The sequence below is a fragment of the Drosophila yakuba genome, unplaced genomic scaffold (genome assembly GCF_016746365.2).
Source record: "Drosophila yakuba strain Tai18E2 unplaced genomic scaffold, Prin_Dyak_Tai18E2_2.1 Segkk4_quiver_pilon_scaf, whole genome shotgun sequence".
NCBI classification, from domain to species: Eukaryota; Metazoa; Arthropoda; class Insecta; order Diptera; family Drosophilidae; genus Drosophila; species Drosophila yakuba.
Window position 1 is genome coordinate 101,992 of NW_025048816.1, and position 72,089 is coordinate 174,080.

The 72,089-nt window shown below is 45.0% G+C and overlaps 1 protein-coding gene across 4 annotated transcripts; it reads right to left on the reverse strand.

The window, feature by feature from the left end:
* Window positions 1–21,454: 21,454 nt before the first annotated feature.
* Window positions 21,455–29,400, reverse strand: LOC120322268. 4 transcript variants are annotated; one of them, XM_039377317.1, is made up of 2 exons: window positions 22,901–29,400; window positions 21,455–22,633 (listed from the first exon to the last, which is right to left on the reverse strand). In XM_039377317.1, the coding sequence occupies exons 1-2, from the start codon at window positions 27,956–27,958 to the stop codon at window positions 22,469–22,471; spliced, it is 5,223 nt and encodes a 1,740-aa protein (XP_039233251.1). In that variant the 5' UTR covers window positions 27,959–29,400; the 3' UTR covers window positions 21,455–22,468. The 4 variants fall into 4 exon arrangements, with proteins under 4 accessions (XP_039233251.1, XP_039233252.1, XP_039233253.1 ...); XM_039377318.1 differs by having other exon boundaries at window positions 22,491–23,485; window positions 23,561–29,400; XM_039377319.1 differs by having other exon boundaries at window positions 22,491–23,145; window positions 23,227–29,400.
* Between the last annotated feature and the right edge of the window lie 42,689 nt (window positions 29,401–72,089).

The window sequence follows — 72,089 nt, forward strand, 5'->3', positions numbered from 1 at the left end:
CCAACGACGTTTATTCTTTCCGTCCATCCGTATCAAGTGAAAAATGAAAAATTAAGTGAAAATATATAACATGCGCCCAGCCCCCGTGATTACTTCTTTTTTTTTAAGTGCATAAACAAGCACTTTGCCAATACCGGCCCCCTAATTCGTCTCACGGTGATCCGCTGGTATCCAAGCGCATATACATATATGTATATATATACATTTTTTAAAACACTGTCCAAAATTCACTATTATCGTCCGCTGCTAAGCTGCTGTTTTTTGCCTAAATAAGAAATACAAACCACAAATTCAACTAAATTAAATCAAATATACATATACATATAATCAGCAAAATTTTACATACACATAAAATTATACATACCCATAAATATACATATCCATACATTAACTAAAATTTACATCTACATACATATATAAGAATCACTCCATAGATTTAACCAATTTAATACACAAATAAAATATATTACCAAAAATAATAAATAATATCGAATCCGAACTGAGAACAAATTTTATCTCTTGGCTCAAAATAAAACACAAATCTCGACATACAGAATAAAATAAAACCTGACTTTTTTCTTCCGATATTACATTACATATATAATATATGATTCTCCATACATAAATACATATTGCAAGTCCCCTATTAAACTCCAAATAATACATACATACATACACACAGTCGCGACTTACATAGGCTTGCCAAATGCAAGTTCTTTCGTCTCCTCTTTGTTCTTTATTGCCCTGACAAAAAACCGGCGCATAGCGACGAGAGAATACCCTAGAATCGAAACATAAAATAAAATAAATAAGTCCGACGACAAAATTTAAGAAAAAACTGACCCGATTATTTAATAATTATTTAAGCCAAATAATAATTTTTTGCAAGCTATTTCTGGCTCCTATTTCTGGTTCCTAAATTAAAATAATTATTTATCAGTTCCACCCAAATTTATCAGCCTCCCAACTGGGCTTTTTGGCGTGTTTGTTGGTTTTTTTTTGGTGTTTATGTTTCGCATCCGTTTGTCGCGATTATTCGTTGTGTTCCAATCGGTAGCTAATTTTTATAAATCATTGGCTATTACCCAGACTCCATCTGGTAGCTATTTTTTAGCTATTTTTCCAAAAATTCAAATTTATAGCTATTTTCTATATATTAGCTATTTTTTTTCGGGATTTCCAGTCGGTAGCGATTTTTTATAAATTATTGGCTATTACCCAGACTCCATCTGGTAGCTATTTTTTCCATAAATTCAAATTCATAGCTATTTTTTTTATATATTAGCTATTTTTTTCGGGATTTCCAGTCGGTAGCGATTTTTTATAAATTATTGGCTATTACCCAGACTCCATCTGGTAACTATTATTTTGCTATTTTTCCATAAATTCAAATTTATAGCTATTTTCTATATATTAGCTATTTTTTTTCGGGATTTCCAGTCGGTAGCGATTTTTTATAAATCCTTGGCTATTATCCAGACTCCAGCTGGTAGCTATTTTTTAGCTATTTTTCTAGAAATTGCAATTCATAGTTTTTTATAAATTTGAGCTATTGTTTTTCTAGACTCCAATATAGCTATATCTTCTTGTGGACTTCACTCTAGCTGTTTTTATTTGTGAATCCTCCTAGCTATTTTTTCACACTGAATTTTAGCTATATTGTGCTTCATTTAAGCTTTTTTCCAGTTGATTGAAGATCTATTGGGGCCTTATTTCACAAAAATTGGGATTTTTTTTCCTTTTGTGCTCCAATCTCCAGATCCCAATTGCAACATTCTCCCGAATTCCGACGGGATCCTTTGTCCATCCAGATTTGGTTGCCCTCTGTGTCTGGTTCTTTTTCAATTCCACATTTTTTGCGGCAGGCCTTCTTGACTTCCTTCTCCTAGGGCATAGCTGAGCATGCCCCTAGAGGGAGACAAGAGAAAGACACCCGCACCTGGAAAAGAACAAAAGTTCAACCCGCAATCTCCGCTATCCACTCGCGGTAAGCCAGCACCCAAGTCCGTTAGTCCCAGGGTCAAAACCGCGAATCCCACTCCGAAAGCAAAGGTTTTGCCATCGACCAGTTCGAAGACAACTCCTAGGTTGGTCATTTCCCGACCAGTGACGCGAGCGTCTAGTGAGTCTTCTCTATCGAGAAAATCCGAGAGTCCCTCCGCTGTCGGGACTGATTTCCTCCGCCGTCAGCGATCGCGTAAGCCTTTTCGAAGCGAAGATCAACACTCCTGATCAAGCCTCTCCGTCCCTACACACGTTACAAGTCCGTCTGCAACAGGTGCGAGTCTTATGGGACAAAGTGGAAAGAGAGTACGAAACATGCTCTGACCTAATGGCCCAAGAAGGATCCCTCGACACAGTGCCTATTCTCCAGGCCAAATATGACTACTGCTACTCAGTATACTAGTCATGTGCAGTACAAATTGGCGAAACAATCGACAGGGCAACGCCTCAAGTCGCGCAAGCACCCTCTCAGCCGCTAATTTTGTCCGGCTGCCGCTTACCTCCATGCGACACGGAAGTCTTCGATGGCGACTACCTCCGATGGCTCACTTTCCGGGACCTATTCACGGCCATTTACGTAAACAACCCCAGGCTGACTCCGGTCGAGAAGCTATTCCATCTCCTTACGAAAACAAGTGGCGAAGCAAAAGCCATCGTGGCGAAATCTCCTCTCATAAATGATGGTTTTGCTTCGGCGTGGGAGGCGCTTCGAGATTGGTTCCAAAACAAGCGACTTTTAGTCAACAGCCAGCTCAAGCTCCTTTTTAACTTGAGTTCAATTTCGCAAGAATCTGAAAGAGCTACAAACCACGATTCAGGGGTGTTTAACAGCACTAGCGCATTCCCAGGTATCCACAGAAAACTGGGATTGTCTCTTGGTTTTCCTTTGCGCGAGCAAACTGCCCAAGCAGACCCTGTCCTTATGGGAACAGTCGCTAACTGCCAAATCCGAGATCCCAGCTTGGGAAGAAATGAATGCCTTCCTGAGCGAAAGGTATTGGACATTGGAAGCCATCGAAGATATGAAACCGACTCAGGCAGTTCCAAAAAGGCTTCAATCTTTCGAGACAAAGGTCAGCACCAAACAGAAAGGGTGTGACTTATGTTCTAAGGAGAACCATCCGGTAAGATTGTGCCCGCGTTTTCTTCAAATGTCTGTTGACTCGCGCTCCGGCTATATAAAAAAGAAGCCGTCCTACTGAGCACAGCGATCATTGACGTGTGCCATTTGGGGACGAACTACCGAGCCCGAGCCTTAATCGACTCGGGATCCGAGGCGACGTTCATTTCAGAGCGCCTGTTCAACCTCATCAAGTTGCCATTCCGCAACACCCAGACCCAAGTCTCCGGGTTAAATCATTCGGTCTCCGCGAAATCCTCGAAGCTGTGTCACTTCGGGATTCGCTCTCCTACTAAGCCAGGTCTACAGTTAGACACTGAAGCGTACGTCCTTCCCGCACTCCGCTGGGCAGATCCTACCTTTTTTGAGAGCTCTCAAATTGATGTACTGATCGGGGCTGACATTCTACCATCCATAATGATGGATGGCACCCGACAAAATATTTGCGGCTCGCTCCTGGGCCAAGAAACTATTTTCGGGTGGGGCCGATTTCCAAGGGTAAGCCGAAACGGGTCGCATCCTTCACGACCCAGGTGCACCAAATAGGCGACCCTGATTCGCTCGACACGCTTCTCAGCAAGTTCTGGGAGGTGGAGGATCTACCAGTAAAGATGGTAAAAGAGTCGGACTCCTATTGTGAAAGGAACTTCCTCCAAACAACAACAAAAGACGCAAGCGGGAGGTACGTGGTGACGCTCCCGTTCCGGGACCCCGAGAATACCGGATCCGATTTAGGATATTCAAGGTCCATTGCGTTAGCTATGTTTCTTAGAAACGAAAATCGGTTAAAAAGAGACTTTCCCTTAAAAGAGCAATATGACAGCGTGATCCAGGAGTTCCTAGATCTGAGTCATATGAAAGAAGTTCCGCCGACTCACAATTCTCCCTCGTATCATCTTCCTCATCACGCGGTAGTTAAGCCCGAAAGCACCACTACAAAGCTTCGCGTTGTATTCAACGCTTCAAGTCCGTCGGCAAATGGGACCAGCTTAAATGATATCCTTCATGCTGGTCCAGTCCTACAATCCGATCTAACGATCCAGGTCCTGAAATGGCGTTATTTTCAATACGTCTTCAGTGCAGACATTACGAAAATGTATCGTCAGATCTGGGTCGATCCAAAACATACCCCGTTTCAAAGAATTCTGTTCCGAAACAAGGAAGGAGATATCCGAGACTTTGAACTAAAAACAGTTACCTTCGGGATCAACTGCGCCCCCTTCCTCACCATTCGAGTCTTGCAACATCCGGCAGAGGATATCCAAGTGCCATTTCCAAATGCCAGCCGCATCATCCAGCAGCACATGTACGTCGACGACGTTCTGGCAGGGGCGAGTTCCGTAAACGAAGCCAAAAGTTCGATTCGAGAGTTGCAAGCAGCCCTAAGTGCCTCCGGGTTTCCGCTAAGAAAGTGGACCTCGAACAACAAAAGCGTCCTTAAAGACGTCCCGGCCGAAAACCTTCTTCATAGCGAGTTCCTCGACATCGATGCCGAAAGTACGGCCAAGACGCTCGGTATTCGGTGGAGGGCAAAGTCCGACGAATTCTATTTCGTTCCCCCCGAAATAGTTGTGGAACCCTCCTATACAAAGCAAGAAGTTTGTCCCAAATCGCTAGGTTGTTCGATCCTGCCGGGTGGCTCGCGCCGTTCATAATCCGTTCAAAAATGTTCATGCAGGAGATTTGGTTGCAGAACTTAGGCTGGGACGATAAGCTTCCTACTGAAATGAGTCAGCGGTGGCAATCGTTTTTAGACGAGTATTCCGACCTCAACCAGATCCGCGTTCCGAGATGGATCTGGTACCAGCCTGAGGTAATCATAGAGCACCACGGTTTCAGAGAGCCTATGGAGCGGCTATATACATCCGCGTCGAGATGGGGCAAAAGATTCTGACTCGCCTGCTTACAGCCAAAACACGAGTGGCCCCGGTAAAAACCGTCTCCCTTCCTCGGCTAGAGCTCTGTGGTGCCGTGCTGTTAACCGAAATGGTGACAGCAATCCTTCCGCACATGCCCTCCGCCAGTTCAGATATCCGCTGCTGGACAGACAGATTCCACAATCGTCTTAGCCTGGCTACGAATGCCTGCGTGCAACTGGACCACATTTGTGGCCAACAGAGTTGCCAAGATCACGCAGGCGACGCCTGTCGACTGTTGGGCACACGTTCGCTCAGAACAAAACTCCGCCGATCTAGCCAGTCGAGGCGTATCCCTACATGAATTGGCAGAAAACCATCTCTGGTGGCACGGACCAGAGTGGCTGCAAGGGCCACGAGAGCTATGGCCAGCACAAAGCGACACTCTTCCAGTGACAGAGCTAGAGCAGCGCGCGGTCAAAGTGCATTTTGTCAAGGCCCCGTCCATCGACTTTCTCGAACGTTTCTCCAAATTGGACAAGGCCTTGCGAGTTCTGGTCTATGTTCAACGCTTCCTTAAACGCTGCCGCAAAGGTTCGTTCTTGCCCAATTCACGCCCTACAAGTGAAGAGATCCGAGAGGCAGAACGAACTCTGACCTCCATTGCGCATATGAGCATATGGCCAAGAGCTTCAGCATCTGACCGAGAAAAGGCCTCTTCCAGTGTCAAGTCCTTTGGTGAATTTGTTCCCGTTCATTGACCAACACGGCCTTTTAAGGGCGTGCGGCCGTCTCACTGCCTCCAAAACCCTGCAATACGATAAACGCCATCCGATTATTCTCCCCTATGACTGTAGACTGTCGCACCTCATCGTCCAATTTACTCACCAGATTACTCTTCATGGCGGTAGTCAATTGATCGTACGCCTGATCCGATCGAAGTATTGGATTCCTAAAATCAAGAATCTGGTGAAGGCTGTGGTCAATCCGTGTAAGATTTGCACGATTTACAAGAAGAGACTCCAAACACAGCTGATGGGCGATTTCCCGACAGATAGAGTCTCCTTCTCGAGGGCGTTCACCTACACGGTTATCGACTATGCTGGCCCTTTCGAAATAAAAAATTATACAGGGAGAGCGTGTCTCATAACGAAGGGATATGTTTGTGTGTTTGTGTGCTTTTCCACGAAGGCTATCCATTTGGAACCCACTTCCGATCTAACAACCGAGAAATTTCTAGCGGCCTTTGCTCGTTTCGTAGCGATGCGCGGTTGTCCTCAGCGGGTCCATTCGGATAATGGTAAGACCTTTGTGGGGGCGGCAACTTTGATTTCCAGGGACTTTCTCCAAGCGATCAAGCGACTCGTATGGCGGTTCATCCCACCAGGGGCTCCACATATGGGGGGTTTGTGGGAAGCAGGGGTGAAAAGCTTCAAAACCCTGTTCCTTAAATCAACGTCAGCCCGCAAATATACATTTGAGGAGCTGGCGACGCTTCTCGCTAAGATTGAGGCTTGCCTCAACTCTAGACCCCTCTCCCCTATGTCCGAAGATCCCTCAGATTTTCTGGCCCTCACACCAGGCCATTTCCTTATTGGAGGGCCGTTGCTTTCCACGGCAGAACCCGAAATAAAGGGCGAAGCCAAGTTGATAATAAATCGATGGCAACACCTCAAGGCACAACATCAGCAGTTTAGTGCACGGTGGAAAGAGGAGTATCTTAAAGAACTCCATAAACGAAACAAATGGCAATTTCCGACCAGGAACCTCCAAGCCGACGATATGGTAGTTGTCAAGGAGGACAATCTACCACCGAACGAATGGCGGCTCGGCAGAATCGTTTCTGCCTTTCCAGGAGCCGACAACCGCATTCGAGTCGTTGAGATCCGTACGTCTCGCGGCACCATAAAACGCCCTGTCCACAAAGTTATTCTTCTACCAATGGAGGACAAAGAGTCCTCCGTTCCTAGGGATTAGGGCACTTCCCCCATTCCGGGGCCCAAATAGTAGTCGGCTCATACTAAGCTTTTTATTTCTTTTATTGGCAGACTTACTCACTTTACAACATTACTCACCTACAATAATGGCTCCTCGTCCTTGTGCCACCCAGTCGTTGGAGAGCAGACGTACTCGAGGTATTAAATCCTACCGCTGCCGAGTCTGCTCTGGAATCCATCCTCTTCGGAAGTGCAAGAGGTTCCACAAACTGAGCACTGAAAAGCGCCTTTGGGCAGTACTTATTATTAAGTACTGCTCGAACTGCCTCGCCCAGCAGCACTCAGGAGGAGACTGCCGCAGCCAAGAGGGATGCAAGAAGTGTGGAGGAGACCACCACACTCTACTCCACATGCACGAGGTCCTCCCCGCTCCGACCCCGGCAGCGCTACCAGCTCCGACGCGCAGAGAGCGCCATCACGCTGCACCTCGTCCGGTCCGGATTTCCCGCACTCCGCCACCAGCCCCAGTCGCCAACAATCGCCCGCGTCCGAAGGTCTCCGTCGCGTCTCCGGCGGTGGCAACGGGGCAGCAGAAGGCTGTCCCCATCCTGCCTACAGCCATTGTCGTGCTGGACACGGGCTCGAAGACCTTCGAGATCGGGCCCATGATCGACCCATGCATGCCGGTGAGCAGCATCGACCGGTCGTTGGCGGCTGCGTTCCGGCTGCCCATCACCCGGCTGGGAGACGACGAGGTCTGCTCGGTGACACTCCGGTCCCGAACAAGCACCTTCCGACTCAACGTCGTCCTGAAGATCGAGCCCAAACAGTTGGGCGGCAGTGTAAGCAGCCAATGCTTGTATTCAAAGCTTCTCCACGGCTCGCAAGCACCGCTGCTCGCGCTCTCCTTCTCTGCTCTCGCTCTCCCTCCTTCCCGCAAGGTATTCACCACTCCGCGGTCCCGCGGAATATCCTATGTTAGTTTTAAGTTAGTCTTAATTTACAAGTGTTAGAATAAAGTGCAAAACTGAATTCGATCCCGGGCGTTTAATTTCTGGAGGAATTAACAGCAGCAGCCGCACCAACAAGAAATTCCGCCCACTCCATTTCGATGGGAATAGAAGAAATTGCCGTTACAACTGTTCTGGCGCATATGGTAAACATTGACAGTCGTTTGCAACGCGTTCTCTTTACATCAAATGTGCGCACCAAAAGTAAGCTACAGGCGAAGTTAAAAGCGTTTACGTTCGACAAGAAGCGACATGCTCGAGATGACAACCTTGGATCTAACCAATGTTGTGTGGCTGAGCCAAAGGGAAATTTGCATCAACGGGGTGAGGTCTATCCAATTTGCTTCGGATCCAGTGTAGAGTGCTCCCTTATTAAAGACGACATTAGTAATAAGTTATCTGGTAAACGTATAAACAATATTGTAATGATTAAAGGTATTGGTGGTGGTAGTGTATGCAGTACATTGCAAGTCTTGAGTGAGGTTACTAATAACGAAAACATTATGGAAATATTAATTCATGTAGTCCCGAATGAGCAATTGAGGAGTGATATTCTGATAGGGCGAGAGATACTCAAACAAGGCTTTTATGTAATTTTGACATCCGATAATTTTTAAGTAGTAAAAACTGTTAATAATTGTTCCGTTGCTGAGCGATCGTTTACCTTGTCCGATATCGACACCGAATCAGTCGACAATGAAAAAGCTAAATTAATCGAGCTACTTGAAAATCACTCGACTTCATTTACCAATTGGATACCTCATACCCGAGTAAATACAGGTGAAATGAAAATCCGTTTAATTGATCCAACTAAAACTGTCCAACGCCGACCTTACAGAAGAAGTAGTAGCGTATGCAAGTGAGCGAATTGATAAGGTGTAATATTGTTCGCCCAAGTTGTTCTCCCTTTGCTAGCCCCATGTTGCTCGTCAAAAAGAAGAATGGCACCGACCGTCTGTGTGTCGATTTTAGAGAGCTAAATTCAAACACGATTTCGGATAAATACCCCCTACCGCTTATTAGCGATCAAATTGCTACACTTCGGGAGCAAAATATTTCACATGCTTAGATATGGCAAGTGGCTTCCACCAAATCCCGATTTACCCTGAATCCGTGGAATATACTGCATTTGTGACCCCAGACGGTCAATTTGAATTTCTTACAATGCCTTTTGGCCTCAAAAATGCGCCATCTGTTTTCCAGCGTGCAGTCATAAATGCACTTGGTGACCTTGCTTATTCTTTTGTAATAGTTTTCATGAACGATATAATGGTAGTATCGCCAACCAAGGAATTGGCTTTGGAAAGGCTTATAACTGTTTTGGATGGTCTTACAAAGGCTGGTTTTACCTTTAATCTTGCTAAATGTAGTTTTCTCAAAACAACGGTCCAGTATGGGTTATGAAGTGCGAGCTGGGGAGATTCGCCCGAATGTGCGAAAGATAGCTTCATTAAGCTCTTTCCCTCCTCCTCAAACTGTCTCCGGCGTTAGACAATTCATTGGCCTGGCCTCGTACTTTCGCAAATTCGTTCCTGGATTCTCACAACTTTTGAAACCTTTGTATTCACTTTCGTCTGGTAACGGCAAGATTACATGGAGCGCCGAGCTAGAAGAAATCAGACTCAAAGTTGTGACGATCCTCACAAATGAGCCTGTTCTGGTCATTTTCGACCCGCAATATCCTATAGAGTTGCACACTGATGCAAGTGCCTGTGGATATGGAGCGATACTTTTACACCGTATAGAAAGTAATCCCCATGTAATCGAGTACTTCAGCAAAACAACTACCTCTGTTGAATCTAAATATCACTAAAAGCTACTCGCACAAAAGTAGATTTAACCCCCAAAGTTCACCGCTGGTGGGCCTACTTACAATCGTTTAATTTTGAAATTTAATATAGAGAGGGTACACGTATGGCTCATGTCGATTTCCTATCAAAAAATCCTTTACCATCCGATCACATTCTGCCAATGAACAAGATTCCCGAAAAACGAGTAAATCTGTCCGAAATTTCAAGTACTTGGCTTCTTGCTGAGCAACGATTAGGCCCCGAGATAACTGAAATTGTTAAAGGAGTTAGAGCTTTCAAATGGTCAGTAATTAACCAGGTACACGAGTCAATAATGCATTTAGGATGGCAAAAGACACTTGATAAAGTGTACCAGTATTATTGGTTCGCTAAAATGAACAAGTATGTCCGGAAATTTGTTTCAAACTGTATTACTTGTCGTTCCGTGAAATCATCGTCTGGAAAGGTTCAGGCGGAACTTCACTCTATTCCGAAGACAAGTATACCGTGGCACACCATTCATATAGATATAACAGGAAAATTAAGTGGCAAGAGCGATATGAAAAAATATCTTATTGTTCAGATCGATGCTTATACAAAGTTTGTTTATTTATATCACACCTTGAAAATAGATGCCAAAAGCTGTGTCAACGCTATGAAATCTTCTGTATCCTTATTCGGAGTACCAGATCGCGTTATCACCGACCAGGGCAGATGTTTCTCTAGCGCCAAGTTTTCAAAAGCACATCACAGAAAGTTCAACTTTACTTGATTGCTACGGGAATGAGCCGCGCAAATGGGCAAGTGAAACGGGTCATGAACGTACTGAAAAATTTTCTGTTAGTGGTAGAATCAAGTCAACGATCGTGGCAGGATGCACTTGGCGAAGTCCAACTTGCACTGAATTGTACAATTTCTCGTGCCACTGAGGCAAGTCCGTTGGAGATGTTAATTGGTAAACCGGCTCGACCCCTTGGGTTAGTTCCCCCATGTGAGACCGAATGTGAAATAGATTTGGCATCTGTTAGAGCGCAGGCGACAGAAAATATGAATTCCTTAGCGTCTTACGACAAATCCAGATTTGATAGCAGTAAGGCAGGCGTTGACAAATACCACGTAGGTGACTATGTGCTATTGAAAAATGAAGAAAGACACCAAACCAAGTTAGATCCGAAATTCAAAGGTCCGTTTTTGGTAACTGAAGTATTAGAGGGTGACAGAAATACGCTAAAGTCATTGACGAGTAACCGATCGTTCAAGTATTGTCATGAAGATTTACGAAAAATGCCGGATGCGGAAATGCCTAATGAGTTAAACGAGAAATAGCTGAAATATAGAAATAGGTCAATAAAGAGAAAATCCCGCCAATGAGTTATTTTGTGAACGAGAGTTATCCGTCTATGTGAGACGATGAATTGTCAGTTATCCGTCGAGGTGAGACCTGTTGCTTGTAACAAGAGAGATCCGTCCAGGAGAGACGATGAGTTTGCATTGAACAAATAATCAAGTGTGTGTGAACTGGCGGAAGATCGATACTAGCAAACGGTAAATGATAATACTAAGATAAGTTGTAAACTGATGTCGCACAGAGGTTAAGCGACACAGAGGGAAAAACAGAAGACATTCAAAATGCCTTTGCTGAATATTACGGCGAAACGGTAAACGACCCAAAGATCACAGCAATCTGGACAGAATTGGAAGCAGCATACCCAGATAGACCAATCCAAGCATAAAGCTGACGAACACCGAGGGACAAGTCTGAGCATAGAGGAAACGAAGCAGAAAGGTCAACGAAGAATAATTTGGGCGGTATCCAATCCGACTCAATTGGTAGTTCTAGGTGATTTTAATATACCTGACACTATGTGGTCCCCAGAAGAAAAATCAAATATCCTTCTTAATATAGCACAACATGACTTAATAGACGGTTTTATTTATATTCGAAACTATATTGATCAATTACTCGATTTATGTCTATGAATAATCTGTTTTGCGGCAAATAAACTCGATGAAAGTGGAACAGTTGAAGTCCTTAAACTATTTGGTTTTAAAGGTGTCGAGAAGGGATCATCAAAGGGTCTTCGGGAGCTCTGTGATTGCATGAATTCTTATTTGCGGGCAATTCGAACCCTGGCCACTATGCAACAAATTTTGGATGGACGTCTGATTCAAAAACTCGCACAAAAATATAAGCAAAATACACTAATTCCATCTGCTTTTAATTCAAACCAACCGATTCTATGGAGCAAATTTATTTGTACAGGGCGTTGCCAACTCTTCAACCAAACTTGGTTGGATAGTTTTTGGAAGGATGTACAATATGCCCAATAATAAATCGTTTTTAGCAGCTGTTAGGAGTCTTAAAACTCCCCACAACCCCGGATGCAGGAGATCGTAGGAAACGGCAAATAATGGATCTTGACCCCCGGCAAAGCGGAGAGACCTTGAACTAACGGTACTCGGTATTCCCCGACTACCTAGAGGAGGCCGCCCGGTTGTACAGCCACATTAAGCATCGGGCACGGAACGAGGATGTGGTGTCATGGAAGCTGTGTGTACCGACCATAAGGAGGAACATAAGGAGGTACGTGGGGAACTGCGAAAGCAACCGGAAAAATGCCGACCCAGGTGCCAGAAGAACAATGGGCCACCGTGTGTGCAGATTTTGTGGGCCCCTTGCCAAGGTCGAAGCACGGGAATTCGATGCTGCTGGTCCTGGTGGACAGATACTCCAAATGGACCGAGATCGTCCCGATGCGTAGGGCAACCAAGACTTTCTGCGAGAGCGAATAGTGGGCAGATACGGGGTGCCAAAGGTCATGATCAATGAAAACGGAGTCCAATTCACGAGCAGGGCGCTCAAGAGGTTTTTGGAGGAGCTGGGTGTGCGACACCAGCTCACTGCTCCATATACTCCACAAGAAAACCCGACAAGAGGGCCAACAGGAGCGTGAAAACAATGATCGCGCAGTTCACAGGGGCCGAACAGAGAGCATGGGAACTGGCCGGAGCTACAGCTAGCAGTTTAAACGAGTGTGGCAGAGACCACCGGATACATTCCGGCATTTATAACGCAGGGAAGGGTACCAAGTCTGCCGAACGCGTTATTTGACGAACAGCAGGTGTACACAGACGCCGGCAAAGAAGGCGGAAAAGCTGAAGGATATCATCAAACCGGTGCGGAGGAATATGGAGAAGGCAGCGTAGGATACGGCGCGCCACTATAATCAACAGTATGGGCGAAGGAGCACCATCTTTCGAAGGCAGCCGAAGTCGGCTGATCTCACACTCAGCTGCTAAGCCACAGTTGGCAAGCGGCTCAGGCTACCGGTCTGGCAGCACTGCACAGCCGAAGGCGGCCCCAACCACAGGTTGCGCTTCTATGGAAATGCTACCCGTCAGCAGCTAATTGCTACGTAACTAGCCAAACGATCTCGTCTCTGAACGTAGCATACTTTCCTGGGCTACTGACGAGAACTCTTGGTAGCAACGCATGGAATCCCTGCGTAAATAGCACCAAAGTGATAATAGGTGTCAAAGGTCAAGGAGCGGACCAGCAGCCAACCCCGCCGCTTACGCGGGACACCGGAAAACGGGGCTCTGGCGACCGAGCAGGAGCGGTATAACTCCCACCGGAAAACCCCTTCACACCCCCACACCAAAATCCACGGAGCGTCTGACCGATAGTGGGCGGCAACGTGGTCTGCATCTGCGCTATAGTGGCCAACAGAAATCCAACCCTGGCAGAAGGGATAAAACTACAAAATAAACCTGGCCGTAGATATAAAATGCTTTCAAGTGAGGAATGTCGCTAACTAACATCACTACTCCAGGTGGCAACGACTTAGTTGGAAATCCACCCGTGGTAAAATCCACGGCAGGGGCACGGATTCTGGAGGCTCCAAGCCACGTTCTGAACCAACCTGGCGGGGTTGTGGCAAACTTGGCCGCCTCGACAGTGATCCCAACAAGCAAATCCAATAGTGAAATGGACAACGCGGGAGATTTCCAAAGCAGCAGAAAAATCTCGCGTTCGCCTATCTTGCCTAGAACACCTGCGCCGCCACAGATCGGTGGGTCAGTCCTGGTCGTTATGGGAGATGTACAGGACTCGCCAAAGCGGGCAAGGACCCCAAGCAGCGCCTTCGGCTCGAGCCGCAGAACACCTTCAAAGAGGACGAAGGCGGATGGGCAAGTCCGCTGCGCCGATAAGCTGTCGGAAATTAGCTCATAACCCTGACCAACGTCAAGCAGTTGAGGCACATAAACGTGCAGATATAAGTGTTGTTCGCTAGGATCAAGGCCCTCCAAGAAGACGCCAGCTCCCTGCTGGCTGTTGGACATGGAGGAATATAATCCCGGCTCAGCCAGCGGGAGTCCCAAGCCGTATGAAGCCGGACAGGTGGATGAAGGCGGAGACAAGGAAGAACGCACGCCTATCGCGGAGACCCTACGCTGTCGAAGCGAAGAGAAAGACCTACAGTGAGGTCTTGGCTTTGATCACTAGGCGAGGCGACGGACAACTGCTGAAGCTGTGGATAAACGTGCACAAGATCCGCTGCACAGCTAGTGGAAACCTCCTGCTCAAGCTAAACAGGAGATAAGAGCGCATCGCTCATGAAGATCGATCTGGAGGCGGTGCTGGATGGAGTCGCATCTGCATCAGACGAAGGACTCGCGGCTGCAAATCCCCTCGATCTGCGACTTGCAGGCGTTGTCAAAGGCGTTGGTGGACCAGTTACAAGTTGAGGCAAGCTCGATAAAGCTGAAAAGCCTACGACCTTCCTTCAGGGATACCCAAACGGCAAAAGTAGACCTGCCGTACAGCGAGGCACAAGCGGTCCTTGCCAAGGGAAAGCTGAATGTGGGATGGACAGTCTGCGCAGTCAAGGAGAGTGACTTCAGACCTAGATGCTTTAAGTGCATTAGGCTCGGCCATAATGTGGCGCGTTGCAAGAGCCCCCCGACTGCTGTCTCAAGTGCGGGCAAACAGGGCACAAGATTGCTAGCTGCACTCAAAATTCCAAATGCTTCTTATGCACCAGTGTCATGAGAGCTGACGCTAAGCACATTGCCGGCAGCAGGAGATGTCCTATGAGCACCAAGCCACCGAAGAAATAAAGATCATCCAGATAAACCTCAATCTCTGAGAAGCGGTGCACCACCTGTTAAGCCAAACCATGCGCGAAGTCCAAGCTGACGTAGCGCTAATTAGCGATCCTTACAAGAAATACTGTATACATACAGATACAAGAAGCGCCGCGATCCAACGATCATTCTTTGTAAAGGGGTGGTTGGCGACCTGTGCCTGTACAGATGCTATCTACCTGTTCCTCGCAATTAAAGAAAAGTACTTATTCATTCCTACGGGCGCCGCCATATTACCCACCCTTCCCTTTTACCCTCATTCGTGAAAGTTAAAAGTCCAAATCTCCGAATATATTTAAATATTTATCCCGTCAAAATTGCAAAAAGAATAAAAAGTCCAAAAAAGTGCAAAATTCACTGTCGCGCAGCGAGTCGCAATGGTTACTTCTGTTCTTTTCTTCTTCTTGTTTGTTCTTCCTCCTCACCTCGCATTTCGTCACGCTCAACAGGGATTTTGGTTCTCCTTCCCCACAGCGCTCTTATACAGAAACTCTCATACACGCGCTCTCTCTCTCTCTCTTTTCATCTTTCTAATATATCGCTTGACTTTATTACTCATATCATTCTACTTAACTTTCCGTAGTAAATTTTCTTAATCTAATCTCCATCTAGCAACCCTACTATAACAAACGGCCCTTTGTACTTAAGATCTAATTCGTTTGGTGTCTTTTTCACCTTTGTTTCTTATATTTTACCACACGAGCATTCTTTTTATCAACTCTGCCCTTGTCATACTTTGCATTTCTTTCAATGTTTTCTTTACCCTTCTCTCTAGCTTTCTCCAAATCTACTGGCATTTCTTCGTTGATGGTCAACATTCTCATCGGCCTTGCCTCTTTTCCTATCAGCAATTCTAAGGGACTGTGCTGAGTCACCCGATTAGTGGTGCAATTTATGGCCAACTGTATTTCACCCAATGCCTCCTGCCACGAACGTTCGCTAGTCTCTACTACTGTTAACATCCCTTTAAGTACACTCATCACTCGCTCTACCTGCCCATTCGCTCTGCTAGCATCAGTTGCTATCACATGTAAATCCATTTTGTTTGTGTTACAGAACTTGCGAAATTCGCTACTTGAGAAGCATCGTCCCTAATCTGCTATAATCCTACTGGGGACGCCAAATATCGATATGGCGGACTTCACGGACTGCAACTAATCGAGTCTAAATTCCAGGTGTGTGGAACAAATAGATGTACTTAGTGATAGCATCAATTTGTACAATGACGTATTCCTTCTCGTCTTTCTTGCCACTCAATTACCCACTTATGTCAATATGAATGGTATGCCACGGTATCTCTACTTTGGGTATCGATGCACTCGCGGGGTCAATACCGCCTTGTCCTGACTCGCCTTAATAGAATTGCAGTCTGTATACACAGTAAACTGTCTACCGGTTAAATAATGGCGAAAGTGCTTGATGGCATTAAAAACTGCCAATGTTTCGAACTCATAAGAGTGGTATTTAGATTCTGCTAACATGGTGCATTTGCTATAATACTCGACTACCCTCCGTTTTCCTTCTACTTTGTGCAATAACATAGCGCCATAACCATTTGCGCTCGCATCCGTGTGCAATTCAATTGGAAATTTGGGGTAAAAAAATTATTAATACTGGATCGCTGATCAGGACTTTAATGATTCTTTGACGAATTTCCCCATGTTGTTTTTCCCATTTGAAATCATTTAATTTCGAATTTAATTGGTACAATGGTTTCATCACTTCCGAAAATCTTGGGACAAACTGCCTGAAGTAAGATGCTAAACCAATAAACTGTCGTATCTGTGTGATTGAACCTGGTTCCGAAAGTTGAGATAATGCCTGAATTTTTCGTGGGTTTGGCTTCAGTTCACCCTCCTTTACAACGAAACCCAAGTATTCTATTTCCTTTCGCAGAAATTGACATTTTTTACATTGAAAGAAAACCTTGACATTGATAACACGCTTAGCACTTTCTCTAGTCTTTCGTACGCTTCCTCTTCAGAATCTGAGATAATCAACACATCATCAATGTAGACCACCGCATAGGTATTAACTAAATTGCCCAGGGCTCGGACTATGGCATGCTGAAAAACAGATGACGCATTCTTTTATCCGAATGGCATTGCTAAAAAACTCGTATTGTACTTCAGGGGTCACAAAAGCTGTTCTCTCAACAATCGGGATGAATTGATAACTGATAAAACTGATAAAAACCACTGGCCATATCCAAACTGGAAAAATATTTTCCGCCACGTAAACGATCAATCTGGTCTGATATTAAAGGCAAGAAACTCCCGATAGTCAATTCGAAGCCTATCACTGCCGTTTTTCTTTTTCACAAGTAACATAGGGCTAGCGAAGGGACAGCTACTAGGTCTAATTACCTTTGCTTCTAACATTTTATCAATTTTATTCCTTACTATCTGCCTTTCGTCTTCGCTGAGGCGATACGATCGCCTTTAAACAGTTTTATTCATGTCTAGCAAACGGATTTCCAGTGAACCCGTGGTCACACGCCTACATGGGATACCATGAAGAAGATTTCCGAATATTTGGCCAATTAAGTTTTGATTTATCACTAGCAATTGAGTCGACCTTATTTAACATGCTATCGTCATTTATCGATAATACCGTTTGTCTTTTGTAAATATCGAACCTGTTACTTTCTAACATTACTCCAAAACCAAGCTGAAAAATATCTTGCCAAATCATCATATCGTATTTAAGGTATTTTTTATCAACTACCTGAAATAACAATTCAAGATTAAATTCAGAAATTTTTAAAGTGGCCAGAATTTGCAATTTGCTCTTGACAACATTGTCGCCTTTGCATCTCAAAACTACAAGATTATGGCATCTCTTGCCGGCAAGCTTCTCGCTTATTGTCTCTTTAATTACCGATCATTCGAAACCAGAATCAAAGTAAAATGGAAACCGCTCACCAACTGTATTGCTGTCCCGTTCTGCTGAATTACCGCACACGTGTCGACTCTCCTCCCTATGCTTATGTTCGCTGTTGCTGGTCTCTTCGTACACGCCGATGCAATATGTCCAGGGTCGATTTGCGATGTATGTGCCAGGACCAATGATACCGCGATCTCGTCGTGCTTCATTGGATTCCACTTGTTCAGTAAAGTTGTAACAAAAACGGCTGGGTACACCGAAAGGCATTCATGTTGAGTTGGGCGTCCTTTCAGCATGCTCAGCAACGCTGCAGCCGTTGTCTCGTTGCCTTCATAGCGTTCCAAGAACAATTTCTTGAACTGCAGCCAGCTCATTTCAGGAAAAGAAATTTGCGAAAGCCACTGCGATGCACTGCCGAGAAGTGATTTGCTGAGCATCATCACCAAAGATGCGCCTTCTTGAGGATGACTTATAATTAACATTAAATCTTATGAACCAAGTAAATTCCCGACAAATACAATAACAAAACAAACAACACATAGCCTCTGGCCATTCCAAATAAAATATAAATTACACATTTACGCGCCAGTTCCCTATTACATCAACATATATTCCATATTACATCAACATATATTACATATAACATCAACATATATTTCATATTACATCGGCATATTACATATTACATCAACATATATTCTATATTACATCGACATATTACATCAACATATATTCCATATTACATGGACATATATTACATATTACAGCAATTTATATTACATACATACATTGCGCATATTATCTGCATTCCTTATACACATACACCAAAGTGTATCTGTTTAAAATTTTTTGTACGTTCCAATAAACATTTTTGCGACCGTGTTCAACATTCCAAGTGTTCACACCGTAAATCAGGTGGACCTGATTACCATAAATCTCCGGTCAATTATACAATTCGCTGTTCACTCCAAGTCAGCTGTCCAATAAGTCCAAACTACGGCATTTCCACTTCGTAAATTTTTCACCACTTTCACACCCGTTACATCCTATACGGTCTTTTTCCGCTGCTTTCAACCGTTCACGGCAGCAATCTTAAACTTATTAAGTGGAGTCTAACGAATCTGTCCACATTTGCAAAGTGTGACCGTGCTCCAAAACTGCTTCCTTTCCATTTCGCATTTATTCGATTATGCCCATCGGGGACGATAAGAAGAAATTGTCCGCTGACAAACCCAGGTCTATTTTTTCACCACAAGGGCCGAAGAGTCCAAGAATTCCAAGCATTTCGGTGAAAACGCCTGCGCAGATTTCCGACGACTGTGCTACTCCATCCAAAGCCACAGTACAGCGCACAGCTAAAAATATGGCTGCTTCCGATCTAGCGCTAGTCAAATTCATTTCGGTTTCTGAACACTTAAGCGAATTTGAGGTTCAGATCAACACTCCGGAATCTGCAGCTCCAACTGTCACGATGAATAGCGTCCGTCGCGACCAAGTCTGCTACGGGACAAGGTTGAAAAGAAATTCGACATCTGCTCCGAATGCCTAGTTTCAGCAGGCGAAGCGGCAGCAGGTAACATGCCTATTCTCAGGGCTAAATACAGTTATTGCTATTCAGTCTATGAGAGGTGTCTTGCCCAGCTCGTTGATAAAATCGAACAGGCCACGTCTCAGTCCATCCCAGCCACGAACGCTGCACCGCAGGCCTATATTTCCCCTGGCTGCCGGTTGCCTCTATGCGATACAGAAGTTTTCGCAGGTGACTATCTTCGCTGGCCGACTTTCCGGGATCTTTTCACAGCCATTTATATCAATAATCCACGGCGGTGTCCGCTCTGCGTGGGAGAACCCAACAGAGCGTTTCGAAAATAAACGATTGTTGTAAACAGTCAATTAAAAATCCTTTTTAATGTGCAGTCGATACCACAAGAATCTGTGGCGGCTTTGAAGGTACTGCAAAGTACTATTCAAGGTTGCTTGACTGCCTTAGAAATGTCAGGCATCAGCATTGAGAACTGGGATGCTTGCTTGTATATTTGTGTTCAAACAAGCTTCCGAAAATAACTTTCTCCTTATGGGAGCAGTTGCCCCATAAGAAAGCCGACATTCCGACATGGGTAGAGGTGAACCCCTTCCTCACAGAACGCCATCGAACCCTAAAGGCCATCGATGATGTGAGACCGCCCGTACCAAGTCAGTCGCACTCCAAAGCGATGAATTCAAGTTCCCACGAGACGAAAGTGGCTCCAAAATCCAAAAGTTGCGACTTGTGCAACAAGGAAAACCATCCTGTCCGTGTATGTCCGCGTTTTTTTTTTAAATGTCGGTTGACGACCGGTCAGCCTACATTAAACGGAAGCAGTTATGCTTGCTCTGCTTTGAAAAGGGACATCGGCTTCGTGAGTGCAAAAGCACGCACAATTGTTTTACTTGCCGTGGCCGGCATCACACGCTGTTGAACCGAAACAACCCCTTTTCCAGCAATTCAAGTCCTTCAAATCCTGCAAGGCCAAATTCTACTAATCAAGCCAATTTCGTTCCTAATGAGCAAGCCGGTGTTCAAAATTATTTCGCCACGGGCTCAAGAGCTATCCTTCTTGGCACTGCCGTGATCAATATTTTCCATCTGGGCATTACCTTTAAGGCACGCGCCAAGCGACTGTTCAATCTAATTAGATTGGCATTCCAGGTGGTTCAAGCCCAAGTCTCGGGCTTAAACCAAACAGTAGCAGCTCAGTCCAAGAAGCTCTGCAGTTTCACCATCCGATCTCCGACTAGGCCCGCGTTGCAGTTGGAGACGACGGCCTATGTCCTCCCTCAACTAGCCGGAAATCTGCTTTCCTACCCAATTCCGCTAAATTTCCTTCGGGATCTTCCTGATTTTCCACTAGCGGATCCAAAATTCTATGAGAGCGCACTAATAGATGTCCTAATCGGAACCGAAATTCTGCCTTCGGTGCCTCTGAGTGGAGAAAAAACCAACATATGTGTCCCTCTTAGGGCAAGAGACCATTTTCGGCTGGGTATTAACTGGTCCAGTGTCAGCCTCAGCACAAAGCAGAATACGATAATTCACTGGACAAACTACTCACCAAATTTTGGGAGTTGGAAAATATACCAATAAAGTTGGTAAAAGAAAGAATTGGTTGCAAAATCCACGCAATGGCCAAGTCAGGTCGACAACGCTCCGGTGACCGATCTGAAGAAGCGTGCTCTGAAAGTCCATCTCGCAATAGCTCCTTCTAAAGAGTTTTTGGAACGTTTTTCCAAGCTTGAGAAAGCACTATTGGTCCTCGCTTATGTTCATCGCTTCATACAGCGGTGCAGGAAGCAGACATCTCCATCTGATGTGCATTTGCCGGCATCGCCGCCGCCGAGTGGTTCCTAATTTTGAACACTCAGCGCAGAGAATACCCTATGGAATATCACTGAAAAGCGCCCAGTGCCAAGTTCCAGTTCCATTCTAAACATGAGCCCTTTAGTAGATCCGCATGGACTGATCAGGGCGTGCGGCCGTGTGGCGGCTTCCGAAAGCGCGGCATCCAGTGATTCTTCCGTATAACTGCCTGCTTTCTCGCCTCCTTGCGAATTTCACACAGTTGATGGTGCGCCTCATCCGGTCGTGTAGAAATGGCTCTGCTGGGGGTTGCGGCGGTTGAGAAACCAGATCGTTTTGATTCCAATTGAAACGCAGAGGCGAGGATTTCTGGTTCTCCAAAGGGTAGTCTTTATTCACTTTGATGTATATATGTACAAATATAAAACAGGTTGCTCCAAATTTTGTGTCTTCGTGACTTGTAGAAATGAAAGTAAGTAAGTGAGTAAGCAAAAAAAGAAAGAATGTGGCCAGCGGTCCCTAATGGAAGAATACTCCCTTTTTCAAAAGAGAGTGGGTGGATTCTCTTCTCCATTTAGGGACGCGTGGAACTGGCACACGGGAGCTGGAGTAAACATCCCGCCCGCCTTGCAATGCCACAGATTGCAAAAGAATCTGTGATGCGTCAGTGGCCGTATGTTCCGGAGAGCATCCATCCTAAAACAGTGCTCTGTGCTACGATGTGCCCGTTCTGGCTGTGCATGACACCCGGTTGGATAATCGTGGGAAACACATCCGCACCTAGCACGACGGAGGTACCAGCCGGCCTGTGGAAACTGGGGTCCGACAGGATGAGGTTGGTGAACACTGTTTTGGCAGCGTCAGGCAGCTCTCGGGCAGGAGTCCGCATTCGCAGCTGCTCCTCGACGTGGAACACCACCTCAATCCGTGGCGTCTCTGTATGCATCGGTATGAGAGTGGCTCTGCACACCCTCTCATCACCGACTCCCAGGATAGGGAGGGCCATGGCCTCGGCTAGTGATCCGTCAATGCGGCTCAAAGTAGAGCACGCATCTACCATAGCCCGCACATCGAAGCGTTTGTCCCCGATGTCGAACCGCAGATTGACGGTGGGCAGGATAGCCGTTGTAGTGTGGGAGAGCACTGCCGAGAGGCGGGGTTGCTCGATGCTGGCCTTCGGCTCTGGCGTCTCGATGGGCCTGTCCGCGCTGGCAGACCGCTCTCGCTTTTCCCGCCGATGGAGATGCAGCAGGGTGTGATGAGCGTCCCCACATACTCGGCAGCGACACTCACTTCGGCACGAGTCTCCGGAATGCTGGTGCGCCAAGCAATTCGGGCAATATTTGTTGATGAGAACCGCACGGAGCCGCCGCTCGGCATCTAGCCGGAGAAACCGCGAACACGTCCGAAGCGGATGAATCCCCTGACAGACTCGGCATCGGAACGATCGAGTTCCTCGAGAACATCTGTCGATGAGCTGGCGACGTTGGTTGCGATGGGACGGCATGGCTGGCGCAAAGAGATGAGAGAGAGAGAGAAGAACGACTGGAGGATAGAACGGAAAGAAAAAAAAAAAAAAAAATAATGATTAGTGGATACGCTTTACTCTCACAGTTATGGACATCGAACGCAGAGACATTGGACATGTTTGTCTACGGGAAGGAAAACTAATTTGGAAATTGGCCGTTTGAGGATACCACGGGCCGTGCGGACATCTACGACGCGAACTTTGTCATCAGAGCCAGGATAAACCCTTTGAACACGCCCTAAACGCCACCCATACGATGGAACGTGGTCTTCCTTGATAATTACCATGTCGCCTTCGGACATATTCCTGGTTGGAATTTGCCACTTGGTCCTCTTATGGAACTCTTTCAGGTATTCAGCCTTCCATCTCGATGCGAAAAGCTGGCCAAGGGCTTTGAGTCGCTGCCATCGGTTCAGGATAGAACTGGCTTCGCCGGCGGTGGGAGGTTCGGCGGGGACAAGTAGCGGTCCGCCTATCAGAAAATGTCCCGGAGTGAGAGCGAGGATATCCGACGGATCTTCTGACATCGCTGAAATTGGTCTGGAGTTGAGGCATGCCTCGATCCGACACAGTAGAGTGGATAACTCTTCAAGGGTATACTTAAAATTACCTGTCGTCTTGTAGAAGTGAGTCTTGAAGCTCTTGACTCCTGCTTCCCACAGGCCTCCCATATGGGGGGCGCCTGGAGGGTTGAAATGCCAGGATAGGCTCTGGTGACTAAATGACGAGGTAACCTTTTCCTTAACCGCAGCGATGAAATCTTCTGTGAGGGCCTTCTCCGCGCCCACAAAAGTCTTTCCGTTGTCCGAGTAAAGATGGAGAGGGCACCCTCTTCTGGCCGCGAACCTTGAGAAGGCTCCGAGGAATTTCTCCGTGGTCAAGTCCGAAGTGGCTTCCAAATGGATGGCCTTCGTACTGAAGCACACGAAGACGCAGACATAGCCCTTCGTGATTCGACAGGCCCGACCTGAATAGCTCTTGACATCAAACGGTCCCGCGAAGTCGAGTCCTGTGTGTGTAAAAGGTCGCGAATAGGTCGCTCTGGACTGAGGTAGTTTACCCATTAGCTGGGACTGCACCTTCTTCCGGTGAATGACACACACCTTGCAGGTCGTGGTCACACGTTTGATCAGGTTCCGCAGCTTCGGAATCCAGTATCTCGTCCGGATGAGACGAACCATAAGCTGGTTTCCCCCGTGTATGGAGATACGGTGAGTAAATGTGACCAGAAGCTCTGCTAGTTTGGAATGGTACGCCAAAAGGATAGGATGACGTTCGTCGTAGGATAACGAGTCAGATGCAGTCAAACGACCGCATGACCTCATGATGCCGTCAGCATCCAGGAACGGATTAAGGTTGAGGATACAACTGGACGAGGGAAGCTGTCCTTTGGATTGCAGGATGTTGTATTCCTCTGGATAGTCGGCCCGTTGAGTCTGCCTAATAAGCATGAGTTGTATATGGGCGAGTTCTTTACTGCTTAAGTCTGTAGAAGAAGGCGTAGGAATGCATCTGCAGCGGTTGATGAACCGCTGCACAAAAGCCATGACTCGCAGCATGCGATTGAAGTTTGAAAAACGCTCTAGGAGATCCCATGCTGGACACGCTAAATGGCACCGGACGGATCGTCTTTCGAGTTCAGGGTCCGATACCTCTTCGTGCGACGTGGGCCAGGCGACTTGCGGCTGACTCAGCCACGACGGGCCATGCCACCAGAGGTCACTACTTGCCAGCTCTTCAGCCGTGACACCACGACTGGCTAGATCTGCTGGATTGTGCTCGGAACGCACATGTGACCATTGACTGGCATCTGTATTTAGAGCAATCTTAGTCACTCGATTCGCTACGAAGGTGGTCCATTGACATGGTGGCTTGTTCAACCATGCCAACACAATGGTGGAATCAGTCCAGAAAAACGTCTCTATTCGACCAAACGGGATGTGAGGAAGAACTGCCGCCCACAGGTCAGCAAGAAGAACTGCACCACACAATTCTAAGCGCGGGAGTGAAACGGTTTTGACAGGGGCGACTTTAGTCTTTGACGTGAGCAGACTTGATGAAATGCCTCCGTCGTATTGGATGCGAACATAAATCGCTGCCCCATAGGCCTTCTGAGATGCATCACAGAAGCCGTGGATCTGAACTTGTGCTCCCGGTCGGAATTGTACCCAACGCGGGACGCGAACCTTGTGGAGGGAACTATGGCTGCGAAGGAAATCATGCCAGCGTTGCCGTAGCTCTGCAGGGAGAAACTCGTCCCATCCAATGCCGGCTAACCATATATCCTGCATTAGGATCTTGGCCTGGACTACAAATGGGGACAACCATCCAGCGGGATCGAACAGTTTTGCGATTTGCGATAGGACGTTGCGCTTGGAATAATTCGCATTGACAACAAGCTCAGTCGGGACAAAATAGAACTCATCCGCCTTGGCGTTCCACCGTATTCCCAACGTTTTCGTGGTGCTCACCTCTTCGATGTCGAGGAAGTCACCTGAGAGCAGGTGGTCTGAAGGAAGTGCCTTTAGGAGAGTTCGCTCATTCGCTGTCCACTTGCGGAGAGGAAATCCTGCGGAGCTCAGAGCTGTCCTCAACTCTTGAATGGCTAAAGTAGCCTCGACCTTCGTGTGGGCTCCTGCAAGCACATCGTCCACATACATATAATCTGAAATTATTCGAGATGCCCGTGGATATAGGGCGTGGACATCCTCGGACAGCTGCCGCAACGTTCGTAAAGCTAGAAACGGGGCACAATTAACTCCAAACGTGACAGTCTGAAGCTCGTAGTCCCTGATGTCCCCACGATCATCTCGAAAGAGAATTCTCTGAAAAGCGGTGTGTGCAGGGTTTAGGGGAATCTGCCTATACATCTTGGTGATATCGGCATTAAAGACAAATTGGAATGTTCGCCACTTTAGGATCTGGAGGGTGAGATCGGCCTGAAGTACTGGCCCTGGATGCAGGATGTCATTCAGGCTGTTCCCATTTGACGAGGGACTGGATGCGTTGAATACCACACGGACCTTTGTGGTAGTACTTTCGGGCTTGAAAACCGCGTGGTGGGGAAGATAAAAATTCACCGTGTCCGTATTCGGAGGCACAGGCTTCATGTGGCCAAGATCTATGTACTCTTTGATCACTGAGTCATAGGTATCTTTGAGAATAGGATCCCTTTTCAGGCGAGTCTCATTCCTTAGGAATTGTGCGAGAGCGAATGATCTGGAATGCCCCAAGTTGATGTGCTCAGCATCCTTGAAGGGTAGGGATACTACATATTTCCCGTCCCGAGACCTGATAGTCGTTCGAGCGAAGTTTTCTTCGCACAAGTTGTCCGACTCCTTTACTACTTTACATGGAAGATCCTCCACCTCCCAAAATTTTGTGAGAAGTGTCTCCATGGTAGGTTCCGATTCTATGGATATCTTTGTTGTGAAGGACGAAACCCTACTAGTGGCTGTAGAAACTGGCCCGGTTAAAATCCACCCAAAAATGGTCTCTTGCCCTAGCAGTGACCCACATAAGTTTGGCTTCAAGCCTGAGAGGAGGACAGACGGAAGAATATCCGCCCCTATTAGAAGGTCGATCTGGGAGGGCTGGAAAAAGAGTGGATCAGCCAACGGAATATTGGGAAGTCTTCCGAGAATGCTGCGATCGATCGAACTCGTCGGCAGATTCCCGGCCAGATTGGGCAACACCAACGCAGTCGTGTCTATCTTGAGCATCGGCTTCGCCGCCGTGCCCATCTGGAAGTGACACATCCTTTGTGAGACACCTGTGCTGGTTTGGTTCAGCCCCGTGATTCTAGTTCTCACGGTCTGACTAGGAAGCTTGATTCTGGTCGCAAGCTTCTCGGAGATGAAGGTGCCCTCTGAGCCTGAGTCTATCAAAGCCCGTGCGGGAAAGTTTTCACCCTGGTGACAGACTTGGACAATGGCCGTTCCTAAAAGGATGCCCTGCCGATTGGAGGCGAAATGAACAGAAGTGTTCGCAGTGGGCTGATCTGGATTATGAGCCTGCGCTGCGCTGGTGGAAGTAGCAGGACTTTCCTTATGAAGCAGCGTGTTGTGGCGGCCCTTGCACGTAAAACAATTGTGTCTACTTGTGCACTCTCGAAGATTGTGTCCTTGGGCGAAGCAATTAAGGCATAATCGCTTCTGCTTGATGTATGATACTCTTTGTGGTTGAGTCATCTGGAGGAAACGAGGACACTGCCGAACTGGATGTGACTCTCTGGAGCAGAGATCACAGGAGCGTACACGTGGGCCGACTTGCGTTTCAAAGGAGTTTACCCTTCTCGGCTGTGGGTTCCTGGGCTCCCTAGTATGTTGTGAGTTGGAAGTATGAAGTCGAACCTCTTCAATCGCTTCTAGCGTGCGATATCTATCTTCGAGAAACGAATTCATCTCGTCCCAGGTAGGAATTTCGGACTTGTTGTTCAACGACTGTTCCCATAATGAGAGAGTGACTGTTGGCAACTTGGAAGAGCAGAAGAAAATCAGAATGCAATCCCAATTTTCTGTGGAGACATTGGAGTGTTCCATGGCAATCAAACACCCTTGAATCGTGCTCTGAAGATCCTTCAAGGCCGTTCCTGATTCGGTGCTTATCTTCGGGAGATTGAACAGAACCTTCAACTGGCTATTTACTAAGAGTCGCTTGTTTTCAAAACGCTCTTGAAGTGCAGACCATGCGGATTGGAACCCAGAATTTGTAAGGGGGGACTTGCTAACAATAGCGTGAGCTTCGCCGCTGGTCTTGGCGTTTAAGTGGAATAATTTTTCCACTGGAGTCAGCCTGGAATTATCGATGTAGATCGCTGTGAATAGGTCCCGGAAGGTGGGCCACCGCAGATAATCTCCAGTGAAGATTTCCGTGTCACATGGCGGAAGCCTGCAACCCTTCGAGAACGTCTCAACGGACGGATTTGAACTCCCCTGAGAACTGGGGGCGGACAGACGGGCAATATGTTCGTTTAATTGGGAAGCACACCTCTCATAAACCAAGTAGCAATTCTCATATTTGCTCTGAAGCTGCCGAACGCTTTCGCCACCTCCTTCGTGAAGGGCTAGACGGGAGACTGCTTCGTATTCCCGCTCAACCTTGTCCCAGAGGGACTGGATTTGGTCTAGGCGGATCTTTAGTGTAAAAGAATTAGGCTCGGCAGAGGACGAGGATGCCGCACAAATCCGGCTTTCAAATTTGCTAAGTCGGTCGCTGGTGGCTATAAAATCAAGCACCGCAGCGTCTAAGGAGGTTCTAGTTTTTGATCTCAAATTCCCAGCGGGTCCAGCCGCCGCGTCCCTTGGGCTAGGATCCCGCTTCTGGCCTGCTTCAGACATCATTATAGTGGTTTGAGAATAAGCGCAAAATTATTACCAGAAAAAGGAAGCTGAAGCAAGTTTGGATATGAAAACCAAATAAATCCCAAAATTGAATTGAGAAAAAAAAAAATCCAGAATGTAGAAGTACCGTCCACCAGAAACGTGGAATGTCGGAAATACGGGATGGTACTGATGTGCACTGACGGAAAACCGAAACAATACGGTGATTTGAGTACCGTCCGAAAAAATTTAGAATGTAGCAGTAAAATAATATTTGTTTATGCAGAAAAAAAAAAACGATCAGTTGAACAAAATAAATTAAGTACCGTCCACCAGAAATGTAGAAGTGTAACGCAGTGTGAAGACACTGTTACTGTGGCCGAGGTAAATGTAGGAATATGTAAATGTGTATGTGTTGTATGTTATGTATGTTTATGTTTATTAATGTTTATTAATTGCACAAATTAATATTTGTTTATGCAAAAACGATCAGTTGAACAAAATAAATTAAGTACCGTCCACCAGAAATGCGAATTGTAGAAATGTAACGCAGTGTGAAGACACTGTTACTGTGGCCGAAGTAAATGTAGGAATATGTAAATGTGTATGTGTTGTATGTTATGTATGTTTATGTTTATTAATGTTTATTAATTGCACAAATTAATATTTGTTTATGCAAAAACGATCAGTTGAACAAAATAAATTAAGTACCGTCCACCAGAAATGCGAATCGTAGAAATGTAACGCAGTGTGAAGACACTGTTACTGTGGCCGAAGTAAATGTAGGAATATGTAAATGTGTATGTGTTGTATGTTATGTATTTTTATGTTTATTAATGTTTATTAATTGCACAAATTAATATTTGTTTATGCAAAAACGATCACTTGCCAAGAATAAAAGAATGTAGGAAATTGATGAAACTTGGAGTTTTGGAACCAAATGTAGAAATAGAACTATCACACATATGTACATACATGCAGGGAGCGATGTAAAAACTTCTGCCGGCCAAAGGGAAAATTGACAAAGCGATATGGCGGTCGGCAAAAGGCTTACAATTGGACAAAATGGCATGCAGTACTTAGCTGTGGACTATCCCTCGAAGAATCCGGCTGTCGAAGGACCAAAAAATGTAGAAATGGCTCTGCTGGGGGTTGCGGCGGTTGAGAAACCGGATCGTTTTGATTCCAATTGAAACGCAGAGGCGAGGATTTCTGGTTCTCCAAAGGGTAGTCTTTATTCACTTTGATGTATATATGTACAAATATAAAACAGGTTGCTCCAAATTTTGTGTCTTCGTGACTTGTAGAAATGAAAGTAAGTAAGTGAGTAAGCAAAAAAAGAAAGAATGTGGCCAGCGGTCCCTAATGGAAGAATACTCCCTTTTTCAAAAGAGAGTGGGTGGATTCCCTTCTCCATTTAGGGACGCGTGGAACTGGCACACGGGAGCTGGAGTAAACAGGTCGAAATACTGTATTCCGAGAATTAAGAACCTGATGAAAGCAATAGTAAATTCGTGCAAGGTATGTGTGATCCACAAAAAGCGGTTGCAAAGCCAACTGTTGGGTGTCCTGCCCAAAGAAAGAGCATCGTTCTCCCGACCATTCACGTATACTGGCATGGATTACGCCGGTCCGTTCGATATAAAGAACTATACGGGAAGAGAATGTCTTATCACAAAGGGGTATGTGTTAGTTTTTGTTTGTTTCTCCACCAAGGCCATCCATTTAGAGCCTACACCTGACTTAACGAACAACAAGTTTCTTGCCGCTTTCGCTCGTTTTATATCCAGAAGAGGGTGTTCACGTCAAGTCCAGTCAGACAATGGCAAAATCTTTGTTGGCGCTGCCACCCTGGTTTCCCGCGATTTCCTTCAGGCCGTAAAAGAGTCGGTGACGAATGCCTATAGACAACAAGAGATGCAACGGCAATTTATTCCTCCGGGGGCACCCCATATGGGAAGCCTTTGGGAAGCAGGCGTAAAAAGTTTTAAGACACTATTTTACAAATGCACTGCCATACGAAAATACACGTTCGAAGAGCTCTCCACGCTCTTGGCAAAAATAGAGGCGTGCCTTAACTGCAAGCCGGCCTCTCCAAGTCTGAGGATCCGACAGATTTTCTGGCCCTGACGCCAGGTCATTTCCTTGTCGGGGGACCCCTTATGTCCACGGTGTAACCCGAAGTAAAGGGAGAAACGAAATCCATTCCAAAACCGTGGCAGCATTTGATGGCTCTCCATCAGCAGTTCCGTGTGCGATGGAAAGAAGAGTACCTCAAAGAACTCCGTAAGCGCACTAAATGGCAGGCCCCGACCAAAAATCTTCGCATCGATGACATGGTCGTCATCAAGGACGACAACTTACCCCCTAATGAGTGGCGGCTCGGCAGAATTGAGTCTGTCTTCCCAGGAGCCGACGGTAACGTCCGTGTAGCAAATATCCGTACTCCAGTGGCAAAAGTGGTGCCTTTGCCGACGGAGTCTTCCGAATCTCCACAATAAATAGGCGCGCCTCTAGTCCTCAATGGTAGTTCACTAGCACTAATCATCCATTCTTTTTCATTTCGTTTTCGATCTCCTTTCGACATTGAACTACCCGCAGCATGGTCCCTCGTCAGCTAAACGCACGCAGTTCTCGTGCCTTGGAGAGTAGACGTACCCGAGGTATTCAATCCTACCGTTGCCGAGTCTGACGCGGTACCCATCCTCTTCGGAAGTGCGCGAGGTTCCTAAAGTTCAGCGCTGAAAAGCGTCTGCAAGCAGTCCTTATCAACAAATACTGCGCCAATTGCCTCGCTCACGAGCATTCCACAGGAGACTGCCGAAGCGGTGATCGTTGCAGGAAGTGCGACCGATCCCACCACACGCTGCTCCACATGGAGCGCTCTCGTCGCTGATGCAACGCCACAGCGTGAACGTCCTTCCGACAGCGCTGGTCAAGGTTGGAGACCGGGACGAAGACCTTTGAGACCGCAGCACTCATCGATACGTGCGGATCCGCACACATGTCCGGGCATTGAGCGACACAGTGGTGTCCAAGTTCCAGGACATCATGTTGGCTGATGACCAGTTTCATCGGCCTGCTACCGTCTCCATGGAGCAGACATTTATCCTAAGGTCATCCAATGCGGATTCCTGACCTCCGACAAGGGAATGCCGGTCGCCCAGAAAACAGTTTTTGGGTGGATCGTGTCCGGTGCCTGCAGCATGCCATAGGATGGCTATGTTGCAACCCCAGTGAGGGGCCGTCCATAAACCTCGTGATGCTAATTTTGGGCCATTTTGACCCCCTCCCCACCCCTTTGTGACATATCGTGACTCTCAATGGTCACTCCAACCCCCCCCCCCCCCCCCCCTATAGATAAAAAAAAAAGAAAATATAATCCATAACAATGACTAGATAAAAATTTACGTTTAGTTTCTATTAGCGAACGAAAAATACATACATTCTTTCTTACGAAAACAAATAATTAGGAATCTGTCAATTAACGAAAAATACATTCATTTTTTCTCATAAAATCTGTCACTGAATTAAAAGTACATAGATTATTTCTTACGAAAACTAAATCAGGAATCTCTCACTGAATAAAGTGGCAGATTAAATCTCTTTTACTTCACCTCGTGCCATGGCGAGCTCAAATGTTCGGCAATTGTAATTAAAGGAGCCGAACTATTATCGTTACAATCCTTATTCGCAAAACTTGTCAAATCTTTATCAATAATGTCTGCGTCTAACCATTCGGCCTCTTCTTCTTCTTCTTCTTCATAACTTTTCAAAATTGTTAAAAATTCTTTTTGTCGAGCGGCAGCTATTCTGACCGGACGAACTTTCTGAATGGAAGTGGTGGCCTCGCAATTTTTCTTATGGCTTGCCAATCTCGAAAGAGACCCAATGTACAAATTGCAATTTGAACAAATCTTGCGAGGAAGAGATTTCTTTACCGATGGGCAAAAGTAGTCGTAAGGAATGTCCTTGAATGTATTTAAATCTTCATGGGTAATCGTAGATTTTAGAGTTTCTGAAACGAACAATGACTGAAACTTTCCATTGCTCTCTGAAAAAACAAGGCCATTATCACTTTGAGCAATTGGTAACGGAGGTGGCAAGAAGCGATTTGGTACAATTTTAAATAGTGAACTTCGTGGTTGTGAACAACATTGCGTATTTTGGCATTTCACAATTTGCAAGAAATACTGACTAGATCGAATGTGATTGTCTTGCCAATGCTGAGATACTTGCTCTAGGTCACATTCAGGTATTTCAGAATTTTCTGGAGGCATATATTCGCTCACTACAGGGAAATGGTCGATTACAGTATTGGACCAAATTTCTGCTAAAGATGCGCCGGCGAAAGCAAAATTGTCTTTTTCTTTTTCTACATCAACCGTTATTCCGCTCTTGTTCAAATGACTTCCGTAATGTTCGTGAGGAAGTATGACTTCAGCCAATTCTTTGCTTAAAGGTGCCATGCGCCTTTCAACTTTATTAAATGCACTTCGCCCTGGTGCATTACATGCAACATACAATGCATCCAAATTGTGCTTTAAAAAATGGTGAATTCCCGTAGCCACAACTTTCGCATATCGAGGATTCTCGTCGGGTCCTCCATCTACAGTAAAAATAACAACTGGTTTTATCGAACCAGTTTGAGTTTTGGCAATGTCATCAAACTCTGACAAGGTCAAAATTTTTTCAAAATCCAAAACGTGGGACAGGGGCCGTTGATAAAGAGTGCTTTCCCGATCTTACGGCTACATAAGTGGGTCCTGAGTAGCTGACTGCTTTCGGATTTCCAAACTTATTTTCTTCAATGTGAATACCAGCATAAACTGATGGAATGAGCTTGTGAGATGGTGCAACAACCCAGTCGGTCTGGTAGACGTATCGAATATTCCATGTGCATAAGAAGAGGACTCTGTTTGTTAGCAGCTATTGAAAAACAACAAAATTGAATAAACACGCATCTAAAATGATTTCAGCTAGTAAATAATCAGCTGGAAATATGAATGAATTATTTACCTGTTATACCAATCGGCACACGTGCTTTATCATCTTGACTGAGGAAAAAAAACTTCTTTTGGTCCGAGAAATGATGCTACTTCCTCTAAATTGTGAATAGTGGCACTCGCAAAAGTTGCATCAATATAACTTTTATGCATATCAGTTTGGGCCTTTGCTAATTTGACAGGTACAGTGTTGACATGCCTTTTTCCTTCTGACGTGTTACTTCTTTTAGGCAATAATCTCAAATAGCATCCACTTCTACTAATAGTGAAGCCACAATCTTCCCGCAAAATTTTAGTTAGATCGTCCAGAGATTTTGCACTATTAATTTTCTCGTTCCGACGTTTATCGTGCTGGCACTAGTGACAAAATGTGGCGCGAGATTCAATTCAAGAATTTCACGTAGTCAAATTTTGAGTACGTAAAAACTTACCTTATAGCTGCTTTCTTATAAAAAAAATCAGTACGTCGCGTGACTTTTATTGATACGGGGCGAGGACTGTCACCCGCTCTCCGCTTCCTCGCTCCCTCTCTCTCTCTCTCTCGCTCTTCACCACAGAATCTCCAATTCTACTCTTCCCGTGGCAGCTTAAATTGTCTCGCAGTCTCCACTGCGCTCGGAAGAGCTTAGCTAAGCAGAACAAGCTTTAGTTTCCAATTGGTATCCGCCGAATAAACTATACGCCCGGTCGCGCCCGCGCAATAATTAAAAGTCAAGTGTTTGCCTGTCCCTCGCTCCTCGAGTGTTTTACATTTCACCATATCGGAAAATTCCAGGACAGCCAGCCCCAGCCCAGCCCTAGATGTACAACATACACTTGAGTTAATCGCCGTGATGTTAGTGATGCTGGCACTATTACAACTAGTACGGATCTACAAGCGATCAGTGCAGCGGTGTCGGGATCATCATCTGTTTTATGATGCTGCCAACGCGAGTGAGTGGCAGATAGGAAGATAGAAAAGAGAGAATAGAACACACTGAAAAGGATTTTTGAAGTTGAAAAGAGACAACAAAAGTTGAAGTGAGAAGAAATAATAAAGAATTGTCAATAAAATGTATACTATTAAAACTAGCACCATCCAACTTATCATTTATACTCAAGAAAAAGCTCTTGTTTTTACACTTTGGCGACCGTGACAGGACCTGTGCTAGTTTCTTAGTTAAGTTTGGTGAAGGTTGTGGTTATGTTCGCTCCCATTTTTACTCGCACGCGCATTTGGGACCTTTGCCCTGCCTAACTCTCGTACATTCGTGCATCGCGTTCGCTGCCGGTTTACCCAGCGTCCGCATCGAATTGCCGCTCCTGCGTTTGCCCAAAACTGATAGCAGCGCAGCTTCCGGCTATTGTCAAGGGTCTCCCGCTGCATCCCGGGACGTCCTTGGAGTGGACTTACAATCCTCCAAGTGTCATCGCCATAGTTGGAGTCGACATCTCGGTCCTTCATTTATACATCTATACATACATGACCTCATTGTGCCGCAACACATCGGTTGCACTCTAGGCTTGGCGAACGAAAATTTTCCACTACATCTCGTCGTCTTGCTCGCTCTCACATAACTTGTCAAGCAGGGCACTGCCAGATCGAAATTAAACAAAGTGAACAAACATCTGCAAACTGTCTTTGCTGGAGCAACTTAAAGCTCAGCGAACGAGTGCTCGGAAAAACGTAACACGTATAAGCAAATCAGTGGAACCTGGTTTGAATTTATTTCGTTGGAATTATCTTGCCGTTTGTTAATTTTGGAATCGTATTTTAAAGTGCTTTATCCACTCAAGAAGCAATAGGGCAGATGGAGCCAGCTGAGGCGCAGCACTATACTCGCTTCGAAATAGAGGAACTATTTATCCGCGCCAAGGTTTTCGTTCAGGATCAACTTGGACCAGACGCAAACACGCTTAATCTGCACACATCTGCAGTTCTAGGATAACATATCGTCACTATTCGTATTGTTAACTGTCGCCAAATCATATGGTCAGCAGTTGCGCAGCCTAATCGATAGTACATCCGCATTATAGAACTCGTTGCGCTCGTTAAGCACCGAGCCACAGATCTGCGAGGCCGCAGCACTCATCTCCATAGTTATGGGCAAAGTGGACCAGAAGACTAAGAGGAAGTGGAATAAGGATTACACTATCTTGCCTTCTTGGAACAAATATCTTAAAGTTGTCGAACGTCACTGTCAATATTTGGATTCGGATAAGAAGCCTACTGCTGAAGACGCTATGAGTCAACCAGGTGACCATAGGTCGCACTTGCAGAGTAATCAATCATGTCTGTCCTTCAATTGCACAACACAAACTTGTTACATCTGTTCACAGACAGACCACAAGACCTTTAGATGCCTAGATCTAATTAATGTCGCCCTAGATAATCGCCTCAAAGCAGTAAAACGCCACAAGCTATGCATCAATTGCACACAATCCGATTGTGTCATCCTGGCCACGGCAGTGAGTCTGGCCAAGGATGTATCTACAGAATTAAAATCCAGAATCGGAAATTGACATTTCCGCAATTGAACCTTCCGCAGCGCTCATCTCTTGAAGACGAAAACTTCCACTATTCTCACCACTTTGATTTGCTTTTAGGCACGGAAACCTTCTTCGACATCGCTAGAAGGAGATTCCTCTCTCTTGAACGCAGACTATGCAAAAGGCCTGAGGTAGGGGCCTTTTATGTAAAATTTATGCAGGAGTTTCAAGACCTGGGACACATGAGTCTCGTGAGTCATCCACATTATCATTTAATTATTATTCCTCACCACTGCGTACTCAAGCCTAATAGCACATCAACAAAGCTTAGATGGCTTTTTGACACTTCTTGCAGGACGACCTCCCAGAAATTGCTCAACGACATTCTGATGGTCGGACCGACCATTCAGCCAGATATTTATACATTACTCTTTCGTTTTCCGATACATTGATATGTAATCACTGCTGATGTGGTCAAGATGTTCCGCCAAGTCAACACGTCAGCCGAGGACCGCAGATTCCAATACATTCTTTGGAGAATTTTGCCATCGCAACCATTAAGCACCTTCGCATTGAATACTGTAACCTATGGCACAGCGGTTGCACCGTATCTAGCCATACGCAGTTTCTCATACTTACCAGACAAATTCTATGGGTGGAGCGGAAAAGGTAGAGGAGCTACATCAAATCAAAAGGGAAGTTACAGCGATTCTACAGGATGGCCAATAAGAACTCGCATAATGGCATTCAAATCACTGCAAGTTTGTCGATGACGCGACAGTCTTGGCCTAAAAGGAGACCGAGTACGGGACACATTCATGTTTTCGTTCTCTCCAAGAGTAGATTCGGATTACGCTACCAAGTGCTCGATTTTGTCCATAGCATCTTCGCTGTTTGATTCGTTGGGATTAGTTTCTCCCATCCTCATGGGAGCCAATACACGGCTTCTGTGACGCCTCCATTAGAGCGTATGGATGCTGCATCTACGCTTGCACACTCGTATCAGATGGGCTAACTAAGGTACAGCTAATCACATCGAAGAGAAAATAAGCATTTGCCATACACACGACCACTAATCAACTGCTTGAAGGAATCTACAAGATCAGTTCACATCATCGCTGCTTACTAGTTATCGCCTGGATGTATAGATTTATTCAGCGCTGCCGTAAACTCACACCATTCCAATTGCTGTCGCTGGCGCCAGCAGAATTGTTGCGGACGCTACATTACATCGTCTGAAATATTCAAACCATTTACTTCGCTCAAGAGGAATCCTGCCCTGCCCCCATCTAAGGATCCATTTGGATCCAACTATAACGCCGGGCCACGGACGCTCGTTGTTTTAATACGAAAACAGTTCTGGATAGTGAATGTCAGGGACTTTGCGCGACAAGTCAATTCTCGCGATTCAGTTCTCGAGACTCAATACCCGAGATTTAATTTTCAAGAGTCAATTTTTGGAATTCAGTTCTCGGGAGTCCATTCTCCGACAAAAGGCAATTAAAGAAAATGTACTTATTCATTCCTACGGGCGCCGCCATATTACCCACCCTTCCCTTTCACCCTTATTCGTGAAAGTTAAAAGTCCAAATCTCCGAATATATTTAAATATTGTACAAATCTTGCGAGGAAGAGATTTTTTTACCGATGGGCAAAAGTAGTCGTAAGGAGTGTCCTTAAATGTATTTAAATCTTCATCGTAGATTTTAGAGTTTCTGAAACGAGCAATGACAGAAACTTTCCATTGCTCTCTGAAAAAACATCATTCATCCCGTCCAAATTGCAAACAGAATAAAAAGTCCAAAAAAGTGCAAAATTCTAAATGTGAAAAAAAGAAAATAATTTGTGCCAAGTTCAGTGAAAATTTCGAAGTCCAAAACTTTGCCAAAAGTGGCAACCATTCTGTTCTCTTTTCACTGTGTCCAACGCAAGCCAAATTCTTTTCGCAACACATTTATGCTTAAGCTCCGCTTTCCACTTAATACAATTTGCTATCGAAGAATACAATTACAAAACAAACAACACATAGCCTCTGGCAATTCCAAATAAAATATAAATTACATATTTACGCGCCAGTTCCCTATTACATCAACACATATTCCATATTACATCAACATATATTACATATAACATCAACATATATTTCATATTACATCGGCATATTACATATTGCATCAACATATATTCCATATTACATCGACATATTACATCAACATATATTCCATATTACATGGACATATATTACATATTACAGCAATTTATATTACATACATACATTGCGCATATTATCTGCATTCCTTATACACATACACCAAAGTGTATCTGTTTAAAATTTTTTGTACGTTCCAATAAACATTTTTGCGACCGTGTTCAACATTCCAAGTGTTCACACCGTAAATCAGGTGGACCTGATTACCATAAATCTCCGGTCAATTATACAATTCGCTGTTCACTCCAAGTCAGCTGTCCAATAAGTCCAAACTACGGCATTTCCACTTCGTAAATTTTTCACCACTTTCACACCCGTTACATCCTATACGGTCTTTTTCGCTGCTTTCTACCGTTCACGGCAGCAATCTTAAACTTATTAAGTGGAGTCTAACGAATCTGTCCACATTTGCAAAGTGTGACCGTGCTCCAAAACTGCTTCCTTTCCATTGCGCATTTATTCGATTATGCCCATCGGGGACGATAAGAAGAAATTGTCCGCTGACAAACCCAGGTCTATTTTTTCACCACAAGGGCCGAAGAGTCCGAGAATTCCAAGCATTTCGGTGAAAACGCCTGCGCAGATTTCCGACGACTGTGCTACTCCATCCAAAGCCACAGTACAGCGCACAGCTAAAAATATGGCTGCTTCCGATCTAGCGCTAGTCAAATTCATTTCGGTTTCTGAACACTTAAGCGAATTTGAGGTTCAGATCAACACTCCGGAATCTGCAGCTCCAACTGTCACGATGAATAGCGTCCGTCGCGACCAAGTCTGCTACGGGACAAGGTTGAAAAGAAATTCGACATCTGCTCCAAATGCCTAGTTTCAGCAGGCGAAGCGGCAGCAGGTAACATGCCTATTCTCAGGGCTAAATACAGTTATTGCTATTCAGTCTATGAGAGGTGTCTTGCCCAGCTCGTTGATAAAATCGAACAGGCCACGTCTCAGTCCATCCCAGCCACGAACGCTGCACCGCAGGCCTATATTTCCCCTGGCTGCCGGTTGCCTCTATGCGATACAGAAGTTTTCGCAGGTGACTATCTTCGCTGGGCGACTTTCCGGGATCTTTTCACAGCCATTTATATCAATAATCCACGGCGGAGTCCGCTCTGCGTGGGAGAACCCAACAGAGCGTTTCGAAAATAAACGATTGTTGTAAACAGTAAACAGCCGACATTCCGACATGGGTAGAGGTGAACCCCTTCCTCACAGAACGCCATCGAACCCTAAAGGCCATCGATGATGTGAGACCGCCCGTACCAAGTCAGTCGCACTCCAAAGCGATGAATTCAAGTGGCTCCAAAATCCAAAAGTTTCGACTTGTGCAACAAGGAAAACCATCCTGTCCGTGTATGTCCGCGTTTTTTTTTTAAATGTCGGTTGACGACCGGTCAGCCTACATTAAACGGAAGCAGTTATGCTTGCTCTGCTTTGAAAAGGGACATCGGCTTCGTGAGTGCAAAAGCACGCACAATTGTTTTACTTGCCGTGGCCGGCATCACACGCTGCTGCACCGAAACAACCCCTTTTCCAGCAATTCAAGTCCTTCAAATCCTGCAAGGCCAAATTCTACTAATCAAGCCAATTTCGTTCCTAATGAGCAAGCCGGTGTTCAAAATTATTTCGCCACGGGCTCAAGAGCTATCCTTCTTGGCACTGCCGTGATCAATACTTTCCATCTGGGCATTACCTTTAAGGCACGCGCCCTGATCGACTTTATAACCAAGCGACTGTTCAATCTAATTAGATTGGCATTCCAGGTGGTTCAAGCCCAAGTCTCGGGCTTAAACCAAACAGTAGCAGCTCAGTCCAAGAAGCTCTGCAGTTTCACCATCCGATCTCCGACTAGGCCCGCGTTGCAGTTGGAGACGACGGCCTATGTCCTCCCTCAACTAGCCGGAAATCTGCCTTCCTACCCAATTCCGCTAAATTTCCTTCGGGATCTTCCTGATTTTCCACTAGCGGATCCAAAATTCTATGAGAGCGCACTAATAGATGTCCTAATCGGAACCGAAATTCTGCCTTCGGTGCCTCTGAGTGGAGAAAAAACCAACCTATGTGTCTCTCTTAGGGCAAGAGACCATTTTCGGCTGGGTATTAACTGGGCCAGTGTCAGCCTTAGCACAAAGCAGAATTTCCTCCTTTTCGACGCAGATCTCCCACGCGTACGATAATTCACTGGACAAACTACTCACAAAATTTTGGGAGTTGGAGAATATACCAATAAAGTTGGTAAAAGAAAGAATTGGTTGCAAAATCCACGCAATGGCCAAGTCAGGTCGACAACGCTCCGGTGACCGATGTGAAGAAGCGTGCTCTGAAAGTCCATCTCGCAATAGCTCCTTCTAAAGAGTTTTTGGAACGTTTTTCCAAGGTTGAGAAAGCACTATGTGTCCTCGCTTATGTTCATCGCTTCATACAGCGGTGCAGGAAGCAGACATCTCCATCTGATGTGCATTTGCCGGCATCGCCGCCGCCGAGTGGTTCCTAATTTTGAACACTCAGCGCAGAGAATACCCTATGGAATATCACTGAAAAGCGCCCAGTGCCAAGTTCCAGTTCCATCCTAAACATGAGCCCTTTAGTAGATCCGCATGGACTGATCAGGGCGTGCGGCCGTGTTGCGGCTTCCGAAAGCGCGGCATCCAGTGATTCTTCCGTATAACTGCCTGCTTTCTCGCCTCCTTGCGAATTTCACACAGTTGATGGTGCGCCTCATCCGGTCGAAATACTGTATTCCGATAATTAAGAACCTGATGAAAGCAGTAGTAAATTCGTGCAAGGTATGTGTGATCCACAAAAAGCGGTTGCAAAGCCAACTGTTGGGTGTCCTGCCCAAAGAAAGAGCATCGTTCTCCCGACCATTCACGTATACTGGCATGGATTACGCCGGTCCGTTCGATATAAAGAACTATACGGGAAGAGAATGTCTTATCACAAAGGGGTATGTGTTAGTTTTTGTTTGTTTCTCCACCAAGGCCATCCATTTAGAGCCTACATCTGACTTAACGAACAACAAGTTTCATGCCGCTTTCGCTCGTTTTATATCCAGAAGAGGGTGTTCACGTCAAGTCCAGTCAGACAATGGCAAAATCTTTGTTGGCGCTGCCACCCTGTTTTCCCGCGATTTCCTTCAGGCCGTAAAAAAATCGGTGACGGATACCTATAGTCATCAAGAGATGCAATGGCAATTTATTCCTCCGGGGGCACCCCATATAGGAAGCCTTTGGGAAGCAGGCGTAAAAAGTTTTAAGACACTATTTTAGAAATGCACTGCCACACGAAAATACACGTTCGAAGAGCTCTCCACGCTCTTGGCAAAAATAGAGGCGTGCCTTAACTGCAGGCCGCCCTCTCCAAGTCTGAGGATCCGAAAGATTTGCTGGCCCTGACGCCAGGTCATTTCCTTGTCGGGGGACCCCTTATGTCCACGGTGGAACCCGAAGTAAAGGGAGAAACGAAATCCATTCCAAAACCGTGGCAGCATTTGATGGCTCTCCATCAGCAGTTCCGTGTGCGATGGACAGAAGAGTACCTCAAAGAACTCCGTAAGCGCACTAAATGGCAGGCCCCGACCAAAAATCTTCGCATCGATGACATGGTCGTCATCAAGGACGACAACTTACCCCCTAATGAGTGGCGGCTCGGCAGAATTGAGTCTGTCTTCCCAGGAGCCGACGGTAACGTCCGTGTAGTAAATATCCGTACTCCAGTGGCAAAAGTGGTGCCTTTGCCGACGGAGTCTTCCGAATCTCCACAATAAATAGGCGCGCCTCTAGTCCTCAATGGTAGTTCACTAGCACTAATCATCCATTCTTTTTCATTTCGTTTTCGATCTCCTTTCGACATTCAGCTACCCGCAGCAGGGCCCCTCGTCAGCTAAACGCACGCAGTTCTCGTGCCTTGGAGAGTAGGCGTACCCGAGGTATTCAATCCTACCGTTGCCGAGTCTGACGCGGTACCCATCCTCTTCGGAAGTGCGCGAGGTTCATAAAGCTCAGCGCTGAAAAGCGTCTGCAAGCAGTCCTTATCAACAAATACTGCGCCAATTGCCTCGCTCACGAGCATTCCACAGGAGACTGCCGAAGCGGTGATCGTTGCAGGAAGTGCGACCGATCCCACCACACGCTGCTCCACATGGAGCGCTCTCGTCGCTGATGCAACGCCACAGCGTGAACGTCCTTCCGACAGCGCTGGTCAAGGTTGGAGACCGGGACGAAGACCTTTGAGACCGCAGCACTCATCGATACGTGCGGATCCGCACACATGTCCGGGCATTAGCGACACAGTGGTGTCCAAGTTCCAGGACATCATGCTGGCTGATGACCAGTTCCATCGGCCTGCTACCGTCTCCATGGAGCAGACATTTATCCTAAGGTCATCCAATGCGGATTCCTGACCTCCGACAAGGGAATGCCGGTCGCCCAGAAAACAGTTTTTGGGTGGATCGTGTCCGGTGCCTGCAGCATGCCATAGGATGGCTATGTTGCAACCCCAGTGAGGGGCCGTCCATAAACCTCGTGACGCTAATTTTGGGCCATTTTGACCCCCTCCCCCCCCTATGTGACATATCGTGACTCTCAATGGTCACTACCTCTTTATCAATAATGTCTGCGTCTAACCATTCGGTCTCTTCTTCTTCTTCTTCATAACTTTTCAAAATTGTTAAAAATTCTTTTTGTCGAGCGGCAGCTATTCTGACCGGACGAACTTTCTGAATGGAAGTGGTGGCCTCGCAATTTTTCTTATGGCTTGCCAATCTCGAAAGAGACCCAAGGTACAAATTGCGATGGGCAAAAGTAGTCGTAAGGAATGTCCTTGAATGTATTTAAATCTTCATGAGTAATCGTAGATTTTAGAGTTTCTGAAACGAACAATGACTGAAACTTTCCATTGCTCTCTGAAAAAACAAGGCCATTGTCACTTTGAGCAATTGGTAACGGAGGTGGCAAGAAGCGATTTGGTACAATTTTAAATAGTGAACTTCGTGGTTGTGAACAACATTGCTTATTTTGGCATTTCACAATTTGCAAGAAATACTGACTAGATCGAATGTGATTGTCTTGCCAATGCTGAGATTCTTGCTCTAGGTCACATTCAGGTATTTCAGAATTTTCTGGAGGCACATATTCGCTCACTACAGGGAAATGGTCGATTACAGTATTGGACCAAATTTTTGCTAAAGATGCCGGCGAAAGCAAAATTGTCTTTTTTTTTAAAAGCTCATTGCGGCTGTTGTTTAAGTGATAGATGTCAAATGCAGTTTGTTATATTCCTTTCGTCCTCCCAATTCACCATACCACCTCAACGGAAACCCGGATAAAACTTTGGGCTTCGTTCATGGAATTCGACCCTGCCAACACATCGTCTTGTTCGGAACGCCGAAGGTAACTGATTGCCATTCGAAGATTCGGATATCTCGTTAATTGTTTCGGAACAGAATTCTTTGAAAGGGGGTATGCTTTGGGTCGATCCCGATCTGACGATACATTTTTGTAATGTCCGCACTGAAGACGTATTGAAAATATCGCCATCGTTAGATTGGATTGTTGGACTGGACCAGCATGAAGGCTATTATTTAAGCTGGTTCCATTTGCCGACGGACTTGAACCGATAAATACAACGCGAAGCTTTTTAGTAGTGCTTTCGGGCTTAACTACCGCATGATGAAGAAGAAAATAAGTCGGAGTCGACGAAACTTTTTTCATATGACCCAGTTCCCGATACTCCTGGATCCCGCTGTCATATTGCTCTTTTAGGGGAAGTCCGTTTCTAAGAAACTGAGCTCACGCAATGGTCCTCAAATATCCTACATTGGATCCGGAATTCTCGGGGTCACAGAACGGGAGCGTCACCAATAACCACCGGCTTGCGTATTCTTCATAGTTTGGATGAAGTTCCTTTCGCAATAGGAATCAGACTCTTTTACCATATTGACTGGAGCGGAGAGCGGGAAGGTTCTTTAACGAATTCTAGGGGATCGGATAGGAGGGCAGTTTGCCTGCTAGTTCCAAAAGGACGTGCTCAGTAGAAAGGCTGAAATGCTTGAAGCGAAATAGGTTTACACCGCTGAAGTGCTTGCCGATGCATTTCATCTGGAGGGTCTCGAATGAGGAGATTTTTGTGTAGCATTCTCGGAATTTTGGGGGCAACTTAGACAGAGCTGCTTCTTTTTCATGTAGCCCAAACACCCGTCAACAGGCTTTTGGAGAAAGCGCGGGCACAGTCTTACCGGATGGTTCGGATGATGCATAAGTCACACCCTTTCTGAGTAGTAGTCTCGGAGGATTGGAGTTTTTTTTTTACTGAACGAGTTGGTTTCATATCCTCGATGGCCTCCAATGTCCGATACCTTTCGCTCAGGAAGGAGTTTATTTCTTCCCAAGCTGGGATTTCGGATTGTCACGTTAAGGACTGTTCCCATAAGGAGAGGGTAAGCTTTGCCAGAGTGCTCGCGCAGAAGAAAATCAACAAAAAATATCAGCTATCAGTGGATACGTGAGAACGAGGTTGCGCTCTTAAACACCCCTGAATTGTGCCCAGATTCTTGTTGACTAAAAGTCGTTTGATTTGGAACCGATATTGAAGCGCTTCCCACGCCGAACCCCTCATTCGTGAGAGTGGATTTTGATACAATGGCTTTTGCATCGCCGCTTGTTTTTGTAAGGAGATGAAATAGCTTCTTGACTGGCGTCAGTCAGGGGTTGTTAATATAAACTGCGGTGAATAGGTCCCGGAAAGTGGGCCATGGTAGACTTCCGCAAGGACTTCCGGCTCCAATATGGCAGGAGGCTGTAGTGTAAGCTACCAAGCTAATGCAGCATATTCCAGGCGGAAGTATTCGCCATAGGGAAAGCAGCAGAGCTTGCGCTGAGCATTGACCGCCCACATGAAGCGGCCAACTTATTCGTAGATGAAATTGAAGAAATTGAAATTAAGTTAATATGAGAAATAAAACGAGAATAAAGAAGTCAACTTGTAACGTAATGAAATAATGGTATAGACTTTCATTATTAATGGATCGTCACCGACACATCAACATGTTTAAAGTTCGCTAGAACTAAATTATCGTCAAACAAGGGGTAGCTAATAGAATATGTACACTACCTACCAAGGAAGAATGGGTATAGAATAGGGAGGCGCACAACATCCAAGTTTCCCAAACGCTTAACTGGATAAAGACTTATTTATCCGGATTTTCCCTTCATTTGTGGGTGTAGCCTATCACGATTTTTATTAGTCCACCATATTAGATTCAGTGGTGCACTTATTTTCTTAATTTGGGTATAGGGTATAGCTTAGGTAGAAAAAACCCACGCCAATTCCGACGAGGATAGCACAGAGCATCGCTAGAAGTGCACGACCTCTACATGCAGCATACCAAGTGGCATCCTAAAATCCTTGCAGGCGATGTTGAACGCTACACACTAAATAAACAAATTTTCGTTTCTCAGCTTTCCCCTGATCAACATCAAACAAAATAAAAGCAGACAACATGACAAAATTTACCTTTTCTTACGCTAGGGACATTTCATCTTTCAAGATAACTCGGTTTTATATTTGATTATTCTTACATGACCAAAACCTATAATAACTCTAGTCCGTCCGATTCTTGAGTAGGGGTCACCTTTGTGGAGTCCACAATACGAAGTTTATTCGGACCGCAATGAATCGGTTCAACAATACATCTTATATTTTGCCTTACGGCGCCTTAATTGGAATGCAAACATTATATTACCTCCTTATTCCTATACACTAATGTTAATTAACTTACCTTCCCTAGGTAACCGTGAAACGATGCTTGGAACAGTATTTATTTTTCATCTTAGTCGTGGTGAAGTTGATAGTCCCAACTTGGTTAGTCCGCTAAACTTCTCTGTTCCAAGCAGATTCACTAGAAGTTACGCACCCCTATATTCTATCCTATTATCACTAATTCAGACTCCCTGCCGCTCTTAAGGCGATCAAAACAAAAGTTTTTAAAAAAAATTCTTAGATCTTACTAGTACAAATATATTTTCTTGTCCTATACTGTGTTCTTTATTCGATTCGAGCCGTACGATACTTAGCAGCGCCCATCGAATGCTGTGGCCGTGAAACTCGCGAAAAAAAGAAATGCACTTATACCAGCAACTAAAATGCAGTTCTTCAATTAACAAGTTTAAAAAAGCCACTCCACCCGCCACGATCGCTTTCAGGGTCACTTTACTCTTCTTATTGACAATAAGAGACATAGTGTTCTATGTGGGAACACACTACTACCCAGAAGCATATTCTGTGTTCATAAAGATCTGAGTCTAAGGGAGTAGAAGTAATCCTAGACACGGAAAGGACGAGACCTGTACTTATTATCCAGGCCGGTAGTTTTCCGTACCTAGGATAATCTGCTGAGCGCTTCCCAACACGATGACCCCCATAAGGGAAGGAAGATCAAGCCCTAAAGGAAGAAAAGCATGGGAGGCAAAGAGACAGAAAGCAAAGCACAGAAAGTATTGTGGGCAAAAATATACGATCAATCGATTCAAAAGATTGTGGAGCTAAAAAAATTATTATATTATGCAGCCACTTTCTTGTTGGCGGAAAAATTTGCTCGCGTAAAGTTGAGATCATGAAAATCTAAAAACAGAATTCACTTGCTTGTATAGTGAAAACAGTAAGCACTTGTTCTAGAAGAAGATTTTCAGGCCAAAATCAATATTGATCTAAGAAACTAGTTTGATTAATGTTTAATTGCAATTTGATCTAATAAAATATTATTTAAAAACTTATGTTGCGAATTTTTTTTTTGTTTTAAAAATGTTTTTTTAATATTTGTAAGTAAAATAGTCGCTCTGTTTAGCTACCGTTTACATATATGTACATATACATACTGGTATGTAATAATTGGTACCCAGGGAGCACGACGGGAGGCCATTACAATTTAAACGGGATCGTGACCTTTGAATCGACTTAAAATTTTTAAGAATAAAACATTAAAATATTTTTATGTTAATCTAGTTCTTTAACTATATTTTTTCGATATATTTTGCTCCTTTTTCGTTTGTTTAAATATTTTTTACTTTCACTTATTTTTTCATTAAAGATAGGATTCTATCAGCTATAATGCATGAAAGGTAAAACATGTATAAGTTTTGTAAAAACAAGATAGTATAAATTTTAATGGCAGTTCTTGATAATTTTTCCTTACTTCAACTTCTCGTGGCTTTTTTTAACTTTAAAAATCTTCTTCAGTGTGTTCAATTCTCTCTTTTCTATCTTCCTATCTGTCACACACTCGCTAGTACAAGTTGGCAGCATTGAACAACAGATGTTATATTAACAAATATAAACAAAATTATTCTAATTGGGGTTTGACCCAACATACTGGCCTCCTTGAAAGTATGCGATTGACTTTCAAGAGACAGGTTTTAAGATGAGTCTCCGTATAGATCGGCGGATTATTCCCTTGGCAGTGCGTACGTTGGCTACATGCACAATGTTGTCCGCTCCTGTGATGGTGCTTACTATGCGCCCAAGAAGCCACCGTTGTGGGGGAAGATTACCCTCATGAACGATGACCATGTCATTGACAGCTAGATTTGGTGAAGTCTTCGTCCAGGTTGTGCGAACTTAAAGCTCGTTTATATACTCGTGGCTCCAGCGACTCCAGATGTGATGCTTTAGTGCGCAGACCCTTTTCCATCGATCCAACTTGTCCAGATTGTCGTCGATTGGTGGAAGTTCAGGTAAAGTTTGGAGTGCGTCACCCACTAAGAAGTGGACAGGCGTGGGAGCAGCCAGGTCGTTTGGGTCTGATGATAGGGGCGTTAATGGGCAAGAGTTTCGGATCACCTCGACGTCAGCAGCTGCAGTGGCTAACTCCTCAAAGCTTAATCTGTTGTCTCGGAGTGTGCGATTGAGTAGTCCCTTGACGCTTTTTACTGCAGCTTCCCATATGCCCCCCAAGTTCGGCTTACCGTGGATGCGCAAATAGACGTTGATTGGTCCGCAAAAGTCTATTCTGCAACTTGAAAATGGGCTAGACGGTGTGATCCGCTCCTTAGGCAGATGGCTAGCTGCTTGATCGATAGCGACAACAATGTATGAATGAGCGAACGACTTGTTGCGCTAAGTCCCTGACATTCACTATCCAGAACTGTTTTCGTATTAAAACAACGAGCGTCCGTGGCCCGGCGTTATAGTTCTGTAGATCAAGAGGCGAGCGAACTGTGATACAAATGGATCCTTAGATGGGGGCAGGGCAGGATTCCGCTTGAGCGAAGTGAATGGTTTGAATATTTCAGACGATGTAATGTAGAACCCGCAACAATTCTGCTGGCGCCAGCGACAGCAATTGGAATGGTGTGAGTTTAAGGCAGCGCTGAATAAATATATACATCCAGGCGATAACTAGTAGGCAGCGATGATGCGAACTGATCTTGAAAATACCTTCAAGCAGTTGATTAGTGGTCGTGTGTACGGCAAATGTTTCTCTTCGATGTGATTAGCCGTACCTTAGTTAGCCCATCTGATACGAGTGTGCAAGCGTAGATGCAGCATCCATACGCTCTAATGGAGGCGTCACAGAAGCCGTGTATTGGCTCCCATGAGGATGGGAGAAACTAATCCCAACGAATCAAACAGCGAAGATGCTATGGACAAAATCGAGCACTTGGTAGCGTAATCCGAATCTACTCTTGGAGAGAACGAAAACATGAATGTGTCCCGTACTCGGTCCCCTTTTAGGCCAAGACTGTCGCGTCATCGACAAAATTGCAGTGATTTCAATGCCATTATGCGAGTTCTTATTGGCCATCCTGTAGAATCGCTGTAACTTCCCTTTTGATTTAATGTAGCTCCTCTACCATTTCCGCTCCACCCATAGAATTTGTCGGGTAAGTATGACAAACTGCGTATGGCTAGATACGGTGCAACCGCTGTGCCATAGGTTGCAGTATTTAATGCGAAGGTGCTTAATGGTTGCGATGGCAAAATTCTCCATAGAATGTATTGGAATCTGCGGTCCTCGGCTGACGTGTTGACTTGGCGGAACATCTTGACCACATCAGCAGTGATAACGTATCAATGTATCGGAAAACGAAGGAGTAATGTATAAATATCTGGCTGAATGGTCGGTCCGACCATCTGAATGTCGTTGAGCAATTTCTGGGACGTCGTCCTGCAAGAAGCGTCAAAAAGCCATCTAAGCTTTGTTGATGTGCTATTAGACTTGAGTACGCAGTGGTGAGGAATAATAATTAAATAATAATGTGGATGACTCACGAGACTCATGTGTCCCAGGTCTTGAAACTCCTGCATAAATTTTACATAAAAGGCCCCTACCTCAGGCCTTTTGCATAGTCTGCGTTCAAGAGAGAGGAATCTCCTTCTGGCGATGTCGAAGAAGGTTTCCGTGCCTAAAAGCAAATCAATGTGGTGAGAATAGTTGAAGTTTTCGTCTTCAAGAGATGAGTGCTGCGGAAGGTTCAATTGCGGAAATGTCAATTTCCGATTCTGGATTTTAATTCTGTAGATACGTCCAGATACATTCTTGGCCAGGATGGCACAATCGGATTGTGTGCAATTGATGCATAGCTTGTGACGCTTTACTGCTTTGAGGCGATTATCTAGGGCGACATTGATTAGATCTAGGCATCTAAAGGTCTTGTGGTCTGTCTGTGAACAGATGTAACAAGTTTGTGTTGTGCAATTGAAGAACAGACATGATTGATTACTCTGCAAGTGCGACCTATGGTCACCTGGCTGACTCATAGGGTGTTCAGCAGTAGGCTTCTTATCCGAATCCAAATATTGACAGTGACATTGCCAAAACTCAAACTGGTTCGATAAAACCAGTTGTTATTTTTACTGTAGATGGAGGACCCGACGAGAATCCTCGATATGCGAAAGTTATGGCTACGGGAATTCACCATTTTTTAAAGCACAATTTGGATGCATTGTATGTTGCATGTAATGCACCAGGGCGAAGTGCATTTAATAGAGTTGAAAGGCGCATCTTTAAAGGTGCACCTTTAAGCAAAGAATTGGCTGGAGTCATACTTCCTCACGAACATTATGGAAGTCATTTGAATAAGAGCGGAAAAACGGTTGATGTTGAAAAAAAAAAAAAGACAATTTTGCTTTCGCCGGCATCTTTAGCAGAAATTTGGTCCAATACTGTAATCGACCATTTCCCTGTAGTGAGCGAATATGTGCCTCCAGAAAATTCTGAAATACCTGAATGTGACCTAGAGCAAGAATCTCAGCATTGGCAAGACAATCACATTCGATCTAGTCAGTATTTCTTGCAAATTGTGAAATGCCAAAATAAGCAATGTTGTTCACAACCACGAAGTTCACTATTAAAAATTGTACCAAATCGCTTCTTGCCACCTCCGTTACCAATAGCTCAAAGTGACAATGGCCTTGTTTTTTCAGAGAGCATGAAGAGTTTCAGTCATTGTTCGTTTCAGAAACTCTAAAATCTACGATTACTCATGAAGATTTAAATACATTCAAGGACATTCCTTACGACTAATTTTGCCCATCGGTAAAGAAATCTCTTCCTCGCAAGATTTGTTCAAATTGCAATTTGTACATTGGGTCTCTTTCGAGATTGGCAAGCCATAAGAAAAATTGCGAGGCCACCACTTCCATTCAGAAAGTTCGTCCGGTCAGAATAGCTGCCGCTCGACAAAACGAATTTTTAACAATTTTGAAAAGTTATGAAGAAGAAGAAGAAGAAGAGGCCGAATGGTTAGACGCAGACATTATTGATAAAGATTTGACTAGTCTTGCGAATAAGGATTGTAACGATAATAGTTCGGCTCCTTTAATTACAATTGCCGAACATTTGAGCTCGCCATGGCATGAGGTGAAGTAAAAGAGATTTAATCTGCCACTTTATTCAGTGACAGATTCCTGATTTAGTTCTCGTAAGAAATAATCTATGTATTTTTAATTCAGTGACAGATTTCTTTTTTTTTTTTTTTAACTGCTTTGCTTTTATTTATTGAATCTTCTCATTTACGAGACTAACAATAAGTGTATCAAATCTTATACTATTGTTGGGTCAAAACCCAATTAGAATAATCTTGTATATTTGAATTCCGCGTTTTTTGAATGATGTTAACATAACAGCTGTTGCGCTAGGCTGCCAACTCGTACTACTCGAACGAGTGGCAGATAGGAATTAGAAAAAAGAGAGAATAGAACAAGGACAGATAAAAAATTGAAGTTGAAGATATAGCCACGAGGAGTTTAAGTGAGGAGAAATAATCAAGAATTGTCATTAAAATTTAACTATTAAACTAGCACTATCCGACTTATCATTTATACTCAAGAAAAAGCTCTTGTTTTTACATTTTGGCGACCGTGACAGGACTTGTGCTACGTTCTAGTTAATTTTGGTGATGATTGTGGTTACGTTCGCCCCCATTTTTACTTTGCTCTAAGTCTCGGCATTTACGACCTTTGCCCTGCCAACCTCTCGAACATTCGCGCATCGTGTTCGCTGCCGGTCTACCCAGCGTCCGCATAGGATTTTCGCTAGTGCGTTTGCGCACAACTACATGCAGCGCAGCTGCCGGCTATACTCAAGGGTCTCCCGCCGCATCATTGGACATCGTTGGACATCCTCCAAGTGTCATCGCCATAGTTGGAGTCGACATCTCGGTCCTCCATCTATACATATTGCCCCCAGGAGCACCCCCATACATAACCTCATTCTGTCGCAACACTCTAGGTTGCACTCTAGGCTTGCCGAGCGAAAATATTCCACTACATCTCGTCGTCTCGCTCGCTCTCACAGACCTTGTCAAGCAAGGAATTGCCAGATCGAAATTAAATAAGTAAACAAACATCTGCAAAAATGTCTTCGCTGGAGCAACTTAAAGCTCAACGAACGAGTGCTCGAAAAAACCTTACACGTATGAGCAAATCAGTGGAACCTGGTTTGAATTTATCTCCGTTGGAATTATCTTGCCGTTTGTCGATTTTGGAATCGTATTTTAAACTTGCTTTATCTACCCAGGAAGCCATAGAGCAGATAGAGCCAGCTGAGGCGCAGCGCAATACTCGCTTCGAAATAGAGGAACTGTTTATCCACGCCAAGGTTTGCGTTCAGGAGCAACTTGGACCAGACGCTAACAGCACCGGCATTCATGAATCTACGGTTAATTTTGGGCACACATCTGCAGTTAAGCTCCCGCGCTTATCATTGCCGACATTTGACGGCAAATACTGCGAGTACCAAAACTTTATCTTGTCGTTTAACAAAGTTATTGGCCACCAGCCATCCATGTCTAAGATCGAGAAGTTCAACCAGTTGCTAAACTGTCTTCGAGGACCAGCCCTTGAAACGGTTCGAGCTTTCCAGGTGACCGCAGACAACTACACAAAGGCTCTGGACCGCTTAAAGCAGCGCTATGACAACCCGACTCTCGTAGTTTTGGATAACATATCGTCACTCTTCGCATTGCCAACTGTCGCCAAGTCAAATGGTCAGCAGTTGCGCAGCCTAATCGATCATGCATCCGCATTATACAACTCGTTGCGTTCGTTGAGCACCGAGCCACAGATTTGCGAGGCCATGCTCATCTCCATAGTTATGGGCAAAGTGGACCAGGAGACTAAGAGGAAGTGGAATGAGTCGCTGGACTACACTACGTTGCCTTCGTGGGAAAAATGTGTTGGAGTCGTTGAACGTCATTGTCAATATTTGGAATCGGATAAGAAGCCTCCTGCTGAAGCCCCTATGAGTCAACCAGGTGGCCATAGGTCGCACTCGCAGATGCATCAGGTAAGTCTGTCCTTCAATTGCACCTCACAAACTTGTAACATCTGTTCACAGACAGACCACAAGACCTTTAGATGCCCAGAACTAATCAATCTCGCCCTAGATAATCGCCTCAATGCAGTAAAGCGCCACAAGCTATGCATTAATTGCCTTGGCAGGGGTCATCTTGTAGCCAACTGCCCGTCGACGCGGAGGTGCAACTCATGTGCACTACCGCATCACTCGCTGCTTCATCGGCCATCGCCAGGATCGGCCGCAGCTCCCTTGCCACTCCCTCAAGCGGAGCCTGTACAAGTTTCGGACGCAGTCGCGCATACTCACACGGAGTCTCGTTCCGACTGTGTCATTCTGGCCACGGCACTGATTCTGGTCAAGGATGCATATGGAAGCTACAAAATAGGAAGAGCGCTTCTGGATTCATGTTCTCAGGTGAATTTCATATCCGAGGAGTTTGCCCAAAGACTTCGACTGCCACGGAGCAAGCACAACTTCGAGATTCGTAGCATTGGTGAGACACAAACGCGAATTAAACACCATGCAACCACCAATATCAAGTCGAGGCACAATGGATTCGAGTTGCTCCTTGATTTTTGCGTGACATCCGACATCGCCTATCATCCAGAATCGGAAATTGACATTTCTGCGTGGAACTTTCCGCAGCACTCATCTCTGGCTGACGAGAGCTTCAACAAGTCTCGTCGGATCGATCTGCTTTTGGGGACGGAAACCTTCTTCGATATATTGGCAGTCGGCCAAGTTAAATTAGGAAAGGATCTGCCCGTGCTACAAAAAACACTACTTGGATGGATAGTGTGTGGTCGATGTCGAGCTCATCCCAGAACACTCCATCAGTACTCATCTATCGCATTAACAGAAATTGACCAAAAAATGGAACGGCTATGGCGCATCGATCATGTGGAGCCTCCTGAGATCACACTTACGCCAGAGCAGCGAAACTGTGAGGAGTTCTACACCAAAACGGTATGACGTAATTCAGATGGTCGATTGGAAGTACGACTTCCATTTAAAGATGAACCTACCGTTCTCGGAGCCTCATTCGACATTGCCAAAAGGAGATTCCTCTCCCTCGAACGCAGCCTATGCAAAAGGCCTGAGGTAGGGGCCAAATATGTTGAATTTATGCAGGAGTTTCAAAATCTGGGACACATGAGTCCCGTGAGCCATCCACAGTTAAACACTCCGCATTATTATATTCCGCACCACTGCGTGTTCAAGCCTAATAGCACATCAACAAAGCTCAGAGTGGTTTTCGACGCATCTTGCAAGACGACGTCCCAGAAATCGCTCAACGACATTCTGATGGTCGGGCCGACCATTCAACCAGATCTTTATACACTACTCCTGCGTTTTCGGATACATCGCTATGCTATCACTGCTGATGAGGTCAAGATGTTCCGCCAAGTCAACATGTTTGCCGAGGATCGCAGATTCCAATACATTCTTTGGAGAGCGTCGCCATCGCAACCATTGAGCACCTTCGAATTAAATACTGTAACTTATGTCACAGCGGCTGCACCGTATCTAGCCATACGCAGTTTGTCATATCTAGCCGACAAATTCATGGACATATTGGAGATTGGAGCTAAAGCCATCAAATCGTCTTTCTATGTGGATGACTTCCTAGGTGGAGCGGATACGGTAGAGGAGCTACATCAAATCAAAAGGGAAGTTACAGCGATTCTACAGGATGGCCAATTAGAACTCGCAAAATGGCATTCAAATCACTGCAAGTCTGTCGATGACGCTACAGTTTGCAGTTGAACGACGAAATGTTAACCAGCACGCTTGGCCTAAAATGGGACCAAGTACGGGACACATTCATGTTCTCGTTCTCGCCAAGATTCGATTCGGACCACGTCACCAAGCGCCTCTTCGCTGTTTGATCCGTTGGGATTAGTTACTCCCATCATCATAGTGGCAAAAATTATCCTCCAGGAGCTGTGGCTCCTAAAACTACATTGGGACGAGTCAGTACCCCAAGGCATTCATACAGCTTGGATGTCCCTGCTTGCATCGCTTTCGTCGTTGGAGTCTGTAGCAATACCACGATATTGCCTCCAATCAGCGATACATGCCTTTCAAATACACGGCTTTTGTGACGCCTCCATTCGAGCGTATGGATGCTGCATCTACGCTCGCACAATCGGATCCGATGGGCTGACCAAGGTACAGCTAATCACATCGAAGTCCAGAGTTGCTCCCACCAAGAAGCTATCTCTGCCGAAATTAGAACTGTGTGGAGCACATTTGTTAGCACAGCTCTACAAAAAAATCATTAGAATCTTCGCTGACAGAAAGCCGACTTCGTTCTTATGGTGCGATTTTCAAATTGTTCTACATTGGAATCGCCAACACTCGGCCACCTTATCAACCTTTGTCGGCAATCGAATTGCCGAAATTCAAGAACTCACGTCAGATTGCCACTGGAGACATGTTCCTACTCACTGCAATCCGGCTGATATCTTGTCCAGGGGCTGCACTATCACCGAGTTGGAACAATCGATATGGTTCGAGGGACCTGAGTTCCTAGGCCAAGATCATCAACATTGGCCAAAGGACAGTCGAGACAACAGTGACATTGATATGGAAACTGTCCAACTGGAGAAGAGAAAATCAGCCTTTGCCGTACACACGACTAGTAATCAACTGCTTGAAGGAATCTACAAGATCAGTTCGCATCATCGCTGCCTACTAGTTATCGCTTGGATGTACAGATTTACTCAGCGCTGCCGTAAACTAATGCCATTTCAATCACCTTTGCCGACGCCAGCAGAACTGATGCATCGTCGGGAATATTCAAACTATTCACTTCGCTCAAGAGATGTCCTCGGTCCTGAAGGGCCATCCGATTCGCACTAACCTTAAAAATCTTAGTCTCTTCCTCCAGGTTACAGATGGCTTCCAAATGCTAAAGGTCGGAGGGCACCTGGAGCTGGCAGGCTACCCAGAAACCCAAAAGCATCCTGTGCTGCTCCCAGCTAAGGATCCATTTGTGTCACAGTTCGCTCGCCATCTTCATCTACAGAACTATCACGCCGGGCCACGGACGCTCGTCGCTTTAATTAGAAAACAGTTCTGGATAGTGAATGCAAGGGACTTGGCGCGACAAGTCGTTCGCTCATGTATACATTGTCGCCGCTATCGACCAACTCTCGAAAGGCAGCTAATGGGCCAACTGCCTAAAGAGCGGATCATACAATCTAGACCATTTTTAAGATGCGGAATAGACTTTTGCGGACCAATCAACGTCTATTTGCGCATCCGGGGTAAGCCGCCTACCAAGGCCTACCTAGCCGTCTTCGTTTGCTTTGCCACGAAGGCGATACATGTCGAAGTGGTATCGGATCTCACGACGGATAGCTTCATTGCATCACTAAAGCGTTTTATTGCCCGACGCGGACTTCCCTCGGACATATTCTGTGACAACGCTACAAATTTCGCAGGAGCTAACAACAAGCTCGAATCGTTGAAGCAGTTTCTGTTTAAAGACGAAACAACAAAAACAATCCACTATTTCTGTCGCTCAGAGTTCATTAACTTCCACTTTATTCCACCCAGGGCTCCACACTTCAGAGGCATATGGGAAGCTGCAGTAAAAAGTGTCAAGGGACTACTCAATCGCACTCTTCGAGACACCAGGTTAACCTTCGAGGAGTTAGCCACTGCAGCTGCTGACGTCGAGGCGATCCTGAACTCTCGCCCGTTAACGCCGCTCTCATCAGACCAAAACGACCTGGCCGCTCTCACGCCTGGCCACTTCTTAGTGGGTGACGCACTCCGAGCACTACCGGAATTTCCACCAATCGACGACAACCTGGACAAGTTGGATCGATGGAAAAGGGTCAGCGCACTCAAACATCACATCTGGAGGCGCTGGAGCCACGAGTACATCAACGAGCTCCAAGTTCGCACAACCTGGACGAAGACTTCACCAAATTTGGCTGTCAACGACATGGTCATCGTTCACAAGGATAATCTTCCCCCACAACGGTGGCTTCTTGGGCGCATAGTCAGCACGATTACAGGAGCGGACAACATCGTGCGTGTAGCCGACGTACGCACTGCCAAGGGAATCATCCGCCGCCCTATACGGAAACTACTTTCAAGGGGGCCGGTATGTTGGGTCAAAACCCAATTAGAATAATCTTGTATATTTGAATTCCGCGTTTTTTGAATGATGTTAACATAACAGCTGTTGCGCTAAGCTGCCAACTCGTACTAGCGAACGAGTGGCAGATAGGAATTAGAAAAAAGAGAGAATGGAACAAGGACAGTTAAAAAATTGAAGTTGAAGATATAGCCACGAGGAGTTTAAGTGAGGAGAAATAATCAAGAATTGTCATTAAAATTTAACTATTAAACTAGCACCATCCGACTTCTCATTTATACTCAAGAAAAAGCTCTTGTTTTTACAACTATAACCTAACTAGGAGTCATGTAGACTGAGACAGTGGCCCTGACAAGTTATGGCTGGGTTGGAAGGTCTGTACGTTGCAGGCGGGTTGTGCTGGAGACCCGAGTCAAGACCCTTGCTAGAGGATTTGGGTGGACATAGAGTTTTTCATTGTAGGACGCTTTTTGCTTGTCTATTTCATCTTTTACTGCTTTACTGCACTTCTCGACTACCACGAGGTGGTTGGCGAGTAGGGTTGTTGCACGGACTGGGCATCTGGAGCGGCTAAGGATCGCAGTGTCGTCTTCGAAGGTGGATGTTGTTAGTCGGTCACTCGTGCGCTACCTTGTGGGACCCCAGCTTCGATAGTGTAGCTGTCGGAAATTGTTGTGTTACATCTTACTGCGAAGGCTCTATTGTAGAGGTAGGATTCAAGGAGTTTATGAGTGTACCCGGGAAAGTGTGTTTTAATTTTATGCATGAGACCTTTGAGCCAGGCGCGGTCGAATGCTTGAGATACGTCGAGAAATATCGCGCTGCAATATTCCCTATGCTCGAAGGCTGTGCGAATTTCTGATGTTATTCTGTTTACTTGCTCTATAGTTCCGTGTTTTTCTCTGAAGCCAAATTGATGGGCTGGGATAATGTTGTGGGCTCCCATATATGGTATTATGCGCGTTAGAAGGCATTTTTCGAATAATTTGGACAGGCATGATAATAAACTTATTGGTCTGTAAGATGACGGAATCGTGTGATCTTTTCCGGGCTTCGGTATCATTATAATACTTGATTTTTTCCATTTCCGAGACTTATGATTCCATAGAAGAGTTTACAGATGACCTTAATAGCACAGTACGGAAGTTCCATTATCATTTTTGTAGTTATTAGGTCACCGCCTGGAGCCTTTTTTGGCTCTAGCTCCCTGATGACTTTTGTGATCTCGTTCGGCTGAAATGTAGTTGGCGTGGCTTCAGTTTCGAGGTGGATTTGCGGAGGAACATAATCATTTGCTGCGGGGTTCGACTGGAAGACGCCTCTGAGATGTAAGGCAAATGATTCGGCTCTATCTTTGTCGCTGCGGGCCCAGCACCCTGAAGAATTCCTTATAGGGGTGACGGTTTGAATTGGAGAGCTTAGACTTGGGTGAGCCCTCCACAATGGATGCTTTGTACTAGTTAGCGAGAGTTTTCCAATATATTTAAGTTGTTCATTTTCAGCTTCTTGCTTCAGGGCCCGGTTTAGATTGCGGGTGGCTTCAGTAAGTCTTTGCTTTGAGCATGGCGATCTGCTGGTTTGCCAAGCTCGTCGCAGACGCCTCTTTTCCAGAACCAGCTGTTCAATTTGCCGGTTGGTTTTGAACTTCTTAAATTCCCCATCCTTCAGTTTAGGGGTTGAGATCCTGGCTGCTGTGACGAGTACCTCTTCCAGTGCGGCGGTGGAGCAGTCGATGTCCAGTTCGATATTTAGTTGGGGAGTTAGCTTAATGTGGGAACTCACATACTTTCTGTATCTCATCCAGTTAGTGTTGTGCGACGTCAGCCTGTGGGGGTGGTCCGCAATTTCTGGGCTTTGAAGAAGGCCTATCAACAAAGGCGAGTGGTCAGATGAGAGATCCGGTAGTGCTATGGCGCTTATTAGATTGCGTGGGATGTTTTTTGTCACCGCGAAATCAATTAGATCTGGGAAATTTTTTTTGGGTCTGCAGGCCAATATGTGCGGCTACCAGGAGAAACGTAGTCCAGTTTATTGCTCACCTTTATAAGTGCATTATACAGTTGCCTTCCCTTGGGAGTCACGAGGCCTGATCCCCAGTGCGTGTGTTTGGCGTTGTAGTCTCCTGCGGCTATGTAGCGATCCCCCAGAGTGTTGTAGAAGTCCATGAATTGACCTTCAGAGATGTTAAATCGAGGTGGGCAGTAGACAGCGGCAATGCAAAGGCTGCCGTTTCCTGAGATCACTTTTATGGACGTGGCTTGCAGGTAATTTGTTGCAAACCTTTGATGAAAGTGGTGTTTGATGCGTTCTCTGATTAAGATGCCCGTTCCTCCGTGGGCCTTGCCATCCGGATGATCTGTGCGGTAAAAGGTATAACCTCTTATATGGAAGTTATATCTCCCTGTGAGGTGCGTTTCAACCAGCAGCATGGCGTCGATGTGATTTACGTTTAGGAATTGAGTTATTTCAAGTTTATGCCGTGAAATGCCGTTGGCATTCCACATGGATATACGTAGGTTAGTCATTTATTATTTGGACTGTTGTGCTACAAGCAACTGAATTACCATGTTCTGGTTCTGAACAAGGGTTTGTTGTTTTCATGAATGACATAAGTTCCATCATACTTTGTTGCATGGTGAACATCATAGATTCCAATTTGCCTTGCGGTTGCACTGGAACCTGCTGAGCATTTTCTGAGTGAGGCTGGGGCGGATTCCCTTCCCTAGGAGATTCCCTTGGTTGTATTTAGCTGCCCAAATGATGATCTGGCTGCCTTGGCGAAATGTTGTTGGTGCGTAGCTGTCGCTCGTCGCATGCGACTCTTCAGCTCCTTGTAGACCGCACAGCCTCTGTAGTTTGCCGTATGGTTTCCTCCACAATTGCCACATTTTTTCATTTGGGGGTCTTCTTTGTTTGCGGGGCAGTTAACGGAGTTGTGGAAGTCTCCGCAGACTACGCAGACCGTCCGAAGTGTGCAGTATGTCTTGTGTCCATACGCTTGGCAGTTTGTGCATTGAACAGGGCCGTTGCGTTTGTGGGGTTCTTCCACGGTGATTCTTCGATGCAGTAAGAGCTGCAGCTTGTAGATCGGGTGCACTTCGTTTTTCTTTAAGGCTTGGCTATCTGGTTCGAGTTCGACCTTGAAAAGTGGTTGCGGTTTTTTATTTCTGTTAACAATATTGCTAATTTCTTCTTGAATTTCAGAGGGGGTGACGTCAGGTTCTATCCCTTTTAGCACAACTTGCAGTCCCTAGCTGCTTTTTAGTTGATAGGTGTAAAAGTTCTTTTTTGTGTCTTCCAGGTATTTAGACACAGCTCGGAAGTGTTCTTCAGACTTCGTTTGAACCTTTGTTTCGTGAATGTTCCCTTTAATAAGCGGAAAAACATGGAAATTCTCGTCCCCGACCAGCGCAACAATTTTGTTGACCAGGGCGCTTGAACTTTTTTCCCTTACGTAAATAGGGGGAGGCTTAGGTTTCCTTTGGGTCTCCTGCCCCAACTCTGGTTGGTTGTTGTCTGCCTCTGCTAAGATGGAGAATCGGCTTTCATTGGAGCTCCTCGTTTGATCGGTGCTTTTGTTGGTTTGATTGATCTTGGGTGTATTGCCAACCGTGTTGGGTGGACTAAGCTTGCGCTTAATCTGGATGTAGCGGTCCATGCCGGTCTGTATAGCCGGGACCGCTTGTTGCTTATCGAGGCTAACTGTTTTTGTTGCCATTTTATTTTGTTGTGCGGCCTTTGGGACCGAACTCGCAGTATTGGTAGTTGGTTTAATTATTGGTGGTGAGTTTGCTGCAGAAATTTTAGCACTGCTTGTTGTTGGAGCTTCATTCAGCGAAGCCGGCGGTGATGGGGTTTGGCATTGGTAACTCCATGATGCGGGAGTTGGGAGGGTGAGCAAGAGCTGGCTCTCTTGCTGTCGACGGTCAGTAGAGTCGAGTTGCTCTTTGTCGACTTCTGAGAAATAGGAGTAGCAAGCATTTCTTGGGTTGACGGAGCTTCTACGCTCATTCTTTTGATCGCTGCTCATTTTTTCGAGCTTGTTGTGCGTGGCACTTATTCGTTTAAATTAAATTAAATCAAATTTTTAATTTAATTATGAAATTACGCGCCCAACGTTCGCACCTCAGCACTGGTCTTACAGTTGATGTGGCAACGCCACTCGCTCATGATCGCCCTCCAAGATAAGTTGGCAGCGCTGTCAGCTGTTTTATCAGCTGCAAAAATTGCAAACTTATATATTTTGCTGTGTGTTGGAATCGAACGTCGGCGAGTGCAGACGTGTTTCTTTCAAGCTACGAATAGCAAGTTCTAAAAACTACAACAGTATAGTGAAAGTTAAACACAAAGTGTAAAGTGCAGTTTGCACAACTAACAATTATTGACTATAGTAATTATTTACTAAAATAAATAATTATTCCATATTGTTCTGGTAATTGTTATATGTGGACTTAGAACAATGAATCAAAACGACATACGTTCTCAGCGACAATGTGAACAAGACGAGCGCCGGCTCTCTTTACAACGCAACAATGCATACTTTTCTTTCGTCTCACCGCAAATCGGTGATCGAGCACCCTCACCTTCAACTAACTCGAAACTTTTGCCCTCAGAGAACGACAGACCGCGTTCTTGCTCTCCCTCTCTGCCTGCTTCGGCTCACAAGTCGTGGAGCGAAGAGACCGCCTCTCCTACCCCGCTCCTCTCGCAGCGCCAAACGACCGTCCCGGGTAACTGTAACACTGCAATAACGAGTGCAGTGACCTCACTGGCAACTGTCACTGCTACCACAACAACAACTTCGTCAGCGGCCCAACTAATTATCGCTGTGCCAGCTGTAAATAATTCAGCAGCACTGACCGTTTGCAACAACAATAATGCACGCAAAGAAGAATCAAAACAAAAGCAGAAGTCGATTTCGACTGTGCAGACTGGCATGGATCGCTACATCCAAATCAAGAGAAAGCTCAGCCCTCATAACAATAAGGCAGGTAATCAACCCAAAATCAATCGAACCAACAACGGCAATGAAAACTCTGCAGTAAACAATTCAAACCGATATGCTATCTTGGCTGATTCTGCGACCGAACAACCCAACGAAAAAACGGTAGGGGAACCAAAAAAGACCAGGCCTCCACCAATTTTCATACGAGAACAAAGTACAAATGCACTTGTAAATAAACTCGTTGCTTTGATTGGTGACAGCAAATTCCACATTATCCCACTTAAAAAAGGAAATATTCATGAAATAAAACTACAGATCCAAACAGAAGCAGACCACCGTATAGTGACTAAATACCTAAATGATGCTGGTAAAAACTACTACACATACCAATTAAAAAGTTGCAAAGGGCTACAGGTTGTACTTAAGGGCATTGAAGCAACAGTGACACCAGCTGAGATAATTGAGGCTCTGAAGGCCAAAAACTTTTCTGCAAAGACAGCTATTAATATTTTAAACAAAGACAAAGTTCCGCAGCCACTATTCAAAATAGAACTCGAACCAGAGCTCCAGGCACTAAAGAAAAACGAAGTGCACCCAATATACAATTTACAGTACTTGCTACATCGGAGGATCACCGTGGAGGAGCCGCACAAACGTATCAATCCAGTTCAATGTACTAATTGCCAAGAATACGGCCACACCAAGGCATACTGCACCCTTAAGTCCGTATGTGTTGTCTGTAGCGAACCTCATACTACCGCAAACTGCCCCAAAAACAAGGACGATAAGTCTGTGAAGAAATGCAGTAACTGCGGGGAAAAACATACTGCAAACTACAGAGGCTGTGTGGTGTACAAAGAATTGAAGAGCCGCCTAAACAAACGTATTGCCACAGCACATACATACAACAAAGTCAATTTCTACTCTCCGCAACCGATTTTTCAACCACCCCTAACTGTCCCAAGCACTACTCCAACAATTTCTTTCGCTAGCGCCCTAAAATCCGGACTAGAAGTGCCCGCCCCACCGACAAGAACTGCTCATTCCGAACATACACCGACAAACATCCAACAAACACAACAAAGTGGCATCGAAGCTATGATGCTATCCCTACAGCAAAGCATGAAAGACTTTATGACGTTCATGCAAAATACTTTGCAAGAGCTCATGAAAAACCAAAATATCCTGATTCAACTTCTTGTATCTTCAAAATCCCCATAATGGCTTCCCTACGGATATCTCTGTGGAACGCAAATGGCGTTTCACGGCATACACAAGAGCTCACACAGTTCATTTACGAAAAAAACATCGACGTAATGCTACTATCAGAAACGCACCTCACAAATAAAAACAATTTTCATATACCAGGATACTTGTTCTATGGTACAAATCATCCAGATGGTAAAGCTCATGGAGGCACTGGAATACTCATCAGAAATCGCATAAAACACCACCACTTAAACAATTTTGACAAAAACTACTTACAATCTACGTCCATAGCCTTACAACTCAACAATGGTTCAACGACTCTAGCCGCAGTCTACTGCCCACCGCGCTTTCCAATCTCTGAGGATCAATTCATGGAATTCTTTAACACACTAGGTGACAGGTTCATCGCAGCGGGTGACTATAACGCCAAGCACACCCATTGGGGATCTCGACTTGTGACGCCAAAGGGTAAGCAATTGTACAATGCGCTTACGAAGCCAGAAAACAAGCTAGACTATGTATCCCCGGGTAAGCCTACATACTGGCCAGCAGACCCAAGAAAAATCCCAGACCTGATCGATTTTGCAATTACTAAACATGTCCCCCGCAACATGGTCACCGCCGAAGCACTAGCAGATTTATCATCAGATCACTCACCTGTTTTTCTAAATATGCTAACTCGCCCCCACATCGTCGACCCACCGTATAGACTCACAAATTTTAGAACAAACTGGCCAAGGTATCAAAAGTATGTCTGTTCACACATAGAACTAACGACGGCATTATCTACAAAGGAGGATATAGACAAGTCAACGGAAACTCTTGGAAACATTTTAGTTTCGGCTGCAAAGGCTTCAACCCCGCCAGTGACGTGTGCAAAACCAAACTACATCAAAACTAATCGCGAAATCGAGCGGCTGGTATTAGATAAACGACGCCTACGAAGGGATTGGCAGTCTAATAGATCACCAATTACAAAGCACATGCTTAAGATAGCCACACGCAGGCTTACCAATGCTCTCAAACAAGAGGAAAAAAACAGCCAACGTTCATATATCGAGCAACTCTCTCCCACCAGCACTAAGTACCCTCTTTGGAGAGCTCACAGAAACCTAAAGACTCCAATAGCGCCAATTAAGCCACTACGAAGTCCCTCTGGCACCTGGTTTCGAAGTGATGAAGAAAGAGCCAGTGCTTTCGCTGACCATTTACAAAATGTATTCCGACCAAATCCCTCTACCAACACATTTATTCTCCCTCCTTTAATAGCAGCCAATCTAGATCCTCAAGAACCCATTGAATTCCGACCATGTGAACTAGCAAAGGTTATCAAAGAGCAACTGAACCCAAGAAAATCGCCTGGCTACGACCTAATAACTCCAAGAATGCTCATTGAACTCCCAAAGTGTGCTATTCTTCACATCTGCCTGTTGTTCAACGCAATCGCCAAGCTTGGATACTTCCCTCAAAAATGGAAAAAGTCGACCATAGTAATGATTCCAAAGCCAGGAAAAGATAAAACGCAGCCATCATCATATAGACCGATAAGCTTACTAACATGTCTTTCAAAGCTGTTTGAAAAAATGCTACTCCTTCGGATTAGCCCTCATCTTAGAATAAACAACACACTTCCAACACATCAATTTGGCTTTAGAGAAAAACATGGAACCATCGAACAGGTCAATCGAATCACGTCAGAAATTCGTACTGCTTTTGAACATCGAGAATACTGCACAGCCATTTTTCTAGACGTCGCGCAGGCATTTGACAGAGTGTGGCTCGATGGACTTTTGTTTAAAATAATCAAGCTGTTGCCCCAAAACACACATAAGCTACTGAAGTCATACCTATATAACAGAGTGTTTGCAATAAGATGCGATACAAGCACTTCACGCGATTGCGCAATCGAAGCTGGAGTGCCGCAAGGCAGTGTACTGGGTCCAATCTTATACACCCTGTATACGGCGGATTTCCCCATAGACTACAATCTAACAACCTCCACGTTCGCTGATGATACCGCGATACTCAGTCGCTCCAAATGCCCAATAAAAGCCACCGCACTCCTATCCCGACACTTAACATCTGTAGAACGATGGCTTGCCGACTGGAGAATTTCAATAAATGTTCAAAAATGCAAGCAGGTTACCTTTACCTTAAACAAACAAACATGCCCACCACTGGTCTTGAATAACATATGCATTCCACAAGCCGACGAGGTAACATATCTGGGTGTTCATCTGGACAGGCGGCTCACTTGGCGCAAACATATAGAAGCCAAATCGATACATCTTAAACTTAAAGCAAGGAACCTCCACTGGCTCATAAATGCTCGCTCTCCACTTAGTCTGGAGTTCAAAGTTCTTCTATACAACTCCGTCTTAAAACCTATCTGGACTTATGGCTCCGAGCTGTGGGGCAACGCATCCAGAAGTAACATAGACATTATTCAGCGAGCACAGTCAAGAATTCTGAGAATTATCACTGGAGCGCCGTGGTACCTTCGGAACGAAAACATACACAGAGACCTAAAAATCAAATTAGTAATCGAAGTAATAGCTGAGAAAAAAACGAAGTATAACGAAAAGCTGACCACCCATACAAATCCCCTCGCAAGAAAACTAATCCGAGTATGCAGTCAAAGCCGGCTGCACCGCAACGACCTCCCAGCCCAGCAATAAACTTATTAGGGCATTAATGAAAAAACTATCACTAAGTGAAAGTTAATTAAGTTAGATTAAGATTTGAACACTTATTGTTAGTCTCTTAACACAAAGGGAAGATTCAATAAATAATAAAAAAAGCAAAAAAAAAAAAAAAAAAAAAAAAAAATATATTTTGCTAACCACCTGCAACACGCGGTCATTCAGCACGCCTAGGTTACGCGCAGAACTATGGCACAAGTCCACCATTTGTTTTTGCAGATTTGCCGCTAACACTGTTCAGCACAACCACGTTAACACGAGATTTTCGAGCAGCGCTATCGAAAGACGTCCGCTTCCACGAATGTGTAGAGACAGATTTCTGATTTAGTTTTTATGAGAAAAAATGAATGTATTTTTCGTTAATTGACAAATTCCTAATTATTTGTTTTCGTAAGAAAGAATGTATGTATTTTTCGTTCGCTAATAGAAAATAAACTTACATTTTTATTTAGTCTTCTATTATCTTTTTTTTTTTACCTATAGGGGGGGGGGGTGACCATTGAGAGTCACGATATGTCACATAGGGGGGGGAGGGGGTCAAAATGGCCCAAAATTAGCGTCACGAGGTTTATGGACGGCCCCTCACTGGGGTTGCAACATAGCCATCCTATGGCATGCTGCAGGCACCGGACACGATCCACCCAAAAACTGTTTTCTGGGCGACCGGCATTCCCTTGTCGGAGGTCAGGAATCCGCATTGGATGACCTTAGGATAAATATCTGCTCCATGGAGACGGTAGCAGGCCGATGAAACTGGTCATCAGCCAGCATGATGTCCTGGAACTTGGACACCACTGTGTCGCTCAATGCCCGGACATGTGTGCGGATCCGCACGTATCGATGAGTGCTGCGGTCTCAAAGGTCTTCGTCCCGGTCTCCAACCTTGACCAGCGCTGTCGGAAGGACGTTCACGCTGTGGCGTTGCATCAGCGACGAGAGCGCTCCATGTGGAGCAGCGTGTGGTGGGATCGGTCGCACTTCCTGCAACGTTCACCGCTTCGGCAGTCTCCTGTGGAATGCTCGTGAGCGAGGCAATTGGCGCAGTATTTGTTGATAAGGACTGCTTGCAGACGCTTTTCAGCGCTGAACTTTAGGAACCTCGCGCACTTCCGAAGAGGATGGGTACCGCGTCAGACTCGGCAACGGTAGGATTGAATACCTCGGGTACGTCTACTCTCCAAGGCACGAGAACTGCGTGCGTTTAGCTGACGAGGGGCCATGCTGCGGGTAGTTCAATGTCGAAAGGAGATCGAAAACGAAATGAAAAAGAATGGATGATTAGTGCTAGTGAACTACCATTGAGGACTAGAGGCGCGCCTATTTATTGTGGAGATTCGGAAGACTCCGTCGGCAAAGGCACCACTTTTGCCACTGGAGTACGGATATTTACTACACTGACGTTACCGTCGGCTCCTGGGAAGACAGACTCAATTCTGCCGAGCCGCCACTCATTAGGGGGTAAGTTGTCGTCCTTGATGACGACCATGTCATCGATGCGAAGATTTTTGGTCGGGGCCTGCCATTTAGTGCGCTTACGGAGTTCCATAGTTTTCCATAGGGTATTCTCTGCGCTGAGTGTTCAAAATTAGGAACCACTCGGCGGCGGCGATGCCGGCAAATGCACATCAGATGGAGATGTCTGCTTCCTGCGCCGCTGTATGAAGCGATGAACATAAGCGAGGACCCATAGTGCTTTCTCAAGCTTGAAAAAACGTTCCAACAACTCTTTAGAAGGAGCTATTGCGAGATGGACTTTCAGAGCACGCTTCTTCAGATCGGTCACCGAAGCGTTGTCGACCTGACTTGGCCATTGCGTGGATTTTGCAACCAATTCTTTCTTTTACCAACTTTATTGGTATATTCTCCAACTCCCAAAATTTTGTGAGTAGTTTGTCCAGTGAATTATCGTACGCGTGGGAGATCTGCGTCGAAAAGGAGGAAATTCTGCTTTGTGCTGAGGCTGACACTGGCCCAGTTAATACCCAGCCGAAAATGGTCTCTTGCCCTAAGAGAGACACATAGGTTGGTTTTTTCTCCACTCAGAGGCACCGAAGGCAGAATTTCGGTTCCGATTAGGACATCTATTAGTGCGCTCTCATAGAATTTTGGATCCGCTAGTGGAAAATCAGGAAGATCCCGAAGGAAATTTAGCTGAATTGGGTAGGAAGGCAGATTTCCGGTTAGTTGAGGGAGGACATAGGCCGTCGTCTCCAACTGCAACGCGGGCCTAGTCGGAGATCGGATGGTGAAACTGCAGAGCTGCTTGGACTGAGCTGCTACTGTTTGGTTTAAGCCCGAGACTTGGGCTTGAACCACCTGGAATGCCAATCTAATTAGATTGAACAGTCGCTTGGTTATAAAGTCGATCAGGGCGCGTGCCTTAAAGGTAATGCCCAGATGGAAAATATTGATCACGGCAGTGCCAAGAAGAATAGCTCTTGAGCCCGTGGCGAAATAATTTTGAACACCGGCTTGCTCATTAGGAACGAAATTGGCTTGATTAGTAGAATTTGGCCTTGCAGGATTTGAAGGACTTGAATTGCTGGAAAAGGGGTTGTTTCGGTGCAGCAGCGTGTGATGCCGGCCACGGCAAGTAAAACAATTGTGCGTGCTTTTGCACTCACGAAGCCGATGTCCCTTTTCAAAGCAGAGCAAGCATAACTGCTTTCGTTTAATGTAGGCTGACCGGTCGTCAACCGACATTTAAAAAACAACGCGGACATACACGGACAGGATGGTTTTCCTTGTTGCACAAGTCGCAACTTTTGGATTTTGGAGCCACTTTCGTCTCGTGGGAACTTGAATTCAACGCTTTGGAGTGCGACTGACTTGGTACGGGCGGTCTCACATCATCGATGGCCTTTAGGGTTCGATGGCGTTCTGTGAGGAAGGGGTTCACCTCTACCCATGTCGGAATGTCGGCTTTCTTATGGGGCAACTGTTCCCATAAGGAGAAAGTTATTTTCGGAAGCTTGTTTGAACACAAATATACAAGCAGGCATCCCAGTTCTCAATGGTGATGCCTGACATTTCTAAGGCAGTCAAGCAACCTTGAATAGTACTTTGCAGTACCTTCAAGGCCGCCCCATTCCTGTGGTATCGACTGCACATTAAAAACGATTTTCAATTGACTGTTACCGAGGTTCTACCACGCAGAGCGGAAGAGAGGCGAAATCGAAGCGATGGCATGCGCGTCGGCATTTAAATGGAATAACTTTTCAACCGGAGTCAGCCGTGGATTATTGATATAAATGGCTGTGAAAAGATCCCGGAAAGTCGGCCAGCGAAGATAGTCGCCTGCGAAAACTTCTGTATCGCATGGAGGCAACCGACAGCCAGGGGAAATGTAGGCCTGAGGCGCAGCGTGGCTGAGATGGACTGAGACGTGCCCTGCTCGATTTTATCAACGAGCTGGGCAACACACCTTTCATAGACTGAATAGCAATAACTGTATTTAGCCCTGCGAATAGGCATGTTGCCTGCTGCCGCTTCGGCTGCTGACACAAGGCACTCTGAGCAGATGTCGAATTCCTTATCAACCTTGTCCATTGGGGTTCGGACTTGGTCGCGACGGACGCTATTCATCGTGACAGTTGGAGCTGCAGATTCCGGAGTGTTGATCTGAGCCTCAAATTCGCTTAAGTGGTCAGAAACCGAAATGAATTTGACTAGCGCTAGATCGGAAGGAGCCATATTTATATAGCTGTGCGCTGTACTGTGGCTTTGGATGGAGTAGCACAGTCGTCGGAAATCTGCGCAGGCGTTTTCACCGAAATGCATGGAATTCTTGGACTCTTCGGCCCTTGTGGTGAAAAAATAGACCTGGGTTTGTCAGCGGACAATTTCTTCTTATCGTCCCCGATGGGCATAATCGAATAAATGCGAAATGGAGTTTTGGAGCACGGTCACACTTTGCAAATGTGGACAGATTCGTTAGACTCCACTTAATAAGTTTAAGATTGCTGCCGTGAACGGTAGAAAGCAGCGGAAAAAGACCGTATAGGATGTAACGGGTGTAAAAAGGGTGTAAAATTTACTAAGTGGAAATGCCGTAGTTTGGACTTATTGGACAGCTGACTTGGAGCGAATTGTATAATTGACCGGAGATTTATGGTAATCAGGTCCACCTGATTTACGGTGTGAACACTTGGAATGTTGAACACGGTCGCAAAAATGTTTATTGGAACGTACAAAAAATTTTAAACAAATACACTTTGGTGTATGTGTATAAGGAATGCAGATAATATGCGCAATGTATGTATGTAATATAAATTGCTGTAATATGTAATATATGTCCATGTAATATGGAATATATGTTGATGTAATATGTCGATGTAATATGGAATATATGTTGATGCAATATGTAATATGCCGATGTAATATGAAATATATGTTGATGTTATATGTTGATGTAATATGGAATATATGTTGATGTAATAGGGAACTGGCGCGTAAATATGTAATTTATATTTTATTTGGAATTGCCAGAGGCTATGTGTTGTTTGTTTTGTAATTGTATTCTTCGATAGCAAATTGTATTAAGTGGACCGCGGAGCTTAAGCATAAATGTGTTGCGAAAAGAATTTGGCTTGCGTTGGACACAGTGGATCGAGAACAGAATGGTTGCCACTTTTGGCAAAGTTTTGGACTTCGAAATTTTCACTGAACTTGGCACAAATTATTTTCTTTTTTTCCCATTTAGAATTTTTCACTTTTTTGGACTTTTTATTCTATTTGCAATTTGGACGGGATTAATGATGTTTTTTCAGAGAGAGCAATGGAAAGTTTCAGTCATTGTTCGTTTCAGAAACTCTATAATCTACGATTACTCATGAAGATTTAAATACATTCAAGGACATTCCTTACGACTACTTTTGCCCATCGGTAAAAAAACTCTTCCTCCCAAGATTTGTTCAATATTTAAATATATTCGGAGATTTGGACTTTTAACTTTCACGAATGAGGGTGAAAAGGAAAGGTGGGTAATATGGCGGCGCCCGTAGGAATGAATAAGTACATTTTCTTTAATTGCCTTTTGTCGGAGAATGGACTCCCGAGAACTGAATCCCAAAAATTGACTCTTGAAAATTGAATCTCGGGTATTGAGTCTCGAGAACTGAATCTCGAGAATTGACTCTCGAGAACTGAATCTCGAGTATTGACTAATTTCTCGGTGGGCTGACGTTTTTTATACCGGCTTAGAGCTTTTTCTGAGATACTCCGGACATCGGTCTTCTACCTAGGAGTCATATTTCTAGATTTACCCCCTTGGTGCCCGTAACTGGAGTAGGTTTTTTTCTGCGACCAATTGCGGCCGCTGAACTGGTCATCGGACACTCGGTTATTTTCGACTTAGATTTTCTTTGTCGCGTTCCGTCTGACTCAAAGAGATGGTATAACCCCTTCACCTGCTTTAGATTGTGAGTGGTTTTATATGTGAATCTTCAATGTCTTATGATTTTACAAAAAGGGTGTACATAACAATATTTTCAAAAACTTTAATGTGTATTTTGCAGATATAAAATAAAAGATCAAAAGGTATTGTTAGTTTTCCATAATCCAATACTATCGACTAGTCTTTCTCATGTATGAAAAGCTCTTATGGAGCCGTTAAATGCTTGCTTTCTTTTAAACTAAACGATCTGCATTTATAGTAACTTGATCCCTTAGCAATCCCTTTGCACTACTTAGCACAATTACTATTCAAACATATATTATAGTGCTTTACTAATTCTGAAAATCAATTTTTATTGAATATATATAGTATAAATCTGAAAAAAAATAATAGCAAACGTAAGATCTATGTATACGTCATATGGCGCACTGGATCAATAGCGGAGTCGATATGGCCAAGTCCGCCTGCCCGTCGCCCTCAAACCACCCAAAACTACCAAGCCCACGCTGTAAAAAATATTTTGATTTTATTTAATTTTTGTATAATTCTTGTAAATTTCTATCGATTTGCCAAAAAACTTTTTGCCACGCCCACCAACCGCCTAAAATTGCCGCACCTACACCTTTGACAACAATTTTTTTTTACATGTTTTTGTTAGTCTTGTCAATCTTTATAGATTTAATAAAAAATGTTGTGCCGCGCCCACCCTAACGCCCACACGCCACCAAAATTTGTCATTTTTTTTTACCTATTTCTATCAATATGCCAGAAAAATTTCAAAATTTCTTGTTCGAACTTCCCCTAGCTGAGTAACGGGTATCTCATAGTCGGAGAATTCGACTATAGCGTTCTCTCTTGTTTTTACATGTATACTAGTAATTTTTACAAAAAAAAATTATTTTGGTATTTTTACAACATTTTTATATATTTGAAAATTATTATTTTTGAACTGTATACAAATTTGCAACCTGTGTATTGAAAAATTGATTTTGTGCGGCACGACGAGCTGTCATAAGCACCTAAGAATTACTAAAATATTTTTCAAATATTTTTCCCACGTCGCCAGCAGACTACTCTAACGATAATTATTCTAGTACGGGAACGTGTCGAGGAAAATCAGTATTATAGACTACTTCTTTTTCCACAGAACAACGAAAAAAATGTTTCTTGCCACAATATAAAAGCTTGCTAGAAGCATTGAATAGAAGTAATATTTTGGATGTGATAAGGAAAAAAAAAAATAAAAATCCAATATATACTCTAACGAATTAATGGCGATGGCTCACCGTATGGGATAAGATGGAAGATC

Bases quoted from the DNA above. Each gene is read 5' to 3' on its own strand.
- LOC120322268 (XM_039377317.1), bottom strand. From the start codon at position 27,958: ATGATGTCTGAAGCAGGCCAGAAGCGGGATCCTAGCCCAAGGGACGCG. The intron at 22,634-22,900 runs GTAATTATCAAG...TCTATCCTCCAG, and splicing joins ATATGTCCGAAGGCGACATG to TCGTTCTTCTCTCTCTCTCT.